The sequence below is a fragment of the Lygodium microphyllum genome, chromosome 8, assembly GCF_053477565.2.
Source record: "Lygodium microphyllum isolate KBCC chromosome 8, Lygodium_microphyllum_v1.1.10, whole genome shotgun sequence".
NCBI lineage: Eukaryota > Viridiplantae > Streptophyta > Polypodiopsida > Schizaeales > Lygodiaceae > Lygodium > Lygodium microphyllum.
Window position 1 is genome coordinate 121,043,821 of NC_141142.1, and position 72,089 is coordinate 121,115,909.

The following is a 72,089-nucleotide window of genomic DNA, read 5'->3' on the forward strand; positions in this document are numbered from 1 at the left end:
TTTGCTCTCTTCTATGAATGGTAAGGCCATAGTGGCAATAATGTGCATCTAGTCCTACTTCAGGGCAATGGATGCATGCATTTCTTAAGGGATTTGCTTATGGGTGTTTAGTTTGTGTCTTACTAGACTAGAGCATGCCAAAAATTGCATCCAACTTAATATGTGTGATCTTCTACCATTCTATTTCTACTCTAACTACCTTGCCTCCATTTCCCAAGAAGACCATCCCATTGCCCCAATCCTCAATAAATTAAGAATTTTGCATCCAAGGGTGACCAAGAAATAGCTTTTAGTGCACAATGTTTGTTGTTTGTGATCACAAATTTCATAATGAAGGTAATCCTTATGATCTTCACATGTTAATCCTTCAACACTTGTAGTGGTCGGTGGACATTGTATATCCATCGATCACCATGAGGGTTAAGTGCAACCTCTTAATTGGTGGGTTTTTCCATTCCTCAAGCATAGATTCATTTGATGATGTTGAATCCTACATTTATATCTATGATATCTCTCCATGGAGAATCACCAAGGGCCTCCACTAAGAGGATGGCATGATGCTTGGTTCCCTTGTAGAATTTGTTGATTCCAAGTGCCCTTGGAAGAAGGAATTGGTATTTTCTTGCACTGCATGAAGAAATGTTTTGTAGGGTTTTGCCCTTCCCTCTACACAAAGTTTGAATGGCTTCCAATGGTCTGGGCTATTTTATAGCAGCATATATGATGGCATCATCACAGTAATTGAAGCCAATGCAATAATATAGCTAGGTCCTACCTTGTGGAACTAAAGCTAGTCACTTTTTTGGCTATAATTTTCCTTTCTTTGCTCAAAATTTGATTGCTTCTCTGTTTGATTGGATTTGAAGAGAGTCTTTTTGGGTCATGTTTGCATCTTGGATGTGACAATGGTACCATGCTAGATAGCCCCACTACAACATGACATACTTGGGTTTAGGATATTGTTCTCCTCCCTAAGCCTATTGTACTTGTTTCTTTCTATTTTCTATTATCTTATGCTAATGCTCCTCATTGGGTTACTCTTTCTCCTTAGAGATTGTAGTTTCATTTGTAGAGTTGCAGTTGGGCTCGTGGTTCTAGATGTAGCATGCTTACGAAGCAATGTGGTGAGCCCATTTCTTTATTGTGTTATCTTGGTCATTCCTCTTCATCCTCTTCTGAGGGTTCTTTTTCGCTCTATGATGGATCGAGTAGCAATGAAAGGTCTGGGAATGCTTATGTTGGCTTTCTTACTTTGTACACATGTGATACCATTTTTAGGGATGGGTATGCTGTCCTTGTCATTTATCATATCTATCCAAAGAGACTAAGGAGCATAGGTGGGATAATGGCCTTGCTTTGCTGGATTTTTGCTTGGGAAAATTGGGATACATATGTGTTATGACACATTCAAGGCATCCCTCGTCTACTTGATTGTCCTTCTATGATTATGGTTTTGTGAACACCTCCAAGACACATATCCAAGTTGCCCATAGTTCGAAGGTTCCTTGGGTTCTAACATCATGATGGGTATGTTGATAGTCCATCAGACTACATTATATACCTCATCATACATGAGATATGAGTTAGTGTACTCAATCGACTCTTCAATGTAGTGTCATTTGCAGGATGAGTGATAACTGTTGAGTTAGCTGCAATGGATCTTCTATGTAGAGATGCAGGTTGAGAGAGAGGAGATAGAGACACACGATTTGTGGTATTGGAGAGTGTACCTCAATAATGATTTTAGATAGGTATATGTACTACATACAACTTGGCCCTTACGGGTGGACACAAGCATTGCCCTTTATCCCAACAACCTCCCCTCTAAAGGCAATGTGCCTAAAAGGTAGAGGAAAAGAATCAGCTAAGTCTAAGTATGTACAAAGCTGAAGAGACTATACCTATCCAATATCCATTATCTTGCCCTGCGCCAATGGGCAAACCTCTTTGTTGGAAGACCTTCCACCATGAGAAGATCTGTAGGGTTATCATCAGTGTGCACCTTGACCAACTCAATGCTTTTGCTGTCAACACCTCTGATGAAATGATACTTCACCTATATGTGTTTTGTCTTTGCATGAAAGATAGGGTTCTATGCTAACATGATAGCACTTTGACTATCACAGTGGAGAATAGAAACCTCAGTAATCCCAAGCTCAGTAACCAAACGTGACAGCCATAAGGCTTCTTTGCATGTCTCAGTGGTGGCAGCCACATACTTTGCCTCTGTAGTAGACTATGCAACACACTTTTGCAGCTTGGATATCCAAGAGACAGATCCCCCTATGAAGTTAAACGCATACCATGTAGTGGACTTCCTGTAGTCCTCATGTCTAGCATAGTCTGCATCAGTAAAGCCAATGATAGATGTATTTTTCTTACCAAAATAGATGTAAAAATCATTTGTGCCCTTGAGGTATCTCATAATACCTTTCATTGCTTCCCAATGCTTCTTGCCAGGGTTTTCCATGTACCTGCTAACCACTCCCACTGCAAAGGTAATGTCTGGTGCAACCATAGCATACATCAAATTGCCAACGACTAAAGCATACAAAATCTTGGCCATTTTGGCCTATTCATCATCAGATGTAGGCATGTCCTCTACACCGAGTTTCACATATGGAGGCAATGGAACTCCGATTGCTTTCCCCCCTCCATATTGAAATGCTCCAAAATCTTGGATACATATTCCTGCTGAGATAGATAGAATAATCCCTTCAATCTATCTCTGAGTATCCACATCCCAAGAATGTAATTGGCATCACCAAGCTTCTTCATGTCAAAGCTGCCATGAAGGCTTTGCTTCAATGAATCCAAGGCATGAGTATCCCTACTAGCAATCATCATGTCATCAACATACAGAACCAAGATAATCATGCTACCATCTGCTGCCTTCTTAGTGTATAAGCAGTGATCAACTTGACTTCTCTGAAAGCCCTAAGACTACATGAAAGTATCAAACTTATGATACCATTCCCTCGGTGCCTGTTTTAGCCCATACAAACTCCATTTGAGGTTACAGACCATCTTCTCTTTGCCCTTAGCCACAAAACCTTCAGGCTGTTGCATGTATATGTCTTCATGTAGATCACCATGTAGAAATGCAATCTTTACATCCATCTGTATGAGCTTCATATCCTCAGCTGCAACCAAGCCCAAAATGGTTCCTAGAGTAGTCATCTTGACTACAAGAGATAAGATCTTGTGCAAGTCAATTCCATGTTTCTACTTGTACCCCTTTGCAACTTATCGTGCTTTGTACTTTAGTGAAGAACTAGAAGTGACCTTCATCTTGTAAACCCACTTCCATGATGGAAGATTTTTCTTCCCTTTAGGCAGCTGCACCAAGTCCCAAGTACCATTCTTATCAAGTGGTTCCACTTCTTGTTGTTCGGTCTAGTCATTGCTTCCTTGAAGTATGATGGCTCACCATAGTCAATAACCATGACATAATCCACAACATACTGCACACCAGGAACAAACATATTTGGTTGCTTTGAAGGTCCGGTTGACCTATGAAGCAAAGGTTTTGCACATTTTCTGGCCACTGGGTCTGCAAATTTGCATTTACATGTTGTAGTCCTGAAATATAGGCTTGCAATTTTGCATGTACAAGTTGTTGTCCTAAAATTCCAGCATGTTGTCCTGACAGTTCAGGCTGTCCTAATTGCATGTTTTTAGGCTGAAACTGTGGTGTATCATAGGCAATACCTTGCTAGTCATTTCCAACACCTTCTCTTGCATTTTCAAGAGTATTTATAGTAGGTATACGCTGCTGTCCATTAGGCACAAATGGCTGTCTAAAAGGTACATCCTCCTTGAAAACAACCCTCTTGACTTCCTCAGTCTTCTCGAGCTACTTATGCATGCGATCTTCACAAAAGATGACATCATTACTGCATACTATCTTTCTTTTCTCGGGATCCCAAAGTCTATACATCCCATCTCATCCTCACCACCATATTCTAGTAGGAATATGCATTTACAAGACTTTGGTTCCAATTTGCTGTGTTCTTCTTTCCATACATGCACAAAAGCATCCCAGCCAAACACTTGCAAATGAGCATATGAAGGTGGCTTGCTTGACCACTCTTGTTGAGGGACTCTCCCCCCCCAAAGATCTATTTGGTGACCTGTTAATCAGATGAATGACTGTCATAACAACCTCTACCCAAAAGCCATGGGGTAATGCACAACATGAGACATCATTGTATGGACCTTATCCTGTATGGTTCGATTCATGCGCTTTGCAACTCCATTTTGGGGTGGATTATGAGGGGCAGTGAGCTCCCTCTTTATCCCCTTGCTATCACAAAATGCCTGAAAGTCTTTGGATACATACTCCCCACCGTTGTCAGAGCGAAGATACTTAAGTGTCTTATCAGTCTAGTTCTCAACCAATGCCAAGAATTTCTAAAACATGTCAAGCACTTCGTCCTTGCTATGAATAGCGTAAAGCCATACATTTCGAGTAGCATCATTGACAAATGTGACAAATTATTTCTTTCCTCCTAGAGATAACCCTGGCATCTGACATATATCGGAATGTACTAACTCTAGAGGCAAATATTTCACTGAAAGAGACTTTTATGAGATGTGTGCACATGCTTACCATAATCACAATGATCACCTCACAGTGCTCGAAATCAGCATAACAAAGACAAGGTAAGTAACCCAAATGAGAAAGTAATTTCGTTCTTGTTTGACTCATGTGTCCCAACCGACCATGCCACAAGCAAACACTTGGCTACTCGATCAACAACAACATGGTCATGCACATTAGATACATGGAGAGGATACAAAGCATCGCTCTTTGAGCCTCTGGAAATAACCCTAGATTCTCTGTAGATATTCCAGTGACATGAAAAGAGACACCTAAATCCAAAATCCAATTGTTCATGTCATCATCCATATCGGCTATCAACTATGTGCACTGAAACATGAAGAGACAAAGAGTACAGCATTCTCACTACCGCTCTCATGGCTAACTACATTTACCTCTTGAATCTTTACACTGCTCTTCTTAGCAGGCTGATTCTCTTTCTTCTCTTCCTTGTTGTTGTCATCTGTCTTCTTGCCCTTCCCTTTCTCTTTCTTCCATTTATAGCAGCCACGTTTGAAGTGACCCTTCTTGCCATAGCGATGGCATTTAACATCCTTATTACGTGATTTACTGCATCCCTTGCTATCAGATTTGCCTTTCTATTGTGATCTACCTCTAATATGCAAAGCACTAGAAGACTTATTGAATGCATTGTTCTGCCAATTCATTTCTTCCATGAGTGGAGCACTCTCTACATTAGCATACAAAAGCATAGCATTAGAATTGCTCATAGCAATCCTGAAGGTATCCCAGTACTTTGACAGAGTGCAAAGCAAGAACGTAGCTTTGAACTCATCATCAATATTGAAATTCAAAGTGGCAAGTTGGTTGAAAATGGAGTTAGACTCACTAAGCTGAGTAGACATTGCAGTGCCCTCTTTCATACACAAATCCATGAGTTTTTTCAGCTAGTAGACTTTGCTTGTAGTACTCTTTTGGGCATACAATTCTTCCAGTCGCTTCCAAATGTCATAAGCAGAATTTAACCCTTCAATGCTGAACGTCAAGGCATAAAAAATCGATAGCTCAATGGTCAAGCATTCAAGCTCATTCAAGTCATCCTAGTTGTCATGCTCTACATTAGTTGGTTTTGTTTCCTTTACTTTAATCGGCTTTACTTGCTTCTTCTGCAACAAGATATTATAGCACTACTTTTGCCAGACTGCAAAGTTGTGTGCTCCTTCAAGATTTTTGGTATGCATAAAATGATTGTCATTGTTGCTAGCCATGACTCACAGCCAAATAATTGTATGACAGTAAATGACAGCTAATGCCAAGCAATGGAAGCTCCGAAATCCACGTAGTAGTATGTTAGGAATATCGCCAAGTATGTAGCAGCAAGAACATAAACCATTTCATTGCCAAAAATGCCTCAAAAGCATTCAATGACAGTAAACATACCAATTTCTTGACAAAAATAGAGTGCAATCCTGAAATTCCTGACAATACAGGTGGCTGTCCTGCAATTCAGGAGTGTAGTCCTCCTCCTAACATTCAGGAAAAATCTGTGCTGAAAATTCAGAACTGACATAATCTCTCGGACTAACTGAGATTGAGCTCCAAAGATCATGCAAAGCTGGTCAAAACATCACCATAATGTTATTGCATAGAAACATATCAAATTTCTTGACAATGAGATATGTTGTCCTGAATATGGAGGAAACTGTCTTGAATGTACAACAATAGACCTATAGGTAAAGCTGATCCAAAAATGAGCTTTAATCACTACTCAAATGCATTCCAAAATCAAATCCAAGCATGTAACATTAACCATAAGCATGAATACATGGTTTAGAATGTCCAAGACCAAGTCTAGAAGCAAGACATAATGTGTATGCAATCAAAATTTTATTTAGCCCTGTTCTTCCAATAGCCACATCTTTGTCAAAACTAAGCAAAATGATGACTCTAATCACCCCAAAATGATCTCTAATCATGGACATAACATATCCAAGTCATGTAGCTCCAAATGGGCATCAGACAGTCATCACATAAATGAATAATAAGCATTATTCACTCAAGAAATAGTTGTTGCCATGTTTCCAGCCACAAATATGTCTGCAAAATGAGCCAAATCCTTGCCAAGATTAGCTCAAAATGACCTCAAGACAATGTCACATGGTTCCCAAAGCATCCAGCATCAAGATACATTCATCAATCTCAAGAGACCAGGTGCTGCCCTATTTATTACAATTTGAATACTGTGTATTTTAGACCTAAAGCTGAATGTATATTAGCCCTAAGTGTAATACTACACTTCAATGCTCAATGTTAAGAATTAGATGTAAAGTCTAGAGCACAACCATGATGCCAAATGAAGAGGAGCAGCTGCTGTAGGTCCTGAGCATGCTGAAAACTAGATTTACATACCCACGCTGATGGCACCTTTGGCCTTGAAGAGATTGGAATGTTGGTCCAGGTGTTGGAGATGATGGCAAGGGTCCCCAAGTGGCCAATGATGGCTGCCAACAAGCTCAAATGAAGAGGAAAGCTTCAAGCTTCAAGAAGAAGCTTCAAACCTTACTGCCCTACCTGCAAACTCTTCATAGGTGAACTCTTCTTCAACTTCAAGCTCCTGCACACATGAAGAAATGCCAAGCTCTTGATTGCCTCAACCAAGCTCTGATACCACTTTGTTGAGTTAGTTGTAATGGAACTTCTGTGTAGAGATGCATGTTGAGAGAGAGAAGAGATAGAGACACACGATTTGTGGTACTGAAGAGTGCATCTCAATAATGATTTTAGATAGGTATATGTACTATATGTACAACCTTTCCCTTATGGGTGGACTCGGGCAACTGCCCTTTATCCCAACAATAACCATGGTGGAAACTTGTAGTATACCTCAAGGATTCATCTTGGCTTTTTGGATGCATTCATGTAGGATCACTTTGCCTACATGCTAGATCTAGATAAAAGCATGCATATTTTTGTTACATTCTCTCTCTAGTCAAGATATCTCATAATCTCTCACCATGTAAGATATTCTACTATCTACTCCTACCCACTTTGCTAGGCTCAGACAAAACCTACAACCTGTCAAGCAAGTAGAACAAATCGGAGAAATAGTGCAAGCAAGAAAACTCACCAACTATGGTAGTCTAGGAGTTCATTGAAGAGCTCCTTACCTTTGATGATCTTGTCGACTGCGCATTCACAAACCTCATATCTTTCAATTCACGAACTCCATGCAAGGTTATAGCTTCTTGCTTGTTCCTCCAAACTAAGCAACACACACACACACACACACACACACTCTCTCTCTCTCTCTCTCTCTCTCTCTCTCTCTCTCTCTCTCTCTCTCTCTCTCTCTCTCTCTCTCTCTCTCTCTCTCTCTCTCTCTCTCTCTCTCTCTCTCTCTCTCTCTCTCTCTCTCTCTCTCTCTCTCTCTCTCTCTCTCTCTCTCTCTCTCTCTCTCTCTCTCTCTCTCTCTCTCTCTCTCTCTCTCTCTCTCCCTCAAGCTCCTACCACAGATTCTTTGTCTATCTACCTCCTTAAGCTCCTATATCAAAGACTCTCTATCTCTCTACCTCTCAAATTGGGAGAACCTAAGAAGGACAAAAGAAGAGATGGAGAGGATGCCAACAACAAGAAGAAGAGAAAGCTCACAAACTTGTTCAAAACACAATTCGAGGCTCATAGACCAAGCTTGCATGGGACAAAATCTAGCAGTAGGAATTGCTGAAATTAAGGTTCTTGCATGTCATTTTGAAGCATTCTTGATATAGAGAACTATATCATACACTTGGTACAAGCATCCACCTAATACAACATCAGTACTTTGATGCTAAAATACCAATCAACATGAATAACATCAACCATTCTTACTGCAATATGAACTGCATAGATATCAAATGTAGGTACTTACATACTTCTAGATACTTCAACTTTAGTGGTAGACTAATCAGAGTTCTCAAAGACTTTAGAAATAACATTTTGAATTGAAACATCAACAACCTAATTATTCAATGCATATATCTTGACACAAAAGAGAAGAAAAGAGATAACCTTTTGATTTGTAGCCTTAGAAATAAAGTACATTAAGGTTTTACCACCTTATATATGACCTTTGGATGTTAGAAATTGGATAGGGCCTAATCCTCAAGTGTGCATGTTGCCCATAGTTCTATTGAAGCCCATCTTTGGGGTTTTTGTAACTTGTCAAACTATCAAATTTCAAAAATCCTATTAATGCACTCCACTTGTACTGCCATTAATTGTGCATTAATTTGCAATTTTCACAGAAGTGATCCTAATGCTTAAGAAAAATTGATTTTACATTTTTTCTCTATAGGCCACTTGAGATTACAATGTTAGCACACTTCTAAGTTTTTTGGCTATGCTTTAGTCTTCTCTAGCATTTTTATGTATTTTGCTACCTGTGCTCTTTAAAATTTGAATATTCCCAAACTTTATTGACCCCTATTTGATCCACCTCTCTCTTTTCTCTAAATTTTTATGATTCTTGGCCAATTTTCTACTTTTTTTTGCTAAAAACTTGTTGTAGGTTAACATTATTCCCCTTAGTATCTAAGTGCTAGTTCGATGGCACTTGTAAAGGTGTTTGGAACGACCCAATTGATAGAAAGTTATTGGTATAGTGATGTGGTGTTTAGGGTGACAAGTCTACTAATTTCTTGGGATGTCCTACCATTGAGGACCCTGAATGCCCTGTGGAGGAGAGGGCTAGGGTGTTGAGGATGGAGCTAGTAGTAGCAGACCTAAATCATTGGTCACCCCCAACTTGAGGACCCCTAGGTGTTTCGATATGTGTTGGCCTTTTTTTTGGGTGAAGTAAGCACTACTATTTTTTTTACTCTCATCTTAATATTGTGGAAATAAAGGCTTTAGACAATCCTTAAGATAGGCCTTGCTCATCAAGTATGGTTTGATAGAGATGCAAGTGCTCATTGAAGTAGATGACAAGTAAGGATGATCACAACTAGTAAAGTGGCTATCATTCATATCTTCCAAGAAATTGAGATAGAAATATAGCAACATGGTACCTCGAAGGATGAGTCTAGCATATCCATCGATTCTTACATTGATGTTAAAAAATAGGGGATGTAGTCTCTCTTCTTCCACAACTCTCTTCTGGCTAAGAAAAACCACTAGAAATTTAATATAGTTACATGTAGTTAAAAGGCTAGGTTGGGACAATTCTAAAATGTGTCCAAAAACTCGTGGAAGGAATGGACTAAATTGCTGTCTTATAACTTCACGATGCCTTCAGGATTTGTGGCATTGATATTAAATATGAGAGGAAAATTGTGCCTCCCATGGATGTAAGGGTTGAAATCAATTTTGTGCCTTTGTGGATAGGGCAGCTAGGTGGTGTTTCCTCTTTCTTTGGAGAAGGCTCCATACAAGGCCTTCCCAGCCTCATTGCTTGCTTCTAGGATGGGCTTCCTCCATGCCGATTGCAGCTCAAATCCTTGCACCTTCCTAGATTCTTCCAATGTTTTGTTTTGCCAGTAGCCTTCCTCCTCCTATTGCCACAAGTGAGGGTTCTGTATTTATTTCTTGATTGATTGCTTTCCCAATGCTTCACCTACCTCATCACCTCGTTCATTGTGCTCACAAGTAGTATTAGCTTTAGTTTTTGCTTCATGTTAAAGGTGAAGGTCATAGGTTCATCTAGTGGCTCTCTTCTCTCCAATTCGCTAACCTCCTCCAATTTGATAATGACCACTTGCGGTTCTTTCAAGAAGGGGATGTCTGATACTTGTTATAGTACTACCCTAAACTTTAGCTTGACTTCATCTAGTTGCCTTTTTCATCACTAACTTGGATCCCTTGGTGCATCGACAGAAGTGGATTCATCAGGGGATCACTATGTGTGTTTGTTTGGAGGAAGTTCTGGAGTGCTATCACATCCTAGTCTCTTGTGTCAATGGGGGGTGGGAATAGTGTAGGACCTTTTGGAATTATGAATCCCAATCTAGTCAATTGCTCATCAGTGAGCCCCTCTTCTTTAAACTATTGCATCACTTCATCTCTTGTGGGCTTATACTCTTGTGGTTGGGATAGTGGTCCTAACCATAGTGGTACTAAGGTGCTTTGAGTATCTTCTCTAGCCATTTGTAAATTTTTTTTGGACCCTTCCATTGTATCCTCCTCTCTTGGATTAGTGATTTTAGTTAGTGTATCGATGAAACTCCTTTGTTGAATCTTTGTGAATTTCTCCACCATCTTTTCTCTATTCCTAACCACCTCTTTGTTGTGCCTTGCTTTTGCAAGTCTATGAGCAAGCTCTTGCATTGGGATTGAGCTTTGTTCCTCTATTCCTAACCACCTCTTTGTTGTGCCTTGCTTTTGCAAGTCTATGAGCAAGCTCTTGCATTGGGATTGAGCTTTGTTCCTCTAGTTGCTCAATTTTCTTCTTTACTTTCTCGAATCCTCGATCCTACCACCTGGTCAATGCCTCCAATATTGTAGTTTTCTCTCTTTTACTTTGCTGGAGCTCCCCTTTTTCCTTGGTCAATGTTGCCATTATTTGTTCAAGGTGTTCCTAACTCTTAGTTGCTTCTTTCTATTGCTCCATTAATTTTAGTAATTAGTCCTTCATATACTCTACTTTCTCTTAAGCATGTTGCACTTGGTTTATTTGGACTAACTGTTTACTTAGTCATTCCTTTAGTTGTGATATAGTCTTTGTAGCTTCCTTATGGTGGCATACTTTCCATGTTTCCCTAGTCTCCTTTTCTTGGTATCGATGTAGCACCTCTTTATACTTATTCTCTATACCTTTCCCTACCAAGGTTGTTGCTTCCATCTTGAGGATGTAGATGCTTCTAGTGTATTGCCTTTGGAGGACCACATATGCCTCCTTTTGCCTCTCCAAGGCAACCATTGCCCGCTTTCTTTCTTCTTCCTTGCGCTCTCCTTGTTCTCTAAAGTTTTGAGTAGGTCATCAAAGTTTTGTCCAAGCCCTTGAATAATGCAAGGTATGTGTAAGGATGTTCCTTTTTTCTTGGGACCTTTTCTTCCCTTTTTTTAAATTATGCTTCTTCCATAGCCAATCTTTTTTATGGTCCTTTTGACTTGCTTCTAGATAAAAATGAGTAGACAACATCTAACCACCAAATCTTTTCTTCCAAGGCTACTTGGCTACCTCCTTCAACTGCAAGTGGTGGTAGTAGGAGTGGTGTGGCTAATGGCAAATGGTGGTTTTTTTTGCCAATTGGCTTGGTTGGGGTGGTGGTGGTAATGGTTGAATTGGTTCCTTGCCTTTGCCTTCTATTGTCTTAGGCCCTTCTCCATTGGTGGTGCTTCTCACTTTTTCTGCACTTTTTCTTACACCTACTATAGGTTGGGGTGGATTAGGTAGAACTCCAGTGTTTATCCATATAACCCAAATCAACAATTGATAGAAAATAGGGTTGCCTCCCCTACCTATTTCTTCTACAAGATTCTACATTGCTTGATGTCGTCTTTCTCCTTCAAAGTATGCCTTAGCATTCTGCATTTATCCATTGAGAGTCTTTCGTGGTTGTTTCCAAGGCATCTTTCACCTCATATGCCATTTTTTCCTCCTCAATATCTTTCTTCGAAGCACCTTTCTTCTTTCCTCCTTTGGTGGGGGCTTTGCCCTTGCTTTTTTTTTGCTCATTCTTTTGAGTGTCCTCTCCTTTGTTTTTTTTGTATTCTGCTTCCGGATAGCCTCCATTTTAGCTTGCTACACTTATTTGCCCTTTTTCTTCTTTTCTCTTTAGTCTTTCTCTTTCTCTTTATGTTTATAGCCTTCTCCTAGTTTGAGAGGTTTGGGAGCCCTCTTCTTCTTGTGGTTGCCTGTCCCTATTTCGAGGTGCATTGGATGTAGTTTTGCTTGTTCCTTTCTCTCTTGACATCAGTTCTTGAACAAATGATATTGCTATTTCTTCACTTGTACATGTTACCAACTCCATAATAGTGTTATGACCATTCAATGCTTCTTCTATTATGCTAATCAATACACTTCCAAACCCAACTAGGGTTGCTTTTGCCTATGGCATTTCCCCTTGTTGGTTCCTACTTCCCATTGTTACTTCCTTAGAATCTTTAGGTCCTTGGGCATCAACATGAGTAGTTTGGCTACAACCAAGATTGTGTTCCTCGTATAAGCATTTAGGTCCACATTCCTCATATGTCTTGTAACTAAATCCTTAAACATTCCTATGTGGATCCTCTTCATCATGGATTTGTATTTGGTAATGGAGAGAACATTGTATTTATTAGCTTTTCTTGCATTTTCGGGTTCGAGCTAGGGATGCATTTTCGGGTTCGAGCTAGGGAGTGCATTAATCTTAATCCCATCGTTGTTCATCTCCTACTTTACTTGCATTTTCACGCGCTCGAGTTGGGGAGTGCCTTGTTGATCTTAATCCCATCATCGTTCATCTCCTATTTTTCTGTGAATTTAAACTTAGCCACAACATCAATCTTCTCTCTAGTTACCCTCAGTGAGTGCTCATGTAAATAGGGTCATGTGCACTCGCTCTACAAATAGGGGAGCTTCCACCTTCTATAGGTCTTCACTTGTCTTCAAGGTGACTATCCCAATCCTTTTGTTGATGTTGTAATAGGTAAGGAATTTCATGCACTTCGGATGGTTCACCCTACCTCCAAAGTTCTCCACATATTTCCCTAGGGTGCACATTTCCATAATTCTCAAGCCTTTTGCTATGATCTATCTGAGGTTCTAAATGTATCTATATCTTAGATTCCTATTTCTCAGGATGTCTGCATTCATATTATTCTTTAGTAGCTCTTCTTCTGTGAAGGGAATCTAGGGCTTTTTGTGATTTTTGAGGATGATCTTGTCAACTTTGGCCATTTGTTGATGTATCTAGATAAAAGGAGACATGTAATCAGAATTTATAGGTTTAGAGTACACAAGCTTGCACATTTCATTTTAGATGCTCATATATTTCTGCAAAAAGTTGTTGATATTGCCTATTTCTTAAAAGGACATGCATGCTCTTCTCATCTACTTACTTATAATGACATGTACACTATTCTTCATTGCCTATTTCTTAAAAGGATATACATGCTCTTCTAATCTATTTACCCCCTCCCCTCCCCTAAAGGTTTGCAATGCTTCCTAGCTTGTAGGGTAGGTTGACAGTGTGGTTTTGATTTCCCATGGCTCAAGAGTGCTTGTTAGAGAAATGAATGAGAAAGAAAGAAAAATAGATAAATGAAATGTGTGTGAGAAATTATGTAACACTAAGTATATATGAGAAAAGTTAGACTAATTCAATAATGTAGGATCTCATTGCATCAACCAACCATAAAAACTGATGATTGTATTCCCTAGTAGTGTAATGATCCATGTCACTTAGCCTTATGCCTACATGAGTGATGTAGGTGAGGAAATTCATTAGAAAATCTCATGTCCCCATGCAACTGGCAATATAGAGTTCCTCCTCAGTGATGAGTATTCGATCCAAATAAGGGTGGAATAGAATGTGGTCCTCTCTAACGATGGATTCCTTGAGATGACTAACCCTTGGAATGATGCTAGTCTAAGAGCAATATAAGTGGGGTGATACTACTCGGTTGTTGTTAGATAATCAAGGATTCTGTGCAACTCTGACATATTCAATGAAACATGGTAGGTCATAGGAGGTGACTCTTTTCCTGATTTTCTAGTCATCATGCAAAGAGGCATAGGGGGTAGGTCATTGTTCCTAAGTTCACATTCTTCCTCAATCTTGTTGTAGGTGCGCGCTTTCTCAACACCCATCTTATAATAATCCTTATCATCAAAGAATGATTGTAATGCATCCAATCATGCTCATTCTCTAGATAGGGGATGTGCTTGGTTAGGGGGATGCAGTTGGTTGGGTCTATTATATGATGATTTTTCCTTGAGCACAGTAGAGTTGGCATCCAAGTCATGGTGAGGTCTTCCAAGTGTCCATTTGTACCTGAACTACTTTTGTTCTATTCTTGAAGAACTTCAATCCATTGCCCCATTCTTCTATCACTTTGGCACCTCTCATCCAGGATCTTCCTAAGCAATATGTCATAATCGACACCCTTCATAAAATAAAGTTTATTGAGAAATAAACTCTAGCTATCTTGATCAGCAAGTCTTTTAACACTCCAAATGGATTAACTTTGTACCATTAGCAAGTGTTACATTAAATTGAGTTGTCACAATGGGGCTATCCCAAGCTTGCAATACTGTATGACTAAGGACACTCAATCCTGCCCTTATATCCATCTTCTTCCTAGAAGGCATTGATCTATATAAGGAACCTAGCAAGCACTAGGGTAGGTGTCACACTTGTGGGTATCATTATTAGTGTCTTGAGGTAATATCGACCATCCTTGCCTTTCCACCCATGCTTTGAATGTTTTCCATAGACCATGGTTTTGCCTCATTAGCTATCCCAAGGGTAACAACACTTGAGTGGAAAAGAGGGCTATCAATAGTCCCACATCAACCTCATTGGTTTTGACTCTTCTTAGTTGTGTTAATAATCCCAATGTGAGGTTAATCATGGTGTGTACGATGGATAGCACATAGATAATCAAGAAGGATTAAAATAGACTAAGAATAACATGGTTACAAATTGATTGCATACTCAACAATAATATTTGATATTCCACCCCACACAATGCTACAATACAAGGCTTCTTTTATCGATAGCTTCACTCATACAAGTGGCCATCTTAGGTGGCATCCCTATCTTGACATTTCCATAGTCCATACTTATCGACTTAGCTTGCACCTTTGGGGTGTTGTCACACACACATCCATAAACACTGAGCTTACATTTATCGACTTAGCTTGCACCTTTGGGGTGTTGTCACACACACATCCATAAACACTGAGCTTACATTCTCATCACCCCCTCTTAAGCGAGATGATTACTCTACCTTGTCACCCATCCTATGTAGCATTGCACATCCACAATTGCTACCTCTCAACACTCCCTCTCAATGCTATATTGGAGTGTTTAGATGACTAGACACATCTAGTCCACCATCACTACAAGGATTTAAACCTATAGCGACGGCGGGTAGCGACGCAGGTAGCGGTGTCGCTATTTGCGTCGCAAATAGCGACGCCCCACAGGGAAAAAAAACAGGCCGAAATCGAGCACGGGTTCATTTCGTGCATTTTTCTCGATCGTTTTGAGAGGGAGAGCGAGAGAGAGAGAGCGACCGTCGTGAGAGAGGGAGAGGAAGAAGGCTTGCCGCCGCCGCTGCTGCTCCCGTCGTTTGCGAAGGAGAGAAGGAGCCTTCATCGCGAAGAGGAGCCGCCAAACCCTTGCCATATCTCATTGGTGAGTCCATTCTCTCCTTCTTTTGCTTGTTTAGGGTTTAATTCTCTTTCTCTTTTGCTTGTTTAGGAGAGGAAATGAGAGAGAAAGAGAGGGAGAGGGAGAGGGAGAGGGAGAGGGAGGGAGAGAAAGAGAAAGAGAGAGGGAGAGAAAGAGAAAGAGAAAGAGAAAGAGAGGGAGAGGGAGAGGGAGGGGGAGGAAATGAGAGAGGGAGAGCGAGAGGGAGAGGGAGGAAATGAGAGAGGGAGAGGGAGGGGAGTGCATTCTCTCTCTCCCTCTCCCTTTTGCTTTTATAATTTGTGTATATATATTGAGAGAGGGAGAGGAAATGAGAGAGAAAGAGAGGGAGAGGGAGAGGGAGGAAATGGAAGAGGGAGGGGGATGAAATGAGAGAACGAGAGAGAGGGAGAGAAAGAGAGAGAGAAAGAGAGAGAGAAAGAGAAAGAGAAAGAGAAAGAGAGGGAGAGGGAGGGGGGAGGAAACGAGAGAGGGAGAGAAAGAGAAAGAGAGGGAGAGGGAGAGGGAGGGGGAGGAAATGAGAGAGAAAGAGAGGGAGAGGGAGGGAAAGGGGGAGGAAGGGAGAGTGAGAGGGAGGAAATGGAAGAGGGAGGGGGATGAAATGAGAGAACGAGAGAGAGGGAGAGTGTATTCTCTCTCTTATTTATTTAATTTTTGTATAATTTGTATATAATGTGAGAGGGAGAAGAAATGAGGGAGAGGGAGAGGGAGAGAGTGTGAAATTAAAGAGAGGGAGAGGGAGGAAATGGGAGAGGGAGGGGGAGGAAATGAGAGAGAAAGAGAGGAAGAGAGAGAGGGAGAGAGGGAATGAGAGAGGGAGAGTGTATTCTCTCTCTTATTTATTTATTTTTTTTATAATTTGTATATAATTTGTATGTAATGAGAGAGGTAGAAGAAATGAGGGAGAGGGAGAGGGAAATTAAAGAGAGGGAGAGGAAATGAGAGAGGGAGGGGGAGGAAGAGAGAGAAAATGAGAGAGGGAGAGGGAGAGGGAGAGGGGGGAGAGACAAAAACATAATAGGGAAATGAGAGAGGGAGAGGGAGGGAGAAGAAATGAGAGAAGGAGAGGAAGAGAGCAAAAGGAAATGAGAGAGGGAGAGGAGAGAGAAAAAAGAGAGAATGAGAGAAGAGAGAAAAAGAGATAAGATGCTAAACATAATAGGCAAATAGAGCAAAAGAGGGAATGGGTGAGGGTGAGGGCGAGGGAGGGAGAGGAAATGAGAGAGGGAGAGGAAGAGAGAAAAAAATGGGAAAGGGAGAGGAGAGAGAAAAAGAGAAAAAATTATTATTAATAATAGAGAAAGAGAAAAAGAGAGGGTCAGGGTGAAGAAGGGACAGGAAATGAGAGAGGAAGAGAAAGAGAGAAAGGTAAATGAGAGAGGGAGAGGAGAGAGAAGAAAAAATGAGAGAGAGAGGAGAGAGAAAAAGAGAGAAAAATCATTAAACCTAATAGGGAAAGAGAGATAGAAAGAGAGGGTGAGGGCAAGAGAGGGAGAGGAAGAGAGAAAATGAAATGAGAGAGGGAAAGGAAGAGAGAAAACGAAATGAGAGAGGGAGAGGAGAGAGAAAAAAAAATATGAGAGAGAGAGAGGAGAGAGAAAAAGAGAGAAAAACCATTAGACCTAATAGGGAAAGAGAGAAAGAGAGGGTGAGGGCGAGGGAGGGAGAGGAAATGAGAGGGAGAGGAGAGAGAAAAATAGATTGAAAGAGAGAGGAGAGAGAAAAAGGAATGAGAGAGGGCAAGGGAGGGAGAGAAATGAGAGAGAGGAGAGAGGAAAAGAGAGGAGGGAGAGGAATGAGAGGGAGAGGAGAGAGAAAAAGAAATGAGAGAGAGAGAAGAGAGAAAAAGAGAGAGGGAGGGAGAGGAATGAGAGGGAGAGTAGAGAGAGAAAAAGAAATGAGAGAGAGAGAGGAGAGAGAAAAAGAGAAATATCATTATACCTAATATGGAAAGAGAGAAAGAGAGGGTGAGGGTGAGGGTGAGAAAATTAGAGAGGGAGAGGAGAGAGAAAAAGGAAATGAGAGAGGGAGAGGAGAGAGAAAAAGAATGAGAGAGGACAAGGGAGGGAGAGGAATGAGAGAGAGAGGAGAGAGAAAAAGAGAGAGGGAGAGAGAGGAATGAGAGGGAGAGGAGAGAGAAAAGAAAATGAGAGAGGGAGAGGAGAGAGAAAAAGGAATGAGAGAGGGCAAGGGAGGGAGAGGAATGAGAGAGAGGGAGAGAGAGAGAGAGGAAAAGAGAGAGGGAGGGAGAGGAATGAGAGAGAGAGAGGAGAGAGAAAAGGAAATGAGAGAGAGAGAGAGGAGAGAGAAAAAGAAAAATATCATTAAACCTAATAGGGAAAGAGAGAAAGAGAGGGTGAGGGCGAGAGAGGGAGAGGAGAGAGAAAAGGAAATGAGAGAGAGAGAGAGAGAGGAGAGATAAAAAGAGAAATAACATTAAACCTAATAGGAAAAGAGAGAAAGAGAGGGTGAGGGCGAGGGAGGGAGAGGAAATGAGAGAGGAAGAGGAAGAGAGAAAACGAAATATTATGTGCTAGGTACTAAATACTAGTATTATATGATACTATATGCTAGGTCATAGAAAAAAGAGAGAGATGTAAGGAGAGGATAACAATCTAAGAAAAGAAAAGAATGATAACAAAAACAAATTATTTGTTGTAATGTAGACAAAATGGAAAACGAAGAAGGTCCTGTTGTTCAAGATCGCGAGGTGTATCTTAATCAACGTGTCCCATGTCATTGCTCTCAATGCAAGCTGGCAATTAGATGAAAATGCCGATAGTCTATAGAACACGTACGACGATGACACTATAGGGGCACGAATGGATTTGAAGGAGGTAGGTAAGACGGAGGCGCTTTGGCCGCAGTCAAGTGCTAATGGTCGCGTGCAGCTTCCTCGCGCTCCTTGGTTTTTGTCCACTAAAGAAGAGCGCATTGTGAAGCAAGTAATCAAGTCTATCCGCACTCCGACGGGTATGATGCATTCTCTCAAGTCCGTATTTTCTAAAGACGACCAATTATCAGGGCTAAAATCCCATGACCGGCATAAGATATGTCAGGTTTGTACTACGAATGGATTGTAATTAGCATGGGCATTTTGCTATTTGGAATGTAGCCATTATTCATAATGCTTTCTCATTTATGGTAGTTTGTACTACCGATCGCGATCGCAGGATGCCTTACTCCAGAAATATGCGGGGCCATTTACAGGTTGTCGACTTTGGTGCAATGGATCTCGTGGCCCTTCCAGGGAGCGTGCCTTTGGCTCAGGTGGATGCTGTGGAGACACGGACACGGTATCTCTATCTCGTCATTCAGCTGGAGCTGCATCACCTCCAGGATTTGTCACACATGTGGGGACGTCTACTCCAGTTACTCCGGCTTTTGTGCAGCCGTCAGAGCAGGTGGCACCCTTGTGGGTGCCACTCCGAGAGATATTACCCCCGTCGATACACCGGATGCACAGGGGTCTCCTGGATATGCCCAGGAGCATGGACCAGATGGGAGAGGACCCATCTTAGGCAAACTCCAGGGGGTTATGGATATCTAGTCGATAGTAGGTCAGGAGCCATCATCATGAATGATAAGGGGAGGAGGGTGATGGCTTGCATGAGAGAGTTGTGCCAACAAGTTTTTCGGCACAATGTCTTGGATCATTGGAAGAACATACCGGAGGGGAGCAAGGACTACATAGTAGCACCCTTGCACGAGGAGTTTCCGGTGCCAACCACAATAGATAGATTCTCTACGGGCTGGATGATGGATTGCATGCATGCATACATGTCACATAGACGATCCGACTCACTCAAGGCAATCAAGAGTGGGGCTGCAAAGCCCGAGTGGTTAGATGCATACGACTAGCGCCGACTGAGAGAGGAGGCTACAGATTCTCCAGGACGTTGGAGTCAGCAGCGCGAGGCGGCGAGGGCACGACTCGAGGCCGGAGTGGTCCATCATCTTGGGAGTGGTGGCGACAGGACATATTTGGAGGACTTTGTAAGTTTTTCTTTTGTTTTGCTTGTTTATTTTTTTGAAATATTCTTTGTACTGATAATCATGTTTCTAACAGTTAGTAATTTGTTTTCTTTGCAGCACTCCATTACAAATCGCGATCCGACTGGCCTTGAGACTCGATATGCAGAGAGGCATGGTCTCACTGCATTGATCGACCGATTGTATAGACGCGGCGGCCCTGTAAGTCACTCATCTTTCTTGTCCGTAGTTACCATGAGATATTTGAATGCATTATTGTATGGTGGACTGATATGTTGTTTCTTTTTCTGCAAAGTCCGTTCGATGCTCCTTTACAGTGGGACGAGCTTTCGGGGGACGAGGATTTGTAGCTCGCCCTTGGATCCCAAGAGCTCACACACCTTTATTTTTGAGTCGCCTGATCTATGTAGACATTTTCTATGTATTAGTGATATCCTGTCATGATTGTACCAATCGCTTTTTATGCAATCATGTATTTATTTCATGTATCAGTTTTATGATTTCAGTATACATTGTTTTTGTTTGCAAGCGCATTGTACACAGTAGTGCAGAAATTATTTTTCACAAAAAAAAATTTCCCTGTTACCGTCGCTATTAGCGTCGCAAATTTTACTACTCGCGTCGTTATTGGCATCGTTAGGTACGTCGCAAACCGTCGCTATCAGCATCGGTATCGGCATCGATGCCGACGCCAATACCGATGTTGATAGCGACGGTAATACCGACTATTCTATGGCGTCGCCAATAATGACGCTTTTTGCGACAACGGGGGCAAATTTTGTTATTTGTATTTTTGTCGCTTTAGACGTCGGTATAAGGCCTATATCTTGTAGTGCATATGCATGGCACTGTGTGTGTACAATGTTCTTTTGAGCACCAATTGCTCGCATGAATCCACCCCATCCTTTTTGAACTACTGTAGTGTTCAAGAAAGGCATGACAAACCCACTCATGCATCTAGCATGTGCATGCTCTCACATACATGCACTCTCAAAGTCCTTTTGAGATATCAATCTTAGGAAGAGAACCCAACACAAGCCAATTCTTGTGTAACCTTTTCTTGAATACACATTGAGATTTAGATGCATATACATGGCCACTTTTGAGCTCTACTTGGCTTGGGTAGGAGAACCTTTATGCAAAGGGTGAGTACAAATCTTTTGCTTTGGTACTCAAGCTTTGATACAATTATATATTGTCCATAAGCATTCGTAATATTTTTTCCATTCACTTGTTTCTTTGATGTGTGTATAGGACCAAGGCTTTCCACAAACCAGAATAGGCTTTACAAAGGGTTTTTCTTTCTTTTCAAAGAAGGAATGGGATAATATTCTTCGAGTCATGTGGTGACTATCTTCCTCATCTGCTCACTCTTCTTCCCCTTCCTTCTTCTTTGATTCCTGCAATGCCCAATGCTGTGCCTCTTCACTGCACGTGCCATAGCCCAGATTGTCTTCCTGTAAGACTGCTACTGAGCAGACCTAATACATCAAGCTCAAATAGCGGCCATTTTTGTGACCAGGTTCCACAGGATACCTATCATGGTCAGTGATTGTTGCTAACTGAGAAGTCCTTGCAATTCCGCCGATGATGGTGGACTTGAGCTTGGGAGCGGGAGCTGGAGTGGCATCGCCTTCATCTGACTCCAACAACATTGCCACAACTATTGGCGTTACGATCTTTGCCCCTGGAGTTTCATCTCATCAGTTAGTCTCTCTATGTATTGCTTCTACTGACTGCAACTTCATTCCTATTTCATTGATTTCCAGTACTGTGCAACCATCGCTGATTTTCTTGAGCAAGCACAGGATCGAAGGAGGGTTCGAAGTCCTGCAAGCTCTAATGTCAATGATGTGAATGGGAGTGCCCGTGAGAGTAGATAGCAATAAGCGATTTATGAACTGCTGCTCCCCTCACAGTTGCAAGGGCCCCCAACTTAACATTCTCTCTCTCTCTCTCTCTCTCTCTCCTACCGCACTCGACTCTACCCTGTTGCCATTTGTGTTAACTGGTTGTTGTCCACCCACCCTGGATTATCCATGCAGTTGATGCTTCCTCTAGAGCTGCCATATTGCCACGACGTAGTTGACAGAATGATTATTCTCTCTCTGTGAGCTGCGATATCTCCTCTCTCTCTCTCTCTCATCAGGGCCTGCCTGTGCATCTAGATCTTACCTTACCCTACAGGACTTTCATGCACAAGGAACTTTAGACACTAAACTAGATGGTAATGGCTAGTAAATACACATTTTTCTCTAGTTAATAACTAGGGTTTTTTAAATTAGAATTAGGTTTTTAATTTTACTAGATAGATGTGAAGCTATAACTAGTAAAATAAGTGTCTATATGGTAAAGTAAGGCAAATTTCTATATATCACCTAATATAGCCATGTTTATTGGATAAATTTATGAAGCTATGGATCATAGGATAATGTGCATGCATAGTAAATCAAAATAAATTTGTATAGAATATCTAACATAGTCATGCTTACATAGTCATGTTAAGTAATATACATCACAATTGATAGGCCTAACCATCAACCATGTAGTCAATCTCAAATAAAACAATGTCGATACACACTTGTAATGGATATGTTTGTATGCATCCAAAATGTACATGTGCTATAAGATACATTTGTGCATTTTGATAACTTTTAATTCTTACTCACATAGTACAAATAGTTTACACATCCATAAATAAAATATCATTTTTAACCATATAAATATTTCCTTGTCACATTAAAACAAAGAAGAATCTCATTCAATTCAACTCAATGTCATGGCTGTAAATCTTGAAATTCCCCTCAAATCCCCCTGAAGTGTGGGATATACCTAGTATCCATACAAGCACAAATAGTTATCAAAAGTTATTTAAGCCCCTTACAAACAAGGAGCATATCCATCCATTAGCAAAATAGAAACAATTCAAATTGTAATAGCCTTTTCCTTAAATGAAAGACATAGAACATCTCGAGTATGCGGAAACTTGAAGAGGGGAGCTCTCAATAGATAGTCATGGCACATGGTCTATTAAATAGAGTAGTTGTATTAAGTTCATTAAAAAAGCAACATTTCCTACCAACATGTGGCATATACTTTCACTTTCATGCATGTAGCATATTCAGGGGGTGAACAAGGAGTAAGAGATGATGGAACACATAGCACTAACATAAAGCAATAGAAGCGAGACAATGGGATGGAGATGGATTATGCTAACATTGTCGTTGCTAGCATAAACATGGAAGAGCTAGAGAAGAAGATGTGGGGTGACCAAAAATGTTTCAATGAGAATCAAAAGAGAGTCACAATAGAATTTGGGGAGCAAGTGCTATGTGCATGAGTGGTATCCTTGTTGCCATGCATTCGGCAAAGCAATACTAAGTATTCTCTATGCAACATGTACATGTATTTTAAGGGAAGTCCCCCTTGAGGATGAGTTTGCTAGATTGTTTTGGCTCACCTATGGATCAAAGTGGTGCTCACATTGTTTTGCTTGCCATTAGAATTCTTTTGGGTCTTACTTTCATCTAAAACAAAAAGAGATTGGGTTTTGGGTTCACTTGTTTGGCTTAAAGTGAGCCTTAATTACATGCTTCCATGGCATCATGATTTTATTCATGAGGAGGTCTTGCAAATTGAATGCCCAATATGGGCTAGTTTTCATGGACTTCCTACTTTGCTAGATGGAGATGTAATGTGCTAGTAGAAGTGCTAGGTAGAGCACTCTATGTTCTTACAATAATATCAACTAGTGGAGCAAGTGACCTCTTGTACTTTGGGATAAGAGGAAAAATATCCTTGACATGCTCCAGATTTTTTATCCTAATGGGATTGAGTTGTTGGTCGATGTCAAATTCTCCCTCTTCTTGGATACATGCTTCAAATGCAAAGAAGATGGGTGCTTTGCAAAGGAATGCCCAAAAAGGAATTGAGATAAGAAGAAGCAAAGGAGAAAATAGTGGAGATAAGGAAGAACTTCAAAAGAAGCAAAAAGGCATAAACATAGGTTGAGAAGGGTAAATTCAAGGAAACAAACAAGCCTCAAAAGGAGGAACCTAAGGAGAAACCTAATTATCAATCGTGATCCTAGAGATGCTGAAGTTAAAGTGGGATGGAAACAAATAATTTCAACCACCAAATTCTTTGAAGTCTAATGGAGGTAAGAAATAAAAAATTTCCCTTTAAAAGCTTCTTACAAATGTTTTGTTGACAAGGCTATTTTGCTATTTTGGATTATGGAGGTTCGAACAAAGATATAATGTTAATTAGTTGGCTCACTATGATCTCTTATAATGTGAGGTGCCTAGGAAGTCCATCCAAGAAGGATGTGTTTAGTAGGAGAAAGAAATGGAAGCCCCTCTCTTTCAACACCTCCTTTCTAGAAAGGGAAGGATTCAACTTATAGCTGAAGGATGCTTGGAAACAAACCAACAATCCAATGTCTAATCCAACGTAGAACTAGATGAGATCCATTGCTATCATAACTGAGATTACCAATATGTATGGCAAAGATCAAGATTGACTTCAAAGAGGGTTGCATGTTAGTAGTTAGCAATGCAGTAAGTATATTAAAAATGACTCTTTCTAAGTGTTGTAGTAATGGGATGTTTTATCAAATTCTCAAAGAAGTGGAGCATTACATGGAGGATTTGCAGAAACATAAAGGTGAAGTTGCCAAAATTTAGTCTAAGGGAAATGGTATCTTATGGGACTGGTTCTTCAACCAATTAATTTTATGAATTGATGAAGCAAAAGAAGCAACAAGAGTTGTTAGCATCAGACCTTAATTACTGAGCATATGATTTTTAGCATCAGACCTTAATTACTAAGCATATGATGGAGGAATTTATTTGATTATCTTGTACATTATGTATGTTGTGAGTCAAGTAACATGCAACAGTGACTAAAAATACATGCACAGGAAAGGCCTAATTTTGGCATTATGAATCCAGTGAGATTAATGAAGGTTGAAGATCCATAGCCTAGATTATCATATAAGACACTAGAAGTGAAGTAGGACTCTTGTTTCACCGTGGAATATGGCTCCTGGCATCAATAATCCTAATGGGATTGAGTTGCTGGTCAATGTAGAATTCTCTCTCTTCTTGGTTACATGCTTTATATGCAAAGAACGTGGGTGCTTTGCAAAGGAATGGAGCTAAGAAGCGCCCAAGGAGAAAAGAGTGAAGATGAGGAAGAACTTCATGCAACATAGTCACAAAAGAAGTAAAAAGAAAAAATCTCATAGATTGAGAAGGGTAAATCCAAGAAAACAAACAACCTTCAAAAGGAGGAACCCAAATCCTAGAGATATCAAAGTTAAAGCAAGATGGAAACAAAGAAATTTAACCACCAAAGTCTTCGGCATCTAATGGAGGTGAGAAAGAAAAGCTTTCCCTTTAAAAGCTTGCTTGCAAATGTTTCATTGACAAGACTATTTTTCTATTCAGGATTATGGAGGCTCAAACAAAGATACAATGTTAATTAGTTGGCTCTCTATGATCTCTCGGAATGTGAGGTTCCTAGGAAGTCCATCTAAGAAGGATCGGTTTAGTTGGAGAAAGAAATGGAAGCCAGTCTCTATTTAGGTTCAGCACCTCTTCTCTAGAAGGGGAAGGATTCAACCCATAATTGAAGGATGCTTGGAATAATATGATAAGGTCCTAAGTTCTTATCTACACAGTCAAAAAACATGGTAAATTGCAAAACACTCGACAGATAAAAAACTCCATAACTTGGAAGTTAGCTTAATACTCTTTTAGTGATAGTCATTAAGTTGAATGTTTTTGCATCTGCTTTGTAAAGTTGTTTTTATGGGCTAACTTGGAAGTTACCTAAGTGCCCTTTTAGTCCTCTCCATTGGAGTAAGGGGGCCCAAGTTTGTGACTTGTATTGGTTCCCCCACAGCCTCTAACTCTTGCATAAGAATTGAGTGAATTACTTTCACACAACTTTTCAAATCATAAGTGAGGTTGGAAAAACTTAAAGCTTGAAATGAATAATAGGGAAATATTAAAAGATGGAGTGCCATCAATGTTATGCAAAAAATTAAAAGAGATATGTTCGGGATAATAATTAGGAATATTATTTGAGTCCTTGAATATTGATGAGTTAACTACACTTTTATAAGAACATACCAACAATGGATCGTTAGGTTACTTGTTGAGATTTGAAGCATTGGGTAGATAGGAATATTAAAGGATATATAAGATCCAATTAGACACTAGATGTTGGAAATGGGTCTATTAGAGATGTAGACTCTATTAGATGCATAAATAATTCCACGAGTCTTGGTAGCTAATATTATCACTGATGAGACAAAACATTTTTAATTTAAAGAATCTTGAGTGTTACCAAGATCCCTTTAAGTCTTCCAATTTTGATGAGACATCGAAAATCTCTACAAGACTTGCATTTGGAATGATGATGATCGACAAAGTGTAGTCATTGTACTCACAGAGATAATTGATGCGGTGCACGCACCAAAAATCACCAAGAGTTGAGTCATCGAACATACCAACAATGGATCGTTAGGTTACTTGTTGAGATTTAAAGGTGCCAATGTCAACAACTTGTGCTTAGGCATGCCCTTTATCAAGAGAGCATGCATGTGTTTGGGTTGGGGGCTATATATGCTAGTAAGTTTATATGGGTTCTGCTGCTAACTTCCAGTAAAATTTCGAAGACCTTACAACCTTACAAATTTTGAACAGCTTAGAACCTTACGAACTAATATCCTAAATTATTTCTAATCCAACTTATTAGGCTTTTGACTGGTATACATGGAGATGTGGCACTGCTACATCTAATTGTCAATGTACTCCCAGTACACTAGTTGGGATTGGTTGCATGCTTCGACTACACCTTCTCTTTGATATTCACATGCAAGGCTTATGTAGGGCAATGAATTTAGGAAGGCAACCTCGACTCCACACATCATCAGTATCCTAAGATTCTTCATGATCGTGCATATCAAGATGGTCTTCCTAGCATGGCATTTCAGAAAGATTGGTGTGTCATTGTTGAGGTAGCACAACATCTCTATGAGGGAGATGACCTTGTTCCAGTGCTATAAGTTCAACATGAGGTTATTGTCCTATAGTTCAGGAGTAATAATGGTTATTGTCCTATAGTTCAACATGAGGTTGAAATTAAAACTAAAACTGAAACAAACTATGGTTATTGTCCTATAGTTCATAAGTAATAATCAACATGAGGTTGAAACTAAAAATAATGGTTATTGTCCTATAGTGAACCTGTCATGTAGACAAGTGATAAGCATCATGAATGTGAGACTGAATGAAAATAAACATAATGGTTACTATTGTTTTTAGAGATATCTAAGCCATGCTTATGCCATCACTTGTAATGGAAATCAAGTACTATTACACACTAGTGAGAGGGGCCTTTGTACAAATCAGGATTATACCTGAAAAAAATTAGGATTATACCTTCATAGTTGATTTTAATCATAACCTTCATCAAAGTGTTGTTTTTCAAATTCTGTTTGGACATTGTTCACCTCTCATGTAGACAAGTAATAATCAATATCAATGTGAGAGTAAATGAAACAAATAGATATAAACTCAAGGGGAGTCGAACCCCAAACACAATTTGTGTCTACCGAGGAGTCTACCTGCAAAATTTAAAAAGAATATTTGTATAGAGAGAGACATGATTGCCTCTAAGGCAATCATGCCTCTCACTCACTCTCTCTCTCTCTCTCTCTCTCTCTCCCTCGTGCATATTGCTAAGTAAGAGCATATGACTTTAATTCCACATATACACATGTATAGCTCCCACAATATGCACACGAAACTATGTTCTCTAACGAAATTCAAAACTTAAAAACAAAAAGTAAGTGAATTTACATATCAAAATAAAAGGTTGACTCTACATTTACATCATCTAATGACCTTTCATATTCTTATCCAATTTGTGTTTTTTTTTTTTAAATATCTCCAAAGCAAAACCATGAAAGCGTCCCATGACTAGTAGAGACAAATCTAATTCTCTCTTAAAGACTGAATAATCAACATCAACAAAATTTTGTTTATTGAGCCAAAGATGTAGACTATTATAGAGATATAGTCTATATTACAAATATATTTTTGGGATAACAATTAGGATTATTTTTAAGAGCCCTTGTCTATAATAATATACCAACAATGAGTCATTGGGGTATTTGTTGAGATTTTAAGGTGCCAATGCCCGCAACATATGCAAATTGATTTGAAGCATTGGGTAGATAGGAATATTAAAGGATATATAAGATCCAATTAGACACTAGATGTTGGAAACAAGTCTATTAGAGATGTAGACTCTATTAGATATGTAAATAATTCCACAAGTCTTGGTAGCTAATATTATCACTAATGAGACAAAATATTTTTAATTTAAAGAATCTTGAGTGTTACCAAGATTCCTTTATGTCTTCCAATTTTGATGAGACATCGAAAATCTCTACAAGACTTGTGTTTGGAATGATGATGATCAACACAGTCTACTCATTGTACTCACAGAGATAATTGATGCGGTCCACGCACCAAAAATCACCAAGAGTTGAGTCATCGAAGGCCACCAGGGGGGGTTTAATTTTTATAACAAATTGGTGATGCTATCAATATGATCATGTGACTTATCTTTTTCTAGAATTCTTCAAAAATGAAATAGAGAAATAAATATTGATAAACTCAAAAAAATTTCAAAAAGTTATCATCCTACCATTGAAACACTAACCTTAATATATTTTCCCTCTATAACGTTTTGGAACTCCCACCTTCTCTTATTTTCCCCTTTTTCCATTCTGCAACATAGCAGGCCGTACTCTGTGAACTGAGTGGAGGTGCACAGATTTCATGATAGAGAAAGAAAAGATGTCATAGATTGCAGCATCGGTCACCATCACTAAGCTCCAGTCCAGGTACAATTTTGCAATGTCTTATAAGCTTCTTTCATGTAACACGTTTTTTTAATATAGTATGTCTATGGTCGTCAGCTGATTCTCCTTCGGTTTCTCTAGAGAAGCACAAGCATCTCCCATGCAAGAAACAATTTCCACTAAAGGAATGCAGTTTGTGCTCTTGCACACATCGATCCATCCTTTGTTTGTCTTGTCCAGGATGTAGGTGCCAAGGACCACCATGACTCTTGGCTGCAACTGTTTAACTACTTTACAACGTAGAAGTCTGAAAATTGATGCAATTACATACCTTCTAAGAAATATGAATCTTTGTTTTTGCCCCCAAAAAAACCTATAAAAGAACAGCAAAAAGGAAGCTTATCACCTTGCAGATTCCTTCTTTTTCAAAGTTTGGCTGATGTCCACTAGTGAGCTAGCCATAACCCAAAGAGCCTTGATAGGAGACCCTTTTTCTGATTATGGTGACTGCAGGTGACCACACTAATATATTGTCAGACATTATGTTGCAGGTGACCACACTAATATATTGTCAGACATTATGCAAGCTCTCGAGGTCCTCTTCTTGATCTGTAGGTCCCTTCGATGTGCAGCTTTCAAGGTCAAATTCATCCAAGTTGGCTGAGCTGCAGTAGAACATTGGATGTCCAAAGATGTTCCTTTTTGAATGACCAACAACACATGATTGCAACAGCTTATGCTGGTGGCTGTGATCATGCCTCTGGTGCAGATGATCATGACAATGTTTATGTCCACTGTGATGGTGGTCATGATTATGTTGACCTGTACTGCAAGAACCATTAGCTCTAGTCTGTCTGCCTAGCAATAACATGCTATTGAAGATCACAAGTAGGCAAGTGCCCACATCAGCAACAATAGCACCCCATAGGGATGCATATCCAGCTGCCGCAAGCACAATAACTAGCAGCTTGACTGTGATTGACAGGAATATGTTTTGCTGGATCTTTTTTCGTGCTTTGCCTGCTAACTCCACAGCATGTGCAAGGTTCTTAAGATTATTGGTCATGAGAGCAACATCTGCAGTCTCCATGGCCACAGCTGAACCAACAGCACCCATGGCTGAACCAACATTTAGAGTGGGTAAAACTATTAGAAATAAATTTCTCACCTTTATGTTATGCACTGCTTCAAGTGCTTCAGTGTGAAGCTGATCACCAGCACATAAAATCCCTTCCAGTTTTTCGTGCACATCTATCCAACAAATTGTCCATCCTTGACTCTTCCAGGTTTCTATGGTCTCTTCTATGTCTGCAGATAGTACAAACCAAAATGTTACATTACATATAACAACTAACAAATGAAGAAACACGCTTATAGATGTACTCTGGCCTCTACCAAATGCCTTGTTCTATATCCATACATACCGTGATCAGTCCATTGAAACCGGTTTGCTAGTCTCTCATTACCGATGTGTATTTGGTGGCCATCAAGCACACCACTAACACCTTCCCCATCCATAATTGTGAAGTCCTCAACTTGACCTGAAGGCTCAATTCCATATTGCAGCTTTGCATATGAAACCAGGGCTGAGGCCATTGGGTGGCTTGATTTTCTCTCGACACATGACATCGTGTAACAAGTATTTGAATTAACTAGTCCCTTTATCAAAGTTCCTGTTTTGTCCAAGGCCATAACCTTAAGCTTCCCAAGAGCCTCCAGAGAGCTTCCACTTTTCACAAGAAACCCCATTTGAGCGCATAAGCCCCTGATTAGAGTTGGGCGCGCACTTCGACAGAATTGGTGCCGAACTGCATTTTAACCAAATTAATCAGATGATCATAGTGATTTTGCTTATTAGTATTTATCTAAGCATATATATAATAGACGTCAAGAGATGCCTAGTAAACTATATTGTAGGTGAGCTAAAAATGTCAAATGAGCATCACCTTCATGTTTACAGCATTTGCTACAGTTAGACTATCTCCGGTAAGCATGACAATGTGGAGGCCCAACCTCTGCACATATCTCCCAGTTATCCCTCTTTGATTAGAATAGATCGGAAGAAAAATTTTAGCTCTCATTAGGTAATGGCACAATCAGACATTTAGAGTGTGTAAAATGATTAGAAATAAATTTCTCACCTTTATGTTATGCACAACTGCAAGTGCTTCAGTGCGAAGCTGATCACCAGCACATAAAATCCCTTCCAGTTTTTCGTTCGCACCTATCCAACAAATTTTTCATCCTTGACTCTTCTAGGTCTCTATGGTCTCTTCTATGTCTGTAAATAGTACAAACCAAAATGTTACATTACATATAACAACTAACAAATGAAGAAACACGCTTATAGATGTACTCTGGCCTCTACCAAATGCCCTGTTCTATATCCATACATACTGTGATCATTCCATTGAAACCGGTTTGCTAGTCTCTCACTATCGATGTGTATTTGGTGGCCATCAACTTGACCTGAAGGCTCAATTCCATATTGCAGCTTTGCATATGAAACCAGGGCTGAGGCCATTGGGTGGCTTGATTTGCTCTCGACACATGACATCTTGTAACAAGTATTTGAATTAACCAGTCCCTTTGTCAAAGTTCTTGTTTTGTCCAAGGCCATAACCAATGATTGGAATTAGATCTCATAGATGATTGATGTCAGCGTAGGTCCCATGGCGTGTCAATCGCAGGAGCTAAAGCTCAGTGCACACCTTGACCTCTTGAATAGCAAGTAGGTCCAGCTTCCTCAATCTGAGGAGTCTCATGCATACATCCTTCTTGGGTTCACAGCCCAACCCTCTAACATCCCATGTTACCATTGTGACCTTGGACATTGCAGCTTCACTCATAAATCTGAATCTCATCACTCCTCCCCCTGGTTCTCATCCAGAACGACATACCAGTTTTTGTCAATTAATGGCTTGTGGGCAAGTTTTTGAGTGATGCCTTCTTCCTGTTCTTGTCTTTGGCTTTGTTTGCTAGATGCACATTCTCTTTGTATGCTTCTTCAATCTTTTGACCCCCTGCATGCGCCTCTTGGGCCTTCTTTTGCTCCTCTTGGACTAGGGCATGATCCTAATGTTTGCCATTCCCCTCCTCCTTCTCGCCTGTCGGGTCCTTTTGTTGCATGGCCTGCACATCTGGTATTTTCCTGTCATCCGGTGGGGTAGACTCCATGGACTAGATAAAGTGGCTTGCCCAAAAAGAATTTGCTCACGTCTCATGCACGCCAGATGACCAGCAGTACTCAACCGCCATACAGATCAACAATGATCGCGCATCACAGAAGGTGCAGCACCAGGACTCTAATGCAAGCATCTAGTCCAGCTCCCATCATCATCATCAATACGATATCACACATGATCAGGGTCTCTATCGCGATTGGCAAGCTTTTCAGCAGGATTTTGAAAGCATGCTGAAGCAGTTCCGGGTATTCATCTATCCCGAGGCATACAATTTACAAGCTACTGATCATGACCTTCAGTATGACCATTTCGCAAAGGCATTCCTCCCTCACTCTAACCCTTACGATCTCAGCCTTGGCAACTACTTCAGCGAGCACATCTTCAAGATTGTTCTTCTGCAGAGCTCCTTCATTACATTGGACCCCTCTGAAGCACACTTCTTCTTCTTGCCCTTCTTTGTCAATGTCCTCAGAAACAACCCCACGGTGAAGACAGAGGACCGGATCGTGAGATTCATTGCAGAGTATGTGCACAATGTCAGCATGAGGTACACATACTGGAACAGGACACAAGGGGCCGACCATTTTTATGTATGCTGTCACTCTGTGGGGGTAACAGCAGCCTCCATGAGCCCATCTTTGCAGAAGAACGTTGTCCAAGTGGACTAGATAAAGTGGCTTGCCCAAAAAGAACATGTAAATACCACAGCTAGAGTGCGCAGCATACCTTTGTTTGAGAGAGAACGGAACAAGTGTTTTATATTTACTGAGATCACCCTTCTTGCTTTGGTTGAAAGCCTTGATCTGGTCAGCTGATCGCCCCTGCTGCTCAAGTAAGGCAATAGTGACCCCCATACCTCCTGCTTGTACTGCATTGCACAGAGCTCCACCTTGTCTCTCTGCTTTTGTAGCCATTCTTCTCCCAGGAAGCTCCCAAGCTCGCTGCTCTTCGAACGAGTGTAGATGTAACTGTGGTTGTTCATGAGGAAGAAGCTTGCAAAGGTTGGGATGGTTGAGAGCAGCTGAGCATTCGCAGCAACCTGCTTGTCTAGTGTATGCATGATCTCCAACACGCTAGCGTGGAGCAGGTCAGTTGCAGATTAATCTATCACGGGCCTGCCTTCCTTCAAGCTTTGCTCTATGTCAAGCACTCTGCTTATCAGGTGTTTGTAGAAATCACTCAACAAACACTTGAAGCAATTCACCACATAGCTCACTAGCCTGAGAACTTCGCCGTCAGACTTCATCGCGATGTTGCTTGCCTCTTCCTGCACCTAGACATGCAATTTGAAGTCCCAGTCTTCTGGCAGCAGTACTACACTAACTACAGTGTGCATGAGAAGACATCATGCATGAGAGCCGGCCACGTGTCTATTACATCATGCATGAGAGCTAGCCACGTGCCACATGCTTTAACGTAGGCCCCCCACTTAGTTGAACAAGAAGGTTCCCCTTGCTTATTACACTTAAGCTTATTCCCTATTTGCAAATAATAAGCTACCTATATGCTTAAGCATCCCCCTTGTTTGTGTACATCAAATACATGTATCAAAACTTCTTTCAAAACAAACAAAGTATGTTGCTCTAGAGCCCCACTTGGACTCTTCATCACAAGAAAGAGCAAACTTACACCTAGCTCCAAGCCATTAGTCTTCCTCACTCTTCCTATCCTTTTGTTTTCCCTCATTTTTCCTCGACTTTCCAATCCCTTATCTTGGCCTCATACCCACTTATGTGCTCATCAACTAATGCCAATGTTTACAAAATTTGACCCCATCACTTTAAGGAAGTGTTTAGGAAAGATTGCTTCTTTTTAATTGTTTTTAAGGAAGTGTTTGGGAAAGATTGCTTCTTTTTAATTGTTTTTAATTATTTTTAAGGAAGTGTTTGAGAATAACAAACTGGTATAGATTATGATATCAACTACAAAGTATGGTTTTAAATGTAGGTCTATTGCTAAACTAGTATAGACTATGATATTAACTGCGCAACTAAAATATGTTATTAACATAAACTATGTTATGGGCCGTTTTTTTGCAGTCTTGGAGTTTTAATTGTGGAGCTCATAATTTCATCAACCTTGGATTGAAGATTGAAGATACTCAAGTAAGGGATGTCTTCTTCTACAAGCACATTAAGAAAATGCACATGTAACTATAAGTGTGCACATAGTACTGAAGGTTGGCAATTAGTGAATCGTAGTACTTATTTTAGACATGGTAAAAATGACATGCTTGGGATTACGCATTCTTCTCTAGAAAGATCACATCCTAGTGAACCAAGGGACTCAAATGTGCAAGGAGATCATCTTGAGAACCGAAGGCACGAAGAATCATCTCTAATGCATGGTGAAACTAACATAGATGAATCAAATAGACGACGTAGGTGGTGTGATTGCCTTGCATATTGTAATGGTGGGAGGAGTGTTGGTCCACAAACTTTTATTAGGCACCAGGAGTTGAAGGCCAAATATGATGCACTTCTCTCTCTCTCTCTCTCTCTCTCTCTCTCTCTCTCTCTCTCTCCAACTACTTCTCAAAATCTCAGTATGCAGATTGGTCTTACTCCTTCTAATGAAAGGCAACATGAACAAGGCAATGATCAAACTATCAATACTTCTATAAGTCCCCCCCTTTAGTCATGACAACAACTCAATTAACCATGTTGAGTCTCCTCAAACAGATCCTTCTATAGACAATCACATATCTATTATTGGGCCATCATTATATCAACAAACTATACAAAAAATAATTGAGCTTCAAGCTCTTTGGGATGAGAACCAAATATCAATTAGTGCACAAGAGAAGATGCTCCAATTATTGTTTGGAGACATGGGCAATCCAAGGGCTAGGGCTCAAAGAGTTGAAGAGTGCAAGCCAAGTTTAAGTAAGCTATTAGTGCAACTACCTGATACATGGGATGGAAACCTTGATGGAGTGAGAGTCCCGACATCTTGGGAGCAACTTGACTCTATGTATCATGGTCTTGGCATGGTCCAACCTGAGCGCTATAGGTTTTGCATGAGAAGTAAAAACAATGATCATGAAATTGAACTTCTTACACCTAGTAAAGAATATTCTTATGCCAAAGATGTAGTCTTGTGTTCTTGCAAACAAAACATGCGAAAAAGAATACTAAAGCGTGATTGTATTGAATGTTGTGAAAAGTGTAAAAAATGCAATAAACCAAGGAGAGAAATGTTAGCTATTGATTATTTACCTCTAAATAAACAATTAGAGCTTTTAGTGCGATCCAGGACACTTTGTCATGATTTCCTAAGCATGTGGCGTCATAAAACAAGATGGTTAGGGAAAGATATCCATATGCAACCAGAATTCATAAACGAGTTTTGGGATGGAACAAAGTGTAGTGAGTATCAAGATTTTTGGAATCCTGATGCTGAGTATGAGATATACAACTTTTCCAAGGTCTTGTTTTTCAATAGTTCTAGAACAAGGTTTTGACCAAGAGATGCAAGAGTATAATTTTGTTTGTAAAAAATGTCGACATCTCAACAAATGTAAAAGGAAAATGTGTAGAGGTGATCCTCGGAACTTGGCACTTCTTTTACATTGGGATGGCTTCCAAGCCTCTCGTACCACTCAAAAGGACTATGGTATGGTTGAAATTAAGGTCCTTAATGGTGGGAAGGGTTCCATATTCGGCATTATTCCTGTTTTATTCATACCTTTTAGTTGCTCCAAATTTATTCGTAATACTCCTAATGTATTTCAAACTTTTTTACGGCCACTTATTAGTGAGCTACAAGACCTTTACATAAATGGTATGCAAGTGTCATACAACTACCCTGTAGAAAAGATTTTTGAAAATCTAATGGGACAATCAAACTTTTGTGTTATTAGATTAATGCTAATGATGGTTACAGGGGATCATCCTGCACAATGCAAAATAGGATCCTTCAAAGATGGTGGGCAATTCTTTTGTCGTAGAGACAAAGCCCAAGCTACTCTTGATACTAGTAATCCCTCATTCCAAGGATGTTACCTTTACGATGGTAGTCAATATCAAGCAAGATATCCTCCAACCCAACGGTCCATAGGTGAAATGATTGATGCCTTATCAAGTTCAAAGAGGGCATCCACACAAGCTGAAAAGGATGGAAAACTAAAGCTTGCAGGATTAGCTGGAGAGTCTATTCTATGGAAACTGTATGATTTGTATGGTTTTAACTTGTCAATAGACTTGGTATATGATGCGATGCATGTGTTATCTCTAAATATATTTCAAAAATACATACGAATACTCATGAGAGCCATGTCCAATGAAAAGAAAATGATGATAGATTTTTGTTGTGAAAATGCTTATAAGCTCTCTCCACCTTCTATTCGTCATGGATGGTGGCCTCGTAATCCAAGTAAGTACAATGAAAGCTTTAAGGCCGAAGAGAACCAAAAGTTCATCCAATGGTGCTTACCATATATTTTAGGTATAGTTGATGAGATACCAAAGTCAATTTTTGACCTAGGTTTGTTGCTCATAGATATTGCACATGCCTTCTATAGTTATAGTCGATATATTGGTTGGTCAAAAGAATGTTTAGGTGTTGTACGTACTTTGTTTTCTACTTGGAGAGTTCGAAAGGAAGAAGCCTTTGGTGCTACTTCTTCTCCCATAGAACACGTTGTAGGAAATGGAGAACTACTAGATGACATATTGAGACATGGATCGCATGATGTGTATTGGTGTTGTGACTTTGAGCGAATGGTAGTATTATATATAGCGGTAAAGACTAATAATCGCTTTAACGAAATATATTATGTAAATTATTATAAGAGGACGTTCTTCACTTCAATATTTAAGTTATTAGAAATGGATGTAGATGGGCTTTTGCCACATGAAAGAATGCTTATCCAAGTACATGCCTGTCTTGTTTTACCTGATGGTTATGCTTTCATTGATTACCAGACACCGTGTTGTTATTCATTTCATGAGAATGGCATTGTGGAGGTTTCTTCAATTGAGAAGGCAAAGGAGATGTGGAAACTTTTTGAAAGAGATGATTCCCAATATCCTTGTAACATAATGATGCGTGAAAAAGGCATTTTAATCACAAAAAAGAGAAGAGAACATAGGCTCCTTTCATCAAAAGAACAAAAATATATTGCGCAATTTCTTGGTCTTCAAGAGAATGCACTATTAGGACATCTAGTTACCACATATAGAAGAATTCTTTATAATGGAGAAATATACAAGATTGCAGATGACGTCGTGGTAAAAACTGACACTTTTTGTAGTACGTTAGAAAGTATAGGTCATTGGAAAGAAAGACTCACTAATTTTTTTTCCATTCAATGGGATGGAGAGTATTACACCTTTTTTAGTGGAGAATATTACAAGCAATGCATAATTGTAAAAGAAAATGAAGAATGCTTACTTATAAATCCAATCATGGGAATGAGTGTACTACAAACTCAACGACTTCCATTTACATGGGATTGCATAAGACCATTGAGTTCTTTGTTGCATAAGTTTGTTCCTTTACCTTTACATAATAGACTTGTTGCATATGAGGTAAAAGATCTAATTCAAAGAACAAGATTATTACAAATAGGGACAGTTGGTTGTATATCTCCTTGTTGGAAAAATATGATATTGTGTTGGCAAGAAAACATGATGATATGGATGGGGAGTACATTCATGCAATGATAAGAGAGGTAAATTATGAAGAAAAAAGGTGCAAATTGTCATGGTTGAAGTGTGATCATAATAGAAGTACATGGAGAATTGATATTGATGAAGATATTTGGAGGGATTGGAACTTGTGTAGCATGGTAATGTCAAACTTTGAAGTTACAAAGAGATGGAGAGTAACATTATCAATTGGAGAGTCTATAGATGTTCCAATAGTGTGGAGATCACGTGATGTAACTTGACTGCTTCAGAGAGAGAGAGAGAGAGAGAGAGAGAGAGAGAGAGAGAGAGAGAGAGAGAGAGAGAGAGAGTGTGTGTGTGTGTGTGTGTGTGTGTGTGTGTGTGTGTGTGTGTGTTGCAATCTTGGAGATCCAAATAGGTGCTAGTAGCATTGGTCATAATGGACATCATTATCTGATCGCCATCCCATTGTGTATATCATAATGCTTTATCTATGGGTGTTTGTATATTAGGACGGTATCTCATGGATATAGCTCATGTTGTGTCTCATGTATAGGTAGTTGGACCTTTGTGTGTATGTGTGTATGTGTGCATGTGTGATTATTAAAGAATGAGAAAATTTCTTGCTTGAAAAAGATTAATGTATGGATATAATCTCTTGTTTGAGGAATACTAGCATATAAAGTTGTAAATTTGATTTTAGCTTGTATCTTGTTTGATTTTAGCTTGTCTCATGGTTTTTATAGTTGTATATTGTATTGTTGTATGGTGTTTTTCTTTAAAAATTAAAATCCCATTAAAATCATTGAGAGAGAGAAAAAAAGAGAGTGTGATCATTGTTGTATCCTTTTTATATGATTGATTGATTCTTTATTGGTTGAATATTAACATAGTTTCTTGATTTAATTTTAGCTCGTCTCATGGCCTCCCCAAGTCAACAAACTCTAGATTCAATGATGCAAACTATCATCACTTTGCAAAAAACAATTGAGGAACTAAAATCAAAGAATGATAGTTCCGAACAAACATTGAGCATGAGCAAACCAGTTTCAATACAAAGTAAAAGAGTCCAGTTGCCACCTCAAAAGCAAATCAAGAGTATACAAATAGGGGATGTATCTCTAATGAAGACTCCTACATATGACTAGATTTTCAAACCACCTAAAAGGATTAGTCGAGAAGACCAAGATGAGTTTGGAAAACCATTTTTACTAAAATACTATCGAGATACACAAAATGTTAGGTATTGTGCTAATCACAGAAAAGTGTATAATTGGGTCAAGAGCCATGAGATTGGCAATGATTTACGGTTTCATAATAATAAAGATGACAAACATAGAATTGTAGAGATCATAGATCAAAACTATGATCAAATTTTACTCCTTAAGTTTCCTGGTGCTACTTACCTTTGGAAAAAGGAGGATGTATATCTGTACTATCTTTCTGTTGCTCAAAATCTCAGAAAGAAACTCAAGAGGAAAAGATCATCTTTGGTGGATATATCTTTGGTAAGCATACTTATTTATCAAAATTTTCTCACCATAGATTATGTACATAAGAAATTGGTATTGATTGGCACAACTATGTTTATTTAATAGAAGAATCATAGCTTCGAGCAAGTAGATATGCAACAAAAACCGGTAAGATTTGCAATTTTCATCTCAAGTTTTATTTTTTCTATTGTATAATTTTAATTATATTTATCTTTATTATAATCATTTCACTTTAAGTTTCTTAGATATATTTACCTTTCATTATATTTTCTCTAAATTTTTAGGATACAAGTGACGAGGTGTATTATCCACAACTTATGGTGGAAGAACAATGTATCTTTTCTGAGAATAGTGCAACACATGTATGTACATCGTTCACTCATTTAAATATTTTAATATTTGGAGTTTTTAGTTTTTGATATTGACTTCAATTTTCTTGCTTGTACTAGTTGGAATCTCACAATGATGGTCCGCCTCTTGTTTCAATTTCTGCTTTCGAAAAATGTCAAAAAAATAGTGAAATGGTTAGTATATCTTGGTTTGTAGTCTTTTTCCATGTGATTGTCTCTAACACTGAACCTATGTTTCAGGACTATTTAAACTCAAATCATAGTTTTATGGAGCTACTACAAGGAATTCCATCTGTATGAGGAATATATACATATATTCTTAATCTTTGTACACTTTTAAATTAAAAGATATTCCATTTTAAGTTTTACTTTTCTTGTATTATAGGGTTCATGTAGTAGTGAACACTCTCTTCCATAAGATATGATCCAAGATCCTGAGGAGGTTGAAGTAGCACGGAAAAGTCTTCGTGTACAAAAGGTATGCTTAGCCATCTCTTGATATTTTATTTTAATATATGCATTTAATAAATTATATCTAGTTACAAACTTATTGTGATAAGATGAGCGAGAAAATGCAGCAAAGCAAGCAACAACAAAAGGAGAGTAAGGGAAAAAATAAGAAATTATCTAAGGTACTTCTTTGTATTTTTTAAAACTAAATGTGGCATAATTTAATTTTGTTAAATTTATTTTCTTGTCTATACTATAGGCTCTCGACCATGTTGAGTCATCAAAAAGTGTGGATCCTTCTAATATAGAATTGCCATCAAGAACTTCATCGGTAACTCAATGTTATTAAATATTAAGACAATATAGTAGCTAATTAACTTATGATGTAGTAGCACACTAATCTATGTTGTATTTCTAAAATGCAGGTTGTTAATGCATTTGAAGAGGAAGACCAAGAAACCATTCTCCTCAAATATTTAGACATCCAATCCATTGATGAGCTATATGCATCGTTAAAATCTACATATGGTGTTATTAAGAGAGATCCTACTTTTTTAGGAGGACACAATGAGCAAACATTGCCAGCCATGAGAAAAGCTCTCGTGGATTGGTTACTCTATAGAGAGAAAATTCATGTCACAAAAAATCACAATAAACCTTTCAGTATTGATGATATATGCATCTTGAATTGACCTCTTTATTAATGAAGATAACATCTTTAATTCTTTCTATTATTTTAATTTATATTTTTTACCATAATAGTAATTATTAAAACTATCTACATGATTGCAACTAGTTTTCTTATATATAAAAAATACTATATGATTAGTTCTAACTAGTCTGTTTATATAGTAAAATTCCACTACATGGATAACTAGAGAATTTTGAAATTCCTATACAGGAATATTTTACTATATCACGAACTTGTAAACTGTTCCACTTTTACTAGTTGAGACTTTTTCTAGATACTTTGATAAGTATCTAGAAAATTTCTCTTTTTTTTTCTATATGGATAGGTGTCTAACGTTCCTTGGGTCACATTTGCGGCTGCTTCAGAACCATTCTATGTGTCCTATACTTGCACTTGTGTAAGTGCTCCCCACTACTGCAGATGCCACCATTTTTATTCTTCGGGACTGCTTGCTTAGTCGCTGTGATCTCAATGCTTTTCTTGGCCAATAGCAACATTGTTATGTTAGTGCAATGTGATGAGAAGCACCAAGCCTTCTTATAGCTCTGCAAGTGGATACTTCTCTTCATCTCCTTCGATTTCCCATTGGCTTAATGACCCTCTATTGGAAGCACCAATTAGTACAAACCACTTCTTGACACCTTTATCTCCCATTAGCCATGTTCACTTTTGATGAGCATCTTCACAAGCAATGTCCCATTGGACATGCTCTAATATGAGCAATAAATCATCCATCACTCATCCTTTAATGATGACAAGAATTTACACATCCATACTTGCTCCTGCAAGAGCCTTAGGATTCATAATCCCACCATGCATAGCATTCTTTTACTAGTTGGAAAATCAAAATTTGAGACAACTACAAAAGTACCTTCTTTGACTCCATAAAAAATATTCACCTTCTTTTAACTCTATGGCAACTTAGCATCTTTGATGACAATGACTTCTACCACTTGTTGAACAACTCCATTTTTAGCTTCCATAATTCAAATGTCCTTCATTTGATGTCAATGTTCTCTTCATAATCCTCAAAAGATTTCATCTCCCTCAAACACAATCCTAATGATATTGATTGTGGAATTGTTTTTTAAAGTAAGGATGACTAAGGTATACTAAGCATGAATCTAATTTCCAAAAACATACAATGATAAAGGCTACATACATAAAAATACCATGATCAAGAGCCCAACCATAGCTTTGATACCATGTTAACAATCCGAACGTGGGGTTAATTATGGTGTGTATGATGGATAGCACACACATAGATAATCAAGGAGGATTAAAATAGACTAAGAGTGATAGGGTTACAAATTGATTGCACACTCAACAATGATATTTGATATTCCACTCTACACAATGCTACAACACAAGGCTTCTTTTATTTGATAGCCCTTTTCCCTTTCACTCATATAAGTGGCCATCTAAGGTGCCATCCTTATCTTGACTTTTCCATAGTCCATCCTATCCACTAAGCTTGCATCTTTGGGGTGTTGTCACATACATACACACACATCTACAAACATCGTGCTTGCATTCTCAATAAGGCCCTTGCCTTGCCCATAATCATACGCATCTTGGAGAGGAGCATGGTTCTATGTTGGATAACCCTTGATCCTCCTGATGCAGTATTGATTCTCATATGTGTGCTTAAGCTTCTTCTACCCAACTACTCACTTTTTTTATGATTTCATGCCCTTGTCTTGCCCATAATCATATGTAGGTTGGAGAGGAGCGTGGTTCTATGCTAGATAACCCTTGATCCTTCTGATGTAGTATTGATTCTCATATGTGTGCTTAAGCTTCTTCTACCCAACCCCTCACTTTTTTTATGATTTCCAATTGGTGCATTGGGTTAGGATACTCTTCTACCTTAGCCTTCCAATTTTCTTAGTTTTTGGAGCTAAGGTTTCAAGTTATAGTGGCACTATCACTTTTCAACTTGGTCTTTCCTTAAACTCTTTTCTTCTTGTTTTTCTTACCAATTGAGGAGATGTCTACATTGCTAGGCCCAGGTATCGATACATAAGCTTGTTTGGCATGTGTCCTAGCCATAACATTTAGTGGAATAGGCATGGCTTTGCCATCAAGGGATTTGACACCAAAGAGATGGATGGGGTACTGATGGCATTCTTGTGTCGTCATTGATGCTTTCCTTCTAGGACAATCTACATATAGATGTGTGATCCACACTTAGGGCATCTCAACTTATCTTTCTCCTTGTTGGCTTGTTCCTTTTTTGGGCATCGAGATGAGATGTATCTAGGATTACCACAATTCCACTAAGTCACTAGCTCTTGTGACTGCATTCCTCTTGATTCTCATCCCCTCCCTCTACCCAATGTCATCACTGGAATTGGTCTAAAGTCCACAAGGATTGGATTTCATTCTTCATCATATGAGCTGTAAGGGCTCCTGTAGGACTCTTCCTCCAGGGGCTCCTCAACATAATGTTTGGATGGGCTAAGTTCACCATTGGATATTCTAGCCTCCCTTGCATCCCCTTTAGTTTTTCCTTTGGGTAGATCCAAGATCCATTGGACGTAGTTGCTTGCCAACCAGTGTTCCTAAAATTGCTACAAGTGCTACCTTTTTATGAGCCTCACCTTGCAAGATCTCCAATGATCTACTCCTATGCATTCAGCTAGTCTCCGACAAAATCCCCAATCCACTAAGCAAGAAATATGCCAAGCTCCAACGATCCCATCAACCATGTGTCTGCAAGCTCCACATATTTCGATCCCATGAACTCTACAAACTGTTGCAACTTCTCACTTGTTCATCAAAGCTAAGCATATTTTTCCCTCATAGAAAACATCATGGCTATAGATAACCTTTTAAGCCTGTGGATCCCATAGGTAATAGCCCATATCACCTACATCTCCGTAACCAAGAAAGATGCATTTCTTAGACTTAGGATCCATCTTATTACACTTGTCCTTGGAACATGGTAGAAATCCTCATAATCAAGAGATATTCCAATGAGCATATGATGGAGGTTTTCCAGACCATATCTCCTCTATAACCTAATAATCAAGAGCAATACATGGGGATTGATTTATCAAGTGTACGGCAGTAGTAATTTCCTCAACCCAAAAATGTTATGGTAAGCCTACTTGGCTAAGCATACTATGGACTTTCTCTTAAATTGTCATATTCATGTGCTCAATCATACCATTCTAGAGTGGGGTGTATGGGATAGCCAACTGATGCCTAATACCCCTCTCATTCACAAAACTACTCAAACGCTTTAGAGACATTCTCACCTCTATTATTTGATCATAAGAATTTTAGCCTATACCCAGAAACCAAGACAAATCAATGTTGAAATGTAGCCAAGACTTTTGATTTCTACTTAATGGGATATGCTTAAACCTTGTGTGTAGTCATCAATGAAGGTAATGATATACTTAACAAAACCCAATGACTTACATGGCATGGGACCACACATCCAAATGAATAAGAGCCAAAGGCTCACCCATGCATGTCATACCAAACTTTTTATGTGTGTTACATGTTTGTCTACCATATAAGAAATTATCACAAGACTTAAGACACTTATAATCAAGGGGTGAAAGATATTGCAAAAGAGTAAGCATTTTCATTCCCTTCAAGGACATGTGCCCAAGGTGACGATGCGAAAGAGATACATGTGGAACTGCATCCACTGCCAAAATATGGCCAACTAACCCAGATAAAAGCAAGGATTAGAGAGTATTGGACTTAGCACCACATGCAACGATAAGATTTCCATGGATAATTTTCCATGAGGAATCATCAAAAGAAACAATATAAACTGCATCATCTAAAGTATCAGCAGAGATAAGTCTCTTCCTGAGAGTCAGTACATGACGTACATCATGAAGAATGAATGTGCTACCTAAACTAAGCTGCAACTATAGACATCAATACCAATGATCTTGAATGCCACTCTCTACTATGTGGGTCACATGAAAGAAAGCCCCTGAATCTGTCAACAATACTGAGTATAATCTGACAAAGCATCAATCAGCTATTGGAAAGCATCATGAGAAGAAGCTACAAGTATGAAATCATCATCAAAATCAATCTACATAATATTAATCTCTTCAATCTTAATTCTGGACTTGCTAGGGACGATGCTACGATCATCATTCATGTCATGTACTTTATCCTTGCTCTTCTTCTTCCACTTGTCCTTGTGCATTTTATGGCACTGCGGCCGAGTATATCATGCTTTTCCATAGTAATGATAAATCAATGAGAACTTACAACCATGGGACTTACTATACGAGACTATCTAGTGTGACTGAGAATGAGACTACTGAGAGTCTCTCCCACGAGGGTTATTACCACTCCTACCATTATTGCCTCTAACTGTCAAAACATGAGAGGCATGGGAAGCATTGACATTCTTCTATTAACCTCTTCATTCAAGAGTGCACCCTCTACATCCTGTAACTTTAGCCCTTCAATAGACATCTTTACGCATAGGAGTATGAAATGTATCCCACGATTTAGGTAGGGTAACCAAGAAGAATGAAGGAGGGAGATTACCCTTGAATTCAATCTCTTGTGAAGAGAAATGGTTGAGAATAGAATGAAACTCATTTAAGTGGGTTGACACGGAAGCACCCTCCTTCATGCAAAGATCCATGAGTTGCTTCAGCCACCACCAATACATCTGAGAAGCAGGGCTCTACTTGTCATAGACATTGTGAATCTTATCCCATAAGTTCTATGTGAACTACCCATCAGAGACAAGATTATAGAAAACTTGCTTAGAGAGGGATGAAATGATGGTGGACTTACATAGCTCATCTAGTTCAACCCAATCATCTACATCAATACATTTGAACTTAACACCCTCATGTTTCAAAGGCTTAACCTACATTTCTTGCACTAAAACTTGCCAAATTTGGGCCTTCCAATATCTATAGTTGATGCCATCCAACTTGTCAATATTAAATATAGCACTATCATTAGAATTACCAACCATAATGAGACCAAGAAAAATGCACAAGAGGGTTGAACAAGCTGCTATAATAACTTGCAAATTAGCCCCAAAACCATTGCTAGATCAAGCTAAAAGCAAGGGGTACTAACCAAGTAATGAGCTATCCATAAATATAAGACAAATTGCAACTACTAGGGAATAGCTGCAACAACTGACAATGAGTGAATATGCAGCTGGCACCAAGAACTATCAAAGGATCAATGTGTCAGATTGACATACATCCCATTGCCATAACCATCATGCATAGAATAGGTCTCATAGGTAACAAAAGAGACCAACCAAAGGCACAATGGACTGAGCAATGTAACAAAAGCTCAATACATAACCAACCAAGATGCATATATCACTGACAACAACATGACAGAGATAGGTGCTAGCCCAAAAGCAATGTCAGATCAGCCCACTAATCATCAACTGTGTACATAAAGCATGATGAGAGTATGTACATGTCACCAAGTTTCACAGTCTAATTATGAGACCCTCAAACTCAAGTGCATAACCAAATGCTCAATATAACATCCAAGTGTCAATTGTGGCTCAATACATAAAGCCCAATAGCTCCACCACAACAAAAGTTGAATGGTAGACAAGCAAACAAAGCTCAAGACATCCTGTGGGATGCATCCATATATCCAAGATCGAAGTAGCATATATCTGAGAGCATCCAACCCAAGTAACTTTCAAAGCTCTTACTGTAGTATCCAATGATAAGAGACCTGAAGTGTCTCAACTTAATGCTTGTTGTGAGAGATGACAGTGAAGGTCAATGAGATCAAGCTTCAATCTCATAAGAGCATTCTAGAATCATAACCAAGCATATAAGATCAATGGTATACCCTACTGTAGCATCCACAATGCTCGAGAAGCATCTAATGGCAATAGGCATACAAGATCCCTCATTAAATAGTATTCAGACATGTTTATTATATCAATAAAAAACCTCTATAAAATTGAGCAAATGAGTATTCAAATCAGTCCAATAGTATCTCACATCAATGCCATATCATCCCCTAAGTATCCAACATCAATACATAAGCATACGGGCATCCTAGGAAGCATATACAAGCTCCAATGTCTGAGAAAACTATGTTGAGACCTATAGGTCTATTGTATATGATAGCAAGGAATGGAGTTTGGGATCTTCAAAACTCAAGTGACCAATGCCACTGAGTATTGGAGATGGTTGCTCAAGTGCCAATGACCATATGGGAGCTGGAGGAGTGATTGAACTAAGAGATTCATGCCAGCAAACTGGCATAAATCATGTTGATTTGTTGGTCTATTAGCCGCCATTTCTTCCCATTGTAGGGCCCTAAATCAATGTTGAATATATCCAAGAGAAGGCTTGGAGAAAGTCTAAGCAAGCCTTTGATCGTCAAGAAGGAGAATGTATCAACTCATATCTCTCCAAGCTGAGCCATGGCTGCCATGAAAACTGTGAACTATAGGTATTCTCCACATGTTGAAGCAATGTTAGATTGAGCTTGATCTCTCAGGGAAGATGTCTCTAATACCAATTGAAGAGAGTGATCCCTTGAAGTGGAAGCACAAAGCGGAAGCAAGAGCTATGGTAGAAGGAGCAAGAGCGAGAGAGAGAGAGAGAGAGAGAGAGAGAGAGAGAGATGATGATGTGGGAAGTCCAATACTCATAATATATGATCGGTCTTCCCTTTATTCAAATGCCATTGAAAGAATAAAGAATGAAGTGACAGTGATGGACGCTCATCACCTGTAATGTATAGGTGTGCGAGTAACTAATACATGGTATGGGTACTGTCAGTGTAACTAATATGCATGTGGCTAGGCATAAGCACCCTTGCCCCCAACAAAAGCCATTTGGTCATCCCTAATTCTATACTTCTTTTTTTGCTTGGCTATGAAGGGGATTCTAGATTGATCTTAAGTACCAAGTATACTATCTAGTCTTGTGACTAGAAAATTGGCCAAATGTGTCCCAATATACAAGGTATCAATGTTTTCTAGCGACTTCGTTTACACCAAATTAGTGACTAAGTTGCTCAAATATCCTACAAGCTCCACATTTAGCAATAGACTCCTACTATTATTTATCTCTCATTGTGTGATCTCTTTCTTATGCTAAGTGGCTATGGTCATGTCCATAAATTTGTTGAGTGTTCCTCTACTTAGGCCCATGCCCACTAGCATTTGGTACCATTATTCCATGTCTATTACTATGAGCTCACTAGTATTCCTTTGAGCTATAGCTCAAAAACTACCTAGGGTGTTACTCAAAAATTGCCATTGTCTTTAGTAGTTGTTCCTTCTTTGTTGCATAGGTGTTGGTGTTCTAAGGCTATCAACTTGGTCAATAGTCATGAAATGTAGCATTTGGCTATCATCTGGAATAATGTTTATAAGCACATAAACTTGTGCGGTTTATCCCTTACTAGCATGGCCATTTGTTGTCAAGGTGTTAATAGATCTTTTGGGAGGTTTCTTTTAGTCAGTGGTGGGTGGGGTTATTTAGGTAGGTTATTTTGTCATATTGTATCTCTAGTAGGGTTTTCTCTAGTTTTTTCTAGTTAATTGTGTTGTCCAAATCTAGTTTGGTTTTATCTAGCCTCTTCTGGTTAGTTGGGATCTAGGTTCAAGTACTGAGAGGATTTCAATAAATAACAATACTCAAGTCATTTTTGTGCCCTTGTGCTCAGTCATGTTTTCTTCTTTTTAGCAAATCACTCAAGTGCTTGGATCTCAATGTTGTGGTGGCTAGGTGTTCAAGTGTACCATTCTCAAGCTACGTAGATCCCAAGGAGGCACAAGAGGAGTTTAGATTAGTGAGGACCACGGTGATCTCAACTCAAGGGGTGTGCACTTGGGGGTCAAGGATAGTCGAGCATATAGCACTTCAAAGGTTAGTTAAACTCAATGGCTAAGTCCAAGTGTATGATGATCCCAATGTATAGTTTAGTCGTGGTGTCCAAGACTCAAGCCAACTAACCTCGAGTGCCTAACAATTCATGGAACACTTGAGCACTCAAAACTCAAGTGCCTAGTGGGGCAATTATATTTTTTGTTAATTATATTATTTGTTATAGATATGTATACACTTATTTAAATAACTATTAAAACTAGTTGATTTAAATATCCATATATTAGTCTTAACTAATAAATTGTTAAATATCATATTAAAGTGTAAGAAAATCTCAAACACAACAATGCAATATTTAAATATCACAAATATCCTAAAATGTGAGATAATATCTCACACAATAAGAGGATAGTACTAAATCCAGATACCAAAAGACAAATATTTAAAATTTGGCAAATATCCTAGAATGTGAGATAATATCTCACACAATCAAAGGATAATACTAAATCCCATAGTTGAATTTATAATGAAAGCTAGATACCACAAGATAAGTGCTTACAATTTGGTGAATTATCTTTAACGATATAAGAGTATGGAATTCTACTAATTATAAGCTTTTATATTTCAATCAAAAAGTTTTTTGAACAAAATGTAAGCACTATTTGTCCATTCCTAAAATGGTGGCATATTCTTAAATTATACATTTGAATATTGCTAAGTAACATGAAATTTAGCCCATTATTCACATGAAATGCTTTTGAATAATGTAAAATGCAACCTAGCTTTGACATTATATAATATTGAGTTAATACTCAACCATTATCTTAATAAAAATTATCAAGGACAATGTGTGATTTATTATGCATAACCAAGGTTCTTAAGTAATAGCATTAAGCAAGGATAATGTGTAATTTATTATACATAAGTAAGGTTCTTGAGTAATAACATTAAGGGATCCTGATGAAGACATTAAGTTTATGGATATTTCTATGATATTTGTAGGAAAACTTGATTGTAAGCTACATGTGAGTGCAAATGGGCCACATTTTTACATTTTTGGCCCTCGTTTGAAAAGAAAATGTGGTAGCCTCTATTTTTCTCAAAAAGCACTCAAGTTCACTCACTTTAACCTTAAAACAAGCCTACAAATCCATCCTACACAAATTACAAGAAATAAAGTAGGAATTGAACTAAAAAAAAGAGCATTCTATCCCTCTCCATCTCATGTAAATTGCTCAAAGTTAAAATGGAAATCCTTCCAATCACCTAAAATGATTCCTAATCCTTTTTAAATTGATCGTGCAATCCCACACCCCAAAAGCCAATTGCAAAACTCAACTTAGAGATCCTCCCCCTCCTATACAAATTGATGATTATGTAGAGAGACCATTGTCACTCCTCCCTCATGTCAAAATTACATCAACACCTTGCATAAGAGAGAGAGAGAGAGAGAGAGAGAGAGAGAGAGAGAGAGAGAGAGAGAGAGAGAGAGAGAGAGAGAGAGAGATATATATATATATATATATATATATATATATATATATATATATAAAGATAGAGATAGAGGGAAAAGAAAGTTTGTGAACCACAAAAAGGACCACTATATCAATAGGAACACAAATAAAGAAAAATCTATGTATAGATGTAATCTCTCACTCATGGAGTAAAGAACAACTATCTCATTACCCTTTCTTCCTCACTCTTATCCATAAAGTCACACAATGAAATATAGAATAGAGAATAAGGGAGAGAAAAAGGAGAGTCTCTTTCTATTAGATCTAAACAATATGCATGCTTCCTCATGCATATGAGAGAGAAGGGGAATATAAAATGAACACACTCCCTAGTCACCCACATGCACCCTTTCATACAATATTTCATTAACAATGTGTTGCTTTTACATTGACCTTAGCTATCATATTGTAAGCTCTATATTTTATAAAGTAAGATCTTGTCACACTAAGGAAGAATGTTGTAATTCATAATATTATTTATTTAAAGGTATTTAATGCACCAAATTTTAGGAATCTTTAGGCTTCATCATCCTCCATGCACACAATTGCAGAGTCATCATCAGCAAGCACAAAGAATAAGAACCAGCAAACCATTGGACATTTCTTTAGTGTCGATGACAAAGGTGAGTTGTAGGACACCACCTAGGGACCATCACACCAAGGATTCCATCATCTACTTTGCTGTGACCTTGCACACTTCAAAATGACAAAGGAGCATCATATTCTTCATGCCTATGAGGATGCTTCATCCAATAGTACGTAGAGAGGAATCTATTAGAAACACTCTCTGTCAATTACTTCTACATATCAATGCCTTCTACTATACATGTAATGAACATTAATTATTGCAAATAATTGATAGGAAGGGAAATCAATCTATCAAATTGATAGCCTACTACACTTGCTCACAAGAACAACAATCATGATGAGGGATGCCAATGAAGGAGAGAGAATGCCATGATCATAGCATGTAGACGCCCCTGCTAAAGGAACACCACTACAAGCCTATTGATGGAACAACCATGATTTGAGATGTCAGCAAGGAATAAATTGATCTATTAGAATTAATAGCATGCTATGATGATCATGAAACAAAGATGCCAGTGAGGGAGAATTAAAGTCATAATCCGACAACTTGCAAACACCTTTGTTGTTACTATATGACATTGTAAGATGGCTCATATAGCAAAGCACCCTTGGTAGCATGCCCCCAAGATGTTTTGTTGGATCCCTTCTTCTAGATGACTCCAACAATACTTTGCACAAGATCATGATAGATTGGTGTTGGGCAGATCTTTTTTTTCTCTCTCTCTCTTGGATTTCCTAATTCTAGAAAAATCTAGTATTAACATCAGTTTGATGAAAAGCTTCACCATGAGTGATAACTGAGTTCCTAGCCACAGTGGAACAAAGATGAACTACAACAAGGACCATCTCTCAAGAGCAAAAACAAAGCAAAATCGATGACAAGATTTAATCTCTCACTCATGGAACAAAGAAATTTTATATTTTCTTCATCGCTCTCATCCATAAATGCCACCCATTGAAAGATAGAATAGAGAAGAAGATATATATATTTTTTAAAAGGAAACTCTCTTTGTGTCACTGCAAAAACAATGCATGTGCTTCCTTATGCATATGAGAGACAAGGGGTATATAAAATGAACACACCCCCTCATCACCCACATGCACCCTTTCATACAATATCCCATCAACAATGAGAGAGAAGGGTTATATAAAATGACCATACCCCCTCGTCATGTGCCTGCACCCTTTCATACAATATCTCATCATCAACAATGTGTTGTTTTTACATTAGCCTTAGCCATCATATTTTAAGGTCTACATTTTATAAAATAAGATATTGGCACATTAAAGACGAAACTTCTAATTCAATCATAGTATTTATTTAAAGGTCTTTAATGTGCCAAATTTTAGGTATCCTTAAGCTTCATATCCTAGCTTGATCAACTTCATCATTGCTGATCATGATGAACATCATCCCCGCATCCCTCTCATGCAATCATCTAGATTTCCATTCCATCATTTCTATCTTTGGATTGCCACATGCTTCCATCTTGTCTTATTGACATCCATCTTCTACAACTATCTTGTTATTAGCATCATCTCTACTCCATAATATCCCATCAATGAGTTATTACCATATAAGTAGCCTCTATAATTTGGCTCCTACCACCCTTAAAACCCTCCATTCAATACCTACTTGATTATGTATTCAAAGGTGGAAGGTGAAGAGAAAGTGGGGAGACACCTAAAAGATCACCACCCCATGAGCAAGAGCAATCAAGTGAAAGGACAGTGAGTGAGGGTGGAGAACGGGAGACACCATCTAGCCAAGGAGGGCCTAGGAAGCCAAAGAAGAAGGCTCCTCAAAAGCAATAGCAAGAAACTGGGAAGAGAATGACCAAGGAAGAAAAGGCCGAGTTGTAGAGAGTGCAAGAGGAGTCCAGGAGGTCTGAAGAAGAGAGGAGGAACATAGAAGCAAAGGCAGAAGAGCTACATAGGAAGGAAGATGAAGATGTGGCTCAAGCCATTCGTATGTTGGTGGAACAACCTTCCAGGGAGGAGTAGTTAGTCACTATGAGTCCAGTAAGGGAGGAAGGCCCAAGCACCAATGCCAAAGTACCAGCGATCGAACCACCACTGCTGGATAGAAGGCAAAGGCAAGGGCCTATTGCATTTAATCCTGCCTATTCTCGTGCCCTAAATGGTAACTACCACAACCACCCAAGGCACCATTAACACAATGGATGCAAGAAATCTCATGGCTTGGGTGCAATATGTAGTGAATAGAGTGCAAGAAACAGCCCCAGACTCAAGTGGAGGAGCTCCAACGGTTGGAACGAAGAGATTTGCAGTTGCGAATGTTGAATCAAGGCAAGATCCTAAGAAGCAGAAGATAGAGGCATCAACAACGTCTATACCTATAGCAATGCCACCATCCATGGGCTATGATGAGTATGTCAAGGAGCTTCTCGCACAACTAGAAAGAGCAAAGGAGGAAAAGAAGATAGTTATGGCTGAATTAGAGGCTAAAAGAGAAGCATTGGTAGCCTTCCAGTTGGAGAGGATTCACTAAGTATCAGGGTACCAAAAGGAAATCTACAAGCTGAAGAAAGAGCTCAAGGCCAAGGAAAAGGAAGAATATAATTGGCAAGAAAGGCTCGATAAAGAAAGACAAGAGTTGATAGGCTTACAAAGGGAGTACAAGCTTGTTCTCATGCAACATGAAGAATTAAGAGAGCAGTTGAAAAGGAGAGAAGAGGCAACGGACAACAAACTTGAAGCAGATGATGCAAAAACAGCTTAGAAAGGGGAAGAGCACTGAAGAGAAATGGGGGAAATGGAGGAAATGGAGCATAAGCTGCTAATAGAGCTAGAAGATCAAGAAAGGCTGGAAAGGGAAATTGAGCACTTGGAAAAGGAGAAAGAAGAAGCAATCCAAAGGTGGAAAGAGTAGGAGCCAAGGATGGTGGCCTTAGCACAAAGGAAAAATGAAAGCCTAGAGGAAATGAAGCAAAAAGTAGAGGAATGGGTAGCCAAGAGTGAGGGAAGAGTAAAAGACTTGGCAAGACATCTAGCCCATGCTGAAGGCAACAGAGTGCTAGCAGAGAGCATGGTAGAGGCCGTAAAGACGAGAATGGAATCCCAACAACATGCCTTCCTCAGCACCATTTTAGATGTCATGCAGCCAGAAGAGGAGGAGGCCATTGAGACGTTAAAGAATAAGCTAGAGATTACCCGCAGAGCTATAAGGCATGGCTTGTGTGTCCAAGCGCAAGAAGCAAAAACCAGTCTAAGAAGCTAGTAAGAGTAAAGGGAGTACATGCTAAGGGTAGGACTAACAATTCAAGAGGTGAAATTGATGGGGTATAAGGAGGAACGAGGACCACAGGAGCCAGTAAGAGGAGAATAATAATAGATACCACTTCCTGAAGTAGGGCAAGACTTCGAGGTGGCACAAAAAGATGAAGAACAAGTCCCACAACCACCCTCTCCAATATCAAAAGCTCAGTAGAAAGTGTTACCAGAGGATACAACTGCGGAAAGAAAAGCACAAGCAAGGAAAAAGAGAGAAAAGATGTTGGAGCAAGCATAAAGAAGGCTAAGGGCACAACCCCTAGCAATCCCAGAAGCTCCTATCCCATAAAAAGAAGAATGCTCACCCGTTGATTAGAACATGGAACTAGTGGTGTGGGAATAGTGGAAAAACAAGTGCAAACCCTTTGAGTTTACCTCTGATTCCCACCCACTATGAGTCGAGTGCTATCCTCTAGAGTGGTGGAAGAGGTGATATGCATGGACAGAAGGCTTTGAGATTAGTGGAATGCAAAGAGAGAGAAGAATCCAACATTGTGGGAGGCGAAAGCACAAGACTATTGGGAAGATAAAGTTATGGAGGTGCCCAAGACCGTGAAGGTGTACAAGTCACAGCCAAAGTGGAGGAGAAGAATTCGGGACGGGAACATGGATGCATGGATGTCATTGTGTACACCCTACCCTAAGAGAGAAATGACCCAACATACATTACATATTGTTATCTTATTAGGAAGTTCTCAAGGGTCGTAAATACATTTAAGTATTAGGCTTGTATTGATACCAAATCAAGAATACACTTATCTTATTAGTCAAGGGTCTTAAATATGTTTAAGTATTAGTCTTCAATTGATACCAACTCAAGATTATAATGTCAATAAAATCCTTTGATTCTAATTTCTTCTGATTACAAGAGATCTTTCAATTCGCTTCACAAAAAATACTTAGACTTTTTTATCATGTCTTTCTTAAGAAGAATACTTTGCTCAAATAGATACATGCTATAGAGTAGGTATGTTATTGAGATCCCCATGGATTAAGAAGAGGACTACTTATTGGGCCAATTAATCCTCATGATGGAAAGTTACTAATGTAACTAGGCCCTAATGCTAACCTTTAATAATAATGACTCTTAAATGATGATAAGACGAGATATCTTATATCAACTAAGAAGTAGCCTTTGTATTGTTCCCTCTAGAAAAATATCATATTTGTTAAGCCAAATGTACCAACACTCCGGACTTTGGACAAAGACTTTGTTATGGCCTACCAAGACCATAACAGAAAATGCATGAAACATCAAACTGCTTGAAACAACTAGGTTACTACAGGAAACTTCCTGACATGATTTATATCCATTCCACACATTCATTCTTCAGGAACACTATGCAAACACGACCTACATATTACATTCATCAGCGCAGAATTACTGTCCTGAAAACTATCACACAGTTCTCTGTCATCACGAGCACTCCTGATCAAATAACTTGAAATAGACAGCGTAAATATTCAGGAAACTGGTACACATTGATAGAACCAGACATGAAGACCAAAATCTGACGATGTCCTGAAGAATATCACATTCCTAATCACACAGGATCTCAAAAGGTACAATTTCCTAAACATCAAGAAGACTCCTGAATGTCAGGTAAAAACTTCATATGAAAGATAAAGGCTGCTTTACATATGTTGAACCTTCAAGCCTACATACACACAAATACTAAGGTATAAAATAGCAAATATATGGTTGAATCCAAGCCCTAACACCTAGCATAGCTCGCTGGATGACTAGGACAGTCATGACTCGAACCCACAAGCATATAGCTAAGGACAAAAAAGATAAACAAGTGACTATAATGAAGACTAACTAAAAGAACACAATTATACCCTGCCAGAGGCCTTGCATCTCTTAACAAGCCACACTGATCTACCATGAGTAGAGCCCCTCTAGGATACTCATAGGCCTCTTGTGCAATCGCATAATTGGTCCTAAGTATCAGTGAAATTAAAATAGTAGCTAAGTAAACATGCCAAGGCTGAGAACTCATTAAGTACAATGACATCCATACTACATCATAGAGAATAAAGATATAGAATCGTGACTGAATCAGTAAATCACTACTCCAATGGTAAAGAGTAGGAACAGTAATCAAGAAACATGTCAATGACGCTCCAGCTTCTGCATCATAATTAATGTATGGAAATGTACCACACAACTTGAATTTCAAACAAGAAACTGCATCTCCAAAGAAACATGCAAGATAATCCAAGAAAACCTATAAAAGAAAACAAAATAGAATCTGCATCATCATACTCATTCAGAGCTTCAATCTACACCATATCATCTGAACAATACTTCTTTGCATCAATCCTAACTGATATAGCATATATCTCCTAACTTTCAGGTCGATTTTCAAGTTTCTGAAAAACTTGATCTTCAGGTTGCTACTGTACTTGCTATTTTCCAGCTTCATGTAGTACTTCCTGTTGCATTTCCTGCTTTTTAGGATGCTGCCATACCATTTCTTACTATGGTGTAGAAACTCAAGTTGCAAAAATTCAAGTTTCAGGGATTCAGGTTGCTGCAATCCATATTGAAATTCTGACATTTTCAACAAACCTGAACAATCCTGAGTTGTTGAAATCTGTTGTAAACCTGAAAAACAATCTTGTAGGTAAAGGATTTGAACACTTCCTGATGGAGAAAACCACAATATACTTTTGAAACTATCATCTAATTCATCCAATATTCTCATAGCCATGCTCAAAAACCGATTAATATGACCCATATCAACCATTCCTTCTATAGCATCATCAACTGCATAGATATCAACTACTGTAGGTACTTACATGATTCTACTCACTTCAACCTCATCTCCAAACTAATTAGAATACTCAAAAACTTCAAAAATATCAGATGAACTAAGATATCAACAACCTGATCATTATCCTGATCATTCACATCTACATTATTCACTATAGATTGAGATGCTTCCATATCCTGATCTGGAGATTTTGCTTGCTGCTTAGGATAAAGTTGTATAGATCCAAAATTCTGAAACAATTTATCCAATTTAGTCCCTAAACTTCCCTGAAATTCAAACAACTCCTGCTCAACCAAAAAGTCTTTAGGATGTTGTCCTGAATCATCATAAATTGTAGAAAGAGCAATTTGTTGTGTAGGAACTTCATTTTTAGCCATGTTGGGCTGCTCCTAATACCTCTGAATCATGATATCCACATCCATTCCAAAAATTGGCACTATGGATACATTTTCTTGAAGAAAAAAATCATTCTCATAAATACTCATTGTAATAAGCTCGCCTTCTTCCTGCTCATTTAGGTTAACCTTCCGAACTTCATCTTCAACTACTCTTACTGATCCTCTCATAGTGTGCTCATACCTCTGCTCAACTTGAAGAATAACCTTTTGTCCTTCCTCTCCTGCATATCAAAGTTATCCGTATACTTAGAATCTGTAGAATGTTGATTTTCAGGTTTCCTATTGAGTTTATTTTCAGGATAACCTGTTCTGGAGTCCTGAATTAATTTATCTTGCTCATTCCCTAACCTATCCTGAAATTTAGGTTGCTCATGATCTTCAAGAAAACTGCCTAATTGATGTTTCTGATCATCAAGAAAACTACTTAATTGTCGCTCCTGATCTACAGGAAAACTGCTTGCCTACTGTCCTAACAGGTTTTGGATTATAGAATGAACAATTTGCTGTTCCAAAACTGCATTTCCTTCAATTATTGGGAAACCCTGATTCTCTTGAATGATGCCCTCAACATCTCTCTCCAAAATAGGGACTACATAAAGATTTACTTGCATGCATAATTCTTCCTCATCTTCTTCCACTTCATCATTCATATTAACTGTTTGTGCATACAAATCCTCAAGAATAACATCTTGACTCGGAATACGAGAATAAGCCAACCGAGTATGCAAGTTAGCAATTTCATTATCTTTCAACAAAACAACTTTTTCAAGAGTATCAATAGCCTCTCAACAATGAGAAACTTGCAAATCCATTGCATTCTTGACATGAGAAACCTCCTGTTGAAGCAATGCTTTCTCTTCTTGAAGCCGATTAATGATAGATAGAGCTTCAACTACTAAAATTTCAGTTGCATTCCTCTCCTTTTCCAACTCAGAAGAGAGGCATTGAATCATCTCAGTTGAAAATTGAGTCATAGGACATAACTCATTTAGATCATCATGGAAACCACACAAACTGAGTGATCTCTGCAATTCCTAACTTTCAGCCTACTATTGTAAACCTGGACATTGCTGAAAACTATTCATTTGCTACCCAAAAAATTGCTGAAAATTGATCACTTGTTGTCCTAAAACTTGCAGTTCTGAAAACTGCTCATACAGGCAATTAACTTGGAGAGTTTACAGCAGTAGTAACTTACTGAATTTCTTCAGGCTGAAGAGTGATATGACCTGGAATAGTATTCAGCATGCTACAAATATATGTATCCTACAAAAATACATCCTGAAATGATGGATTTTGTAATACATGTAGTAGTGGCATTGCAAGTGCTTGTAAAGCCTTTTCAGTGAAATCTGACTCCTTGGCTGCATAATCTTCCTCAAAACTAGTAAGAGAACTAAGAAAATCATCTAGAATAGCATCCTCATTGAGAAAAACATTAGCCTCATGCTTGTCATCCAGGACAACAACATCTTCTTGAATATGTAACTGATCTTCTTGATTAGCTGACTGATCAACTTCCTTAATGATAACTTCATCAGTTCTTTTTTCTTCAGAAAAGCTAATTCGAGATTGATTATGGCAGTATGCTAAAGACCAAAATATGGAAAATACCTTCAAGTTGTCAATGCAAGGTGTGTGATGCTCCACTCTCCCATTGGTAAGCTCTTGTGTTGAGTTTGGGGCACTGGAGGATGCGTGGCTGCTTTGGCTCTTGTCCTCTCTCACTCCCTCAGCCTCAATCTTTGGCAAAACCATAGGTAAAGGATAGCAATCATCATCATCACTTGAACTTGAATCCTGATCCGAATCCATAACATCATAATACTTCTAAGCTTCTCAACTACTCTAAGCAATCTCTGAACCTACTTCAAACTTGAGCAATCCTTAACCTTCTGGCCTTCATGGTCATAATGCCATTCATAAGCATCATCAATGACATTCTCAAAAGAAGACAGCTTTTCCCATGCTCTATCCAGATTTGAACCTAAACCTTTCTTTGTTGCTGAAGAGAACTTCTTGCAGATACCATTGAACTGCTGACATAGATCAAACATGCAAAAATATTTACAAGACTTCCCGCTTTCACAGGACTCATGGACATATGGACAGCATTTGGAACTATGCCCATGCTCAAAGTAGACTTTGCATCTCTTTTCCTTCTTCTTGGATTTACCCATAATGAAGCATTTCTATAGTTTGAAAAAGAATCTGCTTTGCTTTGATCCAACCTCCTTCTGCAATGATGGAGTAACAGGTCTTGAACCTATAATACTCAGGGTACTTTAGCAATTCTAGCAGTTCAAGCTCCCTGAAATACTCCTTTGTAGGTATTTCTTGAAAATTCATGAAAACTCCTTTATTGACTAGACTTCTCAAGTTTATCAAGCTTCCTCCCATCTTTCCTGCAATTCAGGTTATGCCTGTCATTTTACAGCCCTCTGACACTGTTGCACTTCAGGTTATACCTGAAACTTTTGCAATTCAAGTAATTAGCCTGAAAATTTCTGCAATTCAGGTGACTACCTGAAATTCATATAATTCCATTTGCATGCAATCGGTTTTGAGATATTTAGGTATTTATTGCCCATCAAATTGACCCAATTCACTCATGACCCATTGAAGCACTTTTATTGCCACTTTTATTGCCCACATACATCAAAATACCCTATATAAGGAAAATATCCACTCTCTAAAACATTGCAAATCTTTTATTGATCTTCAAGATAGCATACATCAAAGAAGACCATGTAACTACTATAAATTCTTTAAGATAATAGTCTTGTCTTGAGCTTGTTTACAAATTATTTCCATCATAACTTTCACATATGAACTTTGAATAGGGTTGTGCACGTACTCAAATTGAAGTAAACAAAGATAATTGACAAGGTAGTATAGGCACAATTACGAAAATATTCTCAAAAGAGTTGTAGCTGCCACTTTTTGAAAATTTTTATATTTTTAGGCTTGGATGTCTTGTAGCACTCAAGATAAGTCCTTGCATGTGTTTACATCCACTCAAAGTTCTCATTAAGTTATTAAAACTTAATAATGGGAACATAGACCATTTCGATGGACCAATTTTGTTCCTTTAAGAAAACCATGTTAGGATCATGAGTAAGTATCACACAAGCATATATATGAAATACTTGTATAGATGTCTCTTCCTTGCTTTTCCTTCACTAGACGTGTAGTGACATGACATTGTTCTCCACCTTCTTCTAGCATAATTTACAAATATCCTTGACTCTAGGAATGTGAGCTACTCTCATAGTCTTGATATCGAGCTAATGTGAGGAGATCTTGAGTTGACCAATGGCTACTCACATCTCTTGTGGCACGTATAAGTCTAGGTATCCAAGTCTCTCAATGAAGCCATTTGTTGTAGTCCTCAAAAAGTGGTTCTTATAGTATGACATCTTTAGCAGAAGGGGCTGCTAGGGTGAGATCCATGTGTGCTATATGTGTAGATGTAAAGATCCTATTTCGTGATTAAGTTACTCTCAGTGTGAGAAGTATGTACAAAGGGGGAATTAGGGTCATACTAAAAGGGGGAGAGGTGGTCCATGTTAATCTCATATCCTATGAGCCATTGCTTAACCTATGCATACCATGAAGTCTCATGTCCCACCTAAGTAAGCTTCCTAGAGACATTTAAGTACTTTTGATTAGGTAAAAGGTGACTTGATAATAGGCAAAAAGCCCGTTGGGATTTCTCAATACCCCGATGGGTATGTCAAGGAAAAAGAAACCTTGTGGGACTATGATGGACCCTAAAATTTATAAAAAAGGAGCATGAGGGCCCACTAGACCCTCATTCTCCTCCTTGCATTCTATGTGATTCAAAAATCCATATGATAAAGTATTTTAAGTGGATTGTAATGAGCAGATGTTCAAGATATATAGCTATAATATGGTTCAATTTGGAACATTTTTAAGCAAGCTCTTAAACAATAGTATTTTATACAGGATCTAGAGCAAGATGATGATCTAGAACAAGCATCTTGAAAGGTCTCAAGAATCAAAATTTGCAGAACTATTATAGGAAATGCATGAGTTGCAATCAAAAACATTGAAATGAATGGTTTGCAATGATAGAAATGATTGTGCAAGACGAAGTTGAGGATCTCTTATATGAAATGCATGAGTTATAGTGGAAGCTGAACAGGGGAAGAGAAAGAAAACCACAGTAAAGTTTTGTGTAACAACAGGCCTAAATCGAAGAAAAGTGGGGTTGAATTTCGGGAAAGAAGAGGAAAAGTCATCCAAGGAGTGTTGGAGAGGGGGTCTAAAACCCTGAGAAAGGGGAAAGAGAGCTTATTTTTTGTTTCAGGGTTTAGAGAGAGAGAGAGAGAGAGCTAGAGCTCCAGGGCAAAGACGAGCACACCGATTCAGAGGTTTTTGACTACCCCAGGTACACACAATCATTGATTCTGGAAGTCCTCAAGGCTTAGCATCAGATACAGAGATTAAATGTAATAGGATTTTGTCTCACGATTTGTTTTTGCCACTAAAATCGGATGCATGTCGTCAATTCCAATTCCCATAATCAAACCACTCGGACTTGGATAGTCCAATTTGGCCCACTCTGAAACCTACAATCCCTCATCTAATCAGACATCACTCAGAATCAGACAGCTAGAATTGAATGATTAGACTCGAACCCCACCCCATTAGTGACTTAAACCATGCGATTCAAACAATCAACTCAGACACAAGACTTGGACTCAAATAGACCGATTTTATCACTTGGATTGGGACCGTCCGATTTGCTCACTAGGATAGACCCAGAATTCGACAGTCCAATTCTAAGAATTGGATACACTAACCAAAACTCAAAAACTGATCAATCTATCACATCCCAGGCCAGGTAGAGCTCAACCCAAAGCAAGAAAACACCCATGTAGGCATCCATATATGTCGGATAACTCATAGAGCCTCTAGACTTCAAAGATCGCGACTTAGCCACCTGATCCAAAGATACCCCAACCACCTAAAACCAGATGAACCAAAGGGGATTTGCCGGTCCATCTAAGGGGCAGATAGTTGAAGGAGGAAAAGAGAGGACAACCAAAAGGATCGAAAGCCTAACAATGAAAGAAACCCCAAGACCTACCAAAGCACTTCACTAAATTCAAGAAAGGGGACATAGTGGTGATCTTGTTGGGCGCAAAGAGACAAGGACAGACAAGTGAACCGATATAAGGACCTACCAAAGTCAAGGAAGTCAACTTAGTAGGGGAAGGGGAGAGGTCTCGACCCACGTCTATAGCTAACAACCTGACCAAGAAAGAAGAGACTAGTCTTATTGCTCTCTTGCAAGAGTACATAGACATGTTCACTTGGTCCTTAGATGAACTCAAAGGAGTCGGTCTGAGGGTCATAACGCATAACATCCCAATGACTCTTGATGCAACACTAGTAAAGTAATGACCTTACTTGATGAATCCAAAGCATGCTCACAACGTGAAGGAAGAGATCAATAAGCTATTGAAGGTAGGATTCATCTATGAGATCGAGCACATGAACTAGGTGTCACCCATTATGATCACCTTGAAGAAGAATGGAAAAATCCGAGTGTGCATGAACTACAAGAAAGTCAACACAATGACTAAGAGAGATAATTATCCATTGCCTTACACAGAGCATATGCTTGAGAGAGTAGTAGGAAAAGAGGCCTACAGTTTCCTAGACGGCTTCTCAAGTTACAACCAAGTTCAAGTGCACCTTGATGAAAGACATAAGACAGTGATTTGCATATATACTCATGCCATTTGGGCTTATGAACGCACCTGCTACCTTTCAGTGTTTAAATGTGCACCATCTTCAAAGACATGCTCAAGCGAGAGCTAGAAGTATTTGTTGATAACCTATGCATGCACTCTAGCTAGAAAGAATACCTAGATAAGCTTCACGCAGTCTTTGAACAATGAAGACTAGAAAGAATACCTAGATAAGCTTCACGCAGTCTTTGAACAATGAAGACTTTATAGTCTCTCTTTGAATCCCCTAAAGTGCCAATTGTGGGTGAAACATGGATGTATCTTAGGGCACGTGGTGTCCAAGAATGGCATTGCCACTGACTCCTCTAAGATCAAGATTATTGTTGACTTGCCACCACCAACCAACTATAAGGGAGTTCGGTGCTTCTTAGGACACACACAAGGTATTATCGGCACTTTATTCTGAAGTATGCATTGATTGCTATACTACTCTACAAGTTGCTAATTGTATTCAAGTGGACCGAGTGACAACATCCTTATGAGGAATTGAAAAAGGCTCTCACTATTGCACCAATTTTACGAGTCCCAAATTGGAGCATAACATTCCATGTGCATATTGATGCATCAAAATTTACCATTGGAGCTGTTTTGTACCAGCTTGGCGAACATAACCTTGGCTATCCAGTGAGCTTTGCTAGCAGAAAACTCACAGATATGGAGATCAACTACTCCATAATGGAGAGGGATGGTTTGTCTATGGTATTTGTTGTAAACAAATTTCTATGGTTGTATGCAAAGGCAAGCAACATTACAAGGCAAATCACATATCCCGCATACCCAAATGAGAGGCCGCTAGTGGATAGGGCATTATAGATGACCTACCCGATGCACACCTTTTAGCATGTCCAATGAAAAGGATTTATTCAAAGCCGACCTAACACCTTATTAGGCTGATGGCATAGTGCAGATCCTAGAGCACGGACTACCAGAGAGACATGTTGAGAAGGCTAGGCTAAGGTGCCTTATCCTCTAGATTCAACCCTATCAATTGATCGCCAGCCAACTCTATAGATTAGAACAAGATGGATTTTTGCAAAGATGAGTATGCGATCATGAAATGCATGATGTGTGGTGACTGAAGTGCATAGTGGAATTGCTGGAGGACACTTGAGTGGAGATTCTATGGCCCACAAGGTGCTACAATCTCAACTGTGGTGGCCCATCCTATTCCACAATGTTGCTAAATTTGTAAAGCATTGTGATGAGTGTCAAAGCAATAAGGTTCCTATTCATAAAGAAAGATGGAGTTGACCCCAGTCATAGCACGCTAACCATTCAAAAAATGGGGCATTGACTTCATTGGGCCAATCAATCCCGTGGCACAGTACTCCTAAGCCAAATACATCATAGTGATAATGGACTATCTTACAAAATGGGCCAAAGCTTGAGCCACGAGAAAGAATGATGCTAGAACTACGGCTAAGTTCCTTTGGGAGCAAGTGATCTCACGATTTGGCTACCCCATCAAACTAGTTAGTGACCAAGGCACTCATTTCATTAATGAAATGATTGCCCACTTGCTTTTCACCTTATTGATTATCCATAGGAAATCATCACCTTACTACCCTCAAGCTAACAATCAGGCAAAGTCCACGAACAAGATCCTAGTGAATGTCCTGACTAAAATATTCTCTGCCTCATGCAGCAACTAGGATAACAAACTCATGGCAACACTATGGGCCTATAGGACATCAGTTGGGCAAACACCCTTCAAGCTAACCTACGAAACCAAAGCAATTTTTCCAGTAGAGTTTTTTATTCCTAGCTTGAGAGTAGTAGTGCAAGAGTGATGGGATAAGAAAGAAGCATGGATTGAATGCTTGGTAGCACTGGAGCATCTCTCTGAGACAAGACTCCTAGCTACTCATGCGCTAATCTGTGTGAGAAGGCAAGATGCAAGATTTGGTTTGACAAGCATGTCAAACAACGTGATTTTGAGCAAGGCAACCTAGTATTGCTATACTTAATGAAGGGCCATAAGCTAAGATGAAATTCAGAGGATTAGGGCCTTTCAAAGTCCGCAATATTAGTCCAACAGGCATTGTAGAGCTTGAAACCTTAGAGAGAGAGGGTATAGGCTTCTTCAATGGCAATCACCTCAAGAAGTACTACCCCCCAACCCATCCATTGCACAAGTCGCCAATGCTGCAGCCACCTGTCAACGTGAGACTAGCCACCATCACAGAAATTGAGGATATGGAAAAGGAGGCAATTGAGCCTGCTTACTTGTGAATCACACTCAGTGCTCAAAAGACACACACTTTTGATGCGCTCATTGATGAGGGAGCTAACTTCAACATCCTTACCTAGAGCATTGGACTCTCAGTGGTCAACCCCAAACCGCAACCCATGAATGCTAAGCTCAACCCATTTGTTGGATAGTCCTAACCTCTACTAGGAAAGTAAAAAGTTGCGATCTCTATCGATACTAAAAGCCTACCCATGATTTTCTATGTGCTACCTAACACCAAGGCTGCAGGTAAGGAATCACTACTAGGATGCGCTTTCAAGAAGCAAACACATTGCAATGTCTACTATGACTTGCAGCGCATTAACCTTGCCATTGGCAATGTGAGGATAGTAATGGCTTTCAGCAAGGGCAGTACAACTCTATCCAGGCCCGCAATGCCACTGGTAGCAATACCTAACACAAAGTCTAGGAAGGGGGGTCATGACTCGTCCTGCCTTGCCAAGACCGACCAATCGCAACCCAAGGGAAATGCAACCAAGATCATTGAACAACAACTAAAATGGTTCCTTAAACAATAATCATATCCATCTAAGAGCCAACCCACACGGATCTATAACTCCCGAACTGTCAAGAATCGCGTGGTGGGGGGTCTTGCTTGAGCTGCTACACCAAACACACACTATATACACAAGAGGAAGCTCACTCAAGAACATAAGAAGAGAGATGGAGGCCAAAACGTTTTCTTGTTGATTTCTTCTTCTTCTTCCACACACTATATAATATACACAAAGTATAGATAAGATACAACATAAAGGAAAGTGGCCTTCTAAGTCAAGCAATGCATAACCGACTACACTAATCGACTGACGTTATATCTTTGCCAGGTGTAGATAGGTGTAACAAACTATCATAAGTGATAAGTCAGTGACTCATCTAGCTAGGCGGTCCATCATCAATGTCTGCACGTGTTGAGCTTACCATCTCAACACGAACATCACATCCTAAGAGTAGGAGACACAGTTAGCATTCTAGAACCCGACAAATAGTCAAGCCACAATGGGTACCAATGGCCCTATTGCGCACACAAGGCTACTATGAGAGCAACAACTAGATTTGGGTGCCTAAGACCAAGAGTAGCACACATGCCTCTCAGTCATCTACTACTAGCCCATCTCCAAAAACTAGTGAGCCACCTAAACATGCTAAACCTCTTAAGTCAAAAACCAAACCCGTCAAACCTCAATAGGTCTACACCTAAACATGCTAAACCTCTTAAGTCAAAAACCAAACCCGTCAAACCTCAATAGGTCTACCGACCAAAACTGCAACCGGCTACCCCTAAACCAACTCAACCTAATGATGCTAGCATTCTAACGGCTTCACAACTAGCAAGTAGCACAACATCTAAGCCCCAAACCACGTCCCTCTCACACAAGTGGCTAGCCCATGCACACTAATTGCTGAGCTATCCAACCCAGTCAAACCCCAACCTCCTACTACATGCCTTAACCCCTCTTATGAGCGGAGATCCATTCTTACATTGGCCTCTGATCTAGCTAAGAACACGAGGGATGACTTGCTCACATGCATTAGATGCTTGGATGCTACATTCACAATGCTTGTTAAAATCTATGAAAGATTAGACTTAGGTCTCCTAGAAGAGCCTTTAGCAACTGATGTATGCATGCTCCCATGCACCTTGGCAAAATCCGAATTCATGTTTATTAAAGTTTCCATGGTAGCTAAGGAATTGATCACCACTGAGATTTCTTGAGAGCAAGCTCGTAAATGAAGGCTAATCACCTCCTATAGTAACAGCAAAGTCTTTGCCACAAGCCAAGAGCTAGAAGAACTTAAAAAGACATCTCACTGGCTCCTCCTTTCTACGTAAATGATAAGCTCTTCGTCTTCAATGGGAACAAGAGGGCTGCCCAATCATGACCAATGTTGAGCAGCGATGCGCTATCAAAACCTTAGAGTTTGACCCTACTTATATAGCTTCTACTTCCTTTAGAATATTGGCCATCACTCACAATCAACCCTTAGAAGATCAAAACATGGCCCACCCCCATTTATATTGAATCGTTACCAAGAAAGAGCTACACATTGCTCTAGCAAGATCAACTCTGGTGACTTCCTATAACTGATGTCCTAGCCTACATTACCCATGTAGGCATTCGATCTCACGACATGGACCGACATGCTCACTTGGAATGTAACCCATACTTTTATGCTTGTCTCATGTAAAAGTGAAGCACCACAACATGTGTGTAATGCCCTAATCCCTTCATCCTCCAATCCTAAAGGATTCACATCATTCCTGGGGGGGAGGGGGTAAGGTGGAAAAGAAGACATGTCTTAAAACCTCAATCAAATTTTAAAATCTAACTTTAGGAATGGTTGTTGGAATGCGTGGACTGCTTGAGGTAAAAGTTTCATTCTATAATTAAGTGTTTTACATTTCCATAGCTTACATTCAGTATCTACTTATCTTGTCGCGCAATGAGTTTTCTCAAGAAAACTAATGATGAGTTGTCATGTCATAATAACAGGAATCTGACATGGCAGGACAAGACAAAGGCAGCAAGCTCCCATTCATGGAAGAAGAACAGGAAAAGTACAACGGCTAAAATAAGGGCCTTCAACCAGTTCACGTTTAGGAACATCACGAACTTGGAAGACATGGTCATGGAAGAATGGCCATGAAGCAAATCGTCGACCGATGCAATTTGGAAAAGTACATGGAGAAGGTCGGGACAAGCTATTGACCATAGCAAGGGTGTGGAGTTCCTACGAACTTTTGATGCTAATAGGAATCGCAACACTATAACAATAAGACAATGAGAGGAAACCCACAGGGTCAAGGTTGAAATAAGCCCAGAAATGGTGGAAAGAACATTGGGCTTGGTGAACAAGGTTGAGAGGCGGTCAAAAAGGGATGTCCATGGTATGCTAGGAATGGACAAGGCCCTAGTCCACACCAACAATGGCATCAACCTAGCTGATATTCCAAACCTTGAGGTCAAGTTGCAAGCAAAGATGATCCATGCATTGTTCTCTAGCCAGAGGTACAACACTTTAATGAGCAGGATTGGAGTGCCCTTACTAGAGAGCCTTGCAACCAAGTCCTTGGATGAAGTGAATTGGAATGGCTACATGCAAAAAACCATTAAATCTTCGGCAAAGCCACCAGCCACAAATACAACCAACAGGCAGACAGTCCAAAGCATTGATTATAAGGTTTGGTGGGGTGCTAACTCCTATCATCTAAGAGGCTACAGGAGAGGTGGAAGGTAAAGAGGAAGTGGGAGAGACACCTGTGAAAGAAAGATCACCACCCCATGAGAAAGAGCAGTCAAGTGAAAGGACTGTGAGCGAGGGTGGAGAACCAAAGACACCATTTTGGTCAAGGAGAGCCTAAGAAGCAAAAGAAGAAGGCTCCTCAAAAGCAATAGTAAGAAACTGGGAAGGGAATGACCAAGGAAGAAAAGGCTGGGATGCAAAAAGTGTAGGACAAGTCGAGGAGGTTTGAAGAAGATAGAAGGAGGAAAGGAGAAGCAGAGGCACAAGAGCTACATAGGAAGGAAGATGAAGACATGGCTCAAGCCATTCGTATGTCAGTGGAATAGCCTTCTAGGGAGCAAGAGTTAGATGTTATGAGTCCATTAGGAGAGGAAGGCCAAGCACAAGCACCAAAGTACCAAAGATTGAACCACCACTAATGATAGAAGGCAAAGTCAAGGGCTTATTCTACTCAACCTCGCCTATTCTCAGGCCCCAAACTGTAACTACCACAACCACCCAAGGCACCACTAACACAATGGATACAAGCAATATCATTACCAAGGTACAATATCCAGTGAATAGAGTGCAAGAAATAGCCCTAGACTTGAGTGGAGGAGCTCCAATGGCTGGAACAAAGAGACCAACAACTATGGATGCCAAATCAAGGCAAGATCCTAAGAAGTAGAAGATAGAGGCATCGACAACGCCTATACTTGCAGTAGTGCCACTATCCATGGGCTATGACCAATACGTCAAGGAGCTTCTTGCACAACTAGAAAGAGTGAAGGAGGAAAAGAAGGCATATGTGGCTGAATTGGAGGAAGGCTGAAAGAGAAGCATTGGCAGCCTTCCACTTGGAGGACTTGCCAAGTAGTAGGGTACCAAAAAGGAAATCTACGAGCTGAAGGAAGAGCTCAAGGCCAAGGAAAAGGAAAAAGGCAATTGGCATGAAAGGCTTAAGGAAGAAATACAAGAGTTGATAGGCTTACAAAGGGAGTATAAGCTCATTCTCATGCAACATGAAGAATTAAGAGAGCAATTGAAAAGGATACAAGAGGCAACGGACAAACTTGAAGCAAATGGCACAGAAAAAGCTCAAAAAGAGGGAGAGCATCGAAGAGAAATGGAGAAAAGGGAGCATAAGCTGCTAACAGAGCCGAAAGAGCAAGAAAGGCTAGAAAGGGAAATTGACCACTTGGAAAAGGAGAAAGAAGAAGCAATCCAAAGGTGGAGAGAGCAAGAGCCAAGGATGGTGGCCTTAGCACCAAGGCAAAATGAAAGCCTAGAGGAAATGAAGCAAAAAGTAGAGGAATGGGTGGCCAAGCGCGAGGGAAGAGTGAAAGACTTGGCAAGCCATCTAGCCCATCCTGAAGGCAACAGAGTGCTAGCAAAGAGCAGGGCAAAGACTGTAAAGACAAGAATGGAAGCCCAGCAACATGCCTTCATCAGTATCACGCAGCTAGAAGAGAAGGAGGCCATTGAAACCTTAAAGAATAAGTTGGAGATTACCCACAGAGCTATAAGGCATGGCTTGTGTGTCCAAGCATAGGAAGTAAAAACTAGCCTAAGCCAACAAGAGCAAAGGGAGTACCTACTAAGGGTAGGACTAACAGTTCAAGAGGTGGAATTGCTAGGGTATAAGAAAGATCGGGGACCACAAGAACCAATATAAGAGGAGAAGAATAGCATATGACACTTCTTGAAGTAGGGCTTCGAGGTGGGGCAACAAGATGAAAAACAAGTCCCACAACCACCCTCTCCCAGATCAAAGGCTTAGTAGGAAGTGCCACCAGAGGATACAATTGTGGAAAGAAAAGTAGAAGCCAAGAAAAAGAGAAAAAAGATGTTGGAGCAAGCACGAGAAGGCTAAGGATGCAACCTCTAGCAATCCTAGAAGCTCCTATCCCTCAAAAAGAAGAATGCTCTCCTGTCAATTGGAACATGGAACTAGTGGTGTGGGAACATTGGGAAAACAAGTGCAAACCCTTTGAGTTTACCATCTAATTCCCACCCGCTATCAGCCGAGTGTTATCCCCTAGAGTGGTGGAAGAGGTGATAAGCATGGGCAGAAGGCTTGGAGATCAATGGAATGCAGAAAGAGAGAAGAATCCAACACTATGGGGGACAGAAGCACAAGACTATTGGGGGAAGATAAAGTTATGGAGGTGCCCAAGACCGTGAAGGGGTAAGAGTCACAACCAAAGTGGAGGAGAAGAATTTGGGATGGGAACATGGATGTATTGGATGTCATTTTGTAACACCCTATCCTATGAGAGAAATGACCCAACATACATGCCATATCCAAGAAGGGTAGGAGTGGACTTTAACTCTAACATCCATGGACGTTATGATTTTCCTAAGATATATAATGTAAATGCTACTAAGCTAGAGGAAGCCCTTACATTCTCCAAAGATGACCTAGGGCCCTCCATTTCCCATTTTCTTAGTGAATTCTCTTATTGCCCTGATCCATCTTTCATTAAAACCTATAACTACCTTAGGCTACTTAGAGTTTTTCTTAAGCAAGATCCTTCCTCTCATGAATACCACCTACTGCCCCTGTTTTTTTATTTGAATGGTGGCATAGATATCTACGCAATGGGAAGACTCATGATGAGAGCCCGTCATTTCTTGTCCACAACCCCTCTAAATTTATGTATGGATCTAAAGGACTACATATAAAGTAAGAACTTCCTTAGTAAGTCCCTCAAGCCCCCAACCTCGTCCTCCCACGACCAGGAACACGAGGATTAGTTCTTCGTGTACATTCAAAAAAGAGAGAGAGAGAAAGACAAGAAAAATGAAACAAGAAAAAGAAAAGAGAAAAAAGGAAAAGATGAGAGAGAGCAAAGTAAGAAAAGAAAATCAAGTGGAAAGCAAGAAAACACACCTCACACTTGATGAGTACCACAATCACTACACATAGGGTTTTTCAATTTAGGCACGTCCAATGGCCTTGGTCGGCCGGCTCTGTCCCTCACCCCCTAGCCCTTTTTCTCCCCACTTCACACTTAGGGCACATTAAGGGCAGGACATACCTAGGGAGGTTACACTCACCTAATCGTTAGGACTATCTCCCTAAACTACACCCACTGCATCTTCCCTATGCACGAACTAGGTCCTCAAGTGTGGGACGACTCCCCCAACCAAACTCCCAATTCCATTAGCACATGGACACAATGCACTACATGGTGAGGTAGGCATGCCCCCCAAGTAGTGCACTCTCTTTTCTTTCTTAGGTGAATTTGACAACCCATGCCTAACCACCGACTTTAAAGGGCCCCGTCACCCACTTAATATACCCTCAATCTCCACATACCCACTTAATATACCCTCAGTCCATGGGTCTTGGTGGTCAAGCAAAAGCTCCCACACTATACTAACAAGTGGTGTTCCAATTTAAACTATTGTCGCCAATCAAAAATTCAAAAAAGGATACTGAAAGTGCTTTGCAAGGCATGTTTCTACGTGCAGTTGCAATGCATTGTTTATGTCCCTATAGCAAGGTGTCATCATAAATGCATTATATTTCTCCCTACAAATGAGAAAATTGTATATGTCCTTCACATGGATGTGCAAACTCATGTGTAGTTGTTTGTGTAGGTATGCGGCTATATGCTTTGAAGTTTTATATGGGTATCTATATGTATACAAAGCATATGGTTGGGTAGTTAATTGGGATGTGGGTGCGTGTGCTCGTGTGTGCATGCGTGTGCGTGCATGCGTGCGTGCGTGCGTGCGTGCGTGTGTGTGTGTGTGTGCGCGCGCGCGTGTGCGCGCGCGCGCCTCTTGGGGAGGGGTAGTGTGGTTGGGATATTATTGCCTAAAGTGTGCATGTATAAGGGGCGTATGAGAGTTTTGACTTTATGAAATCACTA